Source organism: Rhopalosiphum padi, chromosome 3, assembly GCF_020882245.1.
Source record: "Rhopalosiphum padi isolate XX-2018 chromosome 3, ASM2088224v1, whole genome shotgun sequence".
In the NCBI taxonomy this organism is placed as follows: domain Eukaryota; kingdom Metazoa; phylum Arthropoda; class Insecta; order Hemiptera; family Aphididae; genus Rhopalosiphum; species Rhopalosiphum padi.
The window spans coordinates 7494287-7566375 of record NC_083599.1 but is presented as its reverse complement, the minus strand read 5'-3'; the positions used below and the strand labels follow the sequence as shown (position 1 = coordinate 7566375).

The 72089-nt window shown below is 26.2% G+C and overlaps 2 protein-coding genes and 1 long non-coding RNA gene across 5 annotated transcripts; 1 reads left to right on the top strand and 2 right to left on the bottom strand.

Annotated features, from left to right (window-relative positions):
- Nucleotides 1–12783: 12783 nt before the first annotated feature.
- LOC132926754 (probable protein phosphatase CG10417) lies at nucleotides 12784–18636 on the bottom strand. 2 transcript variants are annotated; one of them, XM_060991144.1, is made up of 7 exons: nucleotides 17916–18636; nucleotides 17438–17696; nucleotides 17203–17238; nucleotides 16125–16168; nucleotides 15476–15710; nucleotides 15191–15411; nucleotides 12784–13110 (listed from the first exon to the last, which is right to left on the bottom strand). In XM_060991144.1, exons 1-7 carry the CDS (start codon nucleotides 18024–18026, stop codon nucleotides 12919–12921), a joined length of 1098 nt encoding a protein of 365 aa, XP_060847127.1. In that variant the 5' UTR covers nucleotides 18027–18636; the 3' UTR covers nucleotides 12784–12918. The 2 variants fall into 2 exon arrangements, with proteins under 2 accessions (XP_060847127.1, XP_060847129.1); XM_060991146.1 differs by lacking the exon at nucleotides 17203–17238 and having other exon boundaries at nucleotides 17916–18634.
- Nucleotides 18637–25932: 7296 nt separating this feature from the next.
- On the top strand, nucleotides 25933–67050 carry LOC132927746 (uncharacterized). Its single transcript, XR_009661830.1, has 3 exons — nucleotides 25933–26544; nucleotides 50863–50993; nucleotides 65620–67050. It is a non-coding gene; the product is annotated as an uncharacterized LOC132927746 (long non-coding RNA).
- On the bottom strand, nucleotides 30643–42780 carry LOC132924139 (zinc finger protein chinmo). 2 transcript variants are annotated; one of them, XM_060988261.1, is made up of 7 exons: nucleotides 42205–42780; nucleotides 41298–41377; nucleotides 37194–37357; nucleotides 36332–36549; nucleotides 35330–35807; nucleotides 34979–35161; nucleotides 30643–34607 (listed from the first exon to the last, which is right to left on the bottom strand). In XM_060988261.1, exons 3-7 carry the CDS (start codon nucleotides 37309–37311, stop codon nucleotides 34381–34383), a joined length of 1224 nt encoding a protein of 407 aa, XP_060844244.1. In that variant the 5' UTR covers nucleotides 37312–37357; nucleotides 41298–41377; nucleotides 42205–42780; the 3' UTR covers nucleotides 30643–34380. The 2 variants fall into 2 exon arrangements, with proteins under 2 accessions (XP_060844244.1, XP_060844245.1); XM_060988262.1 differs by lacking the exon at nucleotides 42205–42780 and adding an exon at nucleotides 41451–42189.
- Nucleotides 67051–72089: the final 5039 nt, after the last annotated feature.

The following is a 72089-nucleotide window of genomic DNA, read 5'->3' as shown; positions in this document are numbered from 1 at the left end:
AATATAATGTTTACATTTTTATTTATTTTATACAAATATAATAGAAAATAATTAATGAAATATAAATACATATACAATAAATTACAGACTTATTACTATTAGTAGTTTTAAAAGTTAATTGTAATTTGTAACTACTGTAGTTGACTGTTAATTGTTTTAATGATAATAATTTATATTTTTAATTATCTTAAATTATCATAATTTTCATGGTTTTTTATGTTATTTTTCAATAAATTATATATTTTTTCATAGTTCAAATTATTTCAATTTTTTATTCAATATTCATCTTATTTTTATTAAGTATTAAGTAGGTAACTCGCTTTTCATTTCAATAATAAAACTTAAAATACTGTATATTATAGTATAATGGTAGAGAGAATCAGAGAAAAAACAATAAATATATAACATATTTTGGTTTTTTACATTTATTTTATAGTAGGTATTTAATAGTATCGTTATATTTATAAACTTAAACATTGCTATTACATTATAGGTACATTATCGATTTGTTCTGGGTAAAATAAATTTATCAAAAGTATCTCGTGTTTTTTTCAATTCCAAATTGTTTTTAACTTTTTATTTCCATTTTGAAAATCACTTTTACTTTTTATGTGGCATGATTTTAATTTAAAAAAAATAACAACGTTGGCTCAGTGATTGTTGTAGAAAGACTCGTAATTACTAATTATTAATATTTAGAAAAGATTCAACTTATAAGTTATATAATAGTTCCATATTTATAAGTACAACAGTTACAGCAACTAACAGATGTCAGTTTGTTGTGTTTATTTTCCACTTCACTAAATGTAAAAATAACTCTTATAATAAAAGTCTCTAATTGTACCACGGAATTATAATACTTATTAATCAGTAATATATAAATATATAATTACTATAGTAGTAACAATAAGTTATACATTTTCTTGGATCTAATATAGTAATATCTATTCTAAGATAATTACAATTTGTATGTATTTTCGTAGTCAATAACATCCAATTGTTGTAATAATCGTAGATTTTTTCACGCAAATTTAAACGGGCCCCAATTACATGACGGAAAACATACGTTTTAAACATCAATAAAAAACGTGTATTTAAAACAATAATTTTGGTAAATTTTAAATTAAAATAATCGATGGATTTTTCTACTCATCTGCAGGATAATTTTTTTAAAGACTTTTTTGTTGAAAATCAACAATTTTATCGATTTCAAAATTAATAACAATGGCATCCAAAAAAATTGGGTCAATTGTTGTAGACTGCAAAGCTCCAAAACTGAAAATATTCATGACCCCCTTGGCCCCCTCCCATATTTAGATAGCACCATCGTCCTCAGCGTCAGAAACTACATAAGTATGAATAAAAAATAATAAGTTTAAAAAAAAGGTATTCCGTATGGAAGACTTAATCTATATATCTATAAAAATAATAATTATAATACAATTAATGGCTGATGAGTGATAGAGGGATGCTAATTGACTATTTTAATTTTTAAGGATTTATTAAAGGGTAATTTTTACATATTTTTTTTGTTTTAAACAAAAAAACACGTTTTAAACATGTAAAAAAAACATCTTTAATAAACGTTTGAAACGCGTTTTTTTTGTTTTTTTTTTAAATAAAATCCGTGTTTTTTTTCAACTCAGTGGTAGTGTAACACGGAATAGTGAAATATTGGAATACATAGATGAGTATCCGAATAGGTAGGTTTTCAAACTACAGGTTAAATTAGTACTATATTAAATAATAATAATAGGTACCTATTCAAATAATAACCGAAATTTAACATTAATACCCAATGATAATCGATAAATATCCAAACCGCATGAACTATATATGAACTATATTAGCTTCTCCGTGTCTTTCTCATGTCTTTCACTCCGTGTCAATAATATATCAGCTAATGTACGACTATAGTACTATACGAGTATTACCGTAAATACAGCTGTATCTAACATCTATAACGGTTTTAACACTATGGCTATGGGTAAATTAACTAAACAAGTGGGTATCTTTTGCTCCAGGCGCTAATGGTACCTATAAGGAGCCAAGGGGGGCGCTAAAGCTTACAAGAAAAAAAACCAGGAACATAAAATATATTTGTTGAGTGAAATAGATTAATAAAATAATTCAGACACGTTTAAGTTAAATTAATAAACAAATTTTAATACTTCGGATAATTATCATAATAATAATATTATAACGCACTACCGTGGTAGCCATGAGTTGCCTTTCTCGACTACCATAATCATAATACATAATACTAAAGCTATAATATGAACTGCCACACCCGAGATTGAATGTGTCATCTCAGCATTTATACTTCCTTTATGGCTTTATAAACTTATAAAGTTATAAGTTATAACTATACGTCTATTCGTCTATACTTTAATTACAGTGTGTGATATCTTATGCAACTAATTTTATTTCGACACTGAAGTGTAGTGTTTCCTTTTAATAATAATACCTATCATAAAAAATATAATATATTTCCAAATTCCAAACTGACCAAACTTCCGTCAAGAAAATAAAATATCATACATTAGCTATTTAAAACTATAATATAATGTTTATCTTTAAACTATTTTTGTACCGTGTTGACTGACGTCTTTTATATAGTTGCTAAGTATTTATAAATTTATTAGTTTTCAGAGAAAACCCAATCCGACGACCGACGATAATTATTGTATATTATTTAAATGTAAATTTAAGTACGGTGAACGAATATACACGCAATAGCCGATAGGTATTATATTTTGTATCAAGCACATATCAATAAAATGGAGACCACATTAAACTCATATCTACAACGAACCAAGACTATTCGCTATTTCGTTACATGTTCATTGTTCACTAATCACTATACAAACTACAGAGGATTTTCATTTATTATATTATGTTTGTACTTTATTATATAAATATAGATCTAAAATGTTACTACCAAATCATTATATTTCACTTGTAAGCTCAATACTAATTCAACTACTATTTTTTTTTCTACTACTAATTTAATTATTATCTTTATTTTATTTGTATGCATATACATTTTAAACCCTATAAGCTATGTACAATTGTATTGAACAGTAAACTGTGTCGTAAGGCAACTCACATGGTGAACAGTCCGCTATATTTATATTAATAAAGAAGTTGTTTATATATTTCTAAATTAAGAACATGTTTCGCACAATCTGGACCAGATTATGTATTCATTCATTTTTGTATTAAATTTAAAATTAACCCTCATAACTTTTATTATCTTCGCCATTTAAAAAAATACTATTATTGCCATTATTTTTAATATTATGTAGCTAAGCATAAGTTTATCCAACTACATTAAACATTAGATATATTGTTATTCTATTATCTTAAATCAAAAATTATTTTGCATACTCTGTTCTCAATTTCTCATTTATCTTTGTACTTATATTCTTTAAAATATACAAACCAATATCATTATAATATAATAACCAGTGGTGGGCGGCGGCTCGTGCATATTATGTACGTCGTGCGATGGTGCGGTCGCACTCCCTACAGCAGAGATTCCCAACCAGGGTGCCGCGGCACCCTAGGGTGCCGCGAAATCTTTTTAGGGTGCCGCGAAATTATTTGAAATATTTTTTTAGAAAAAACAATTTCATTAAAAATATAGCACTGTGAGTAATAAAACGGACTATAATAATATAAAACCTATCGTGTTTCATATATTTTGTAGAAATATTACGATGTTCAATCTATTTTAATGTTCATATACCAGTTTGATTGCTATGGCTTCGATATCTTGTGCTTTTATCTTATCTTAATTTTTGTAAAACATGTCTCCGAGTATTTATTTACATATTTCCGAGTGTGATTGGATAAATGATCCATTTGATAAAAATATATGTTTAACTGAATTTAGCCTCGAAGAAGAAGAAGAGCTCGCTGAAATACGAAACAATCGAACTCTTTTAAAAAATTCACGCTGAAATTGGCAAAAAAGCTCTAAAAATATTACTGCAGTTTTCTACATCATATTTATGTGAACAAGGATTTTCCACTCTTGTTAACATAAAATCAAATAAACGAATGAAAATAGAGTTCATTGAAGAAGAAATGAGAGTATGTCTTTCAACTATTCGACCACAAATAAAAGATTTATGTAAAAAAAAACAAGCCCAAGTGTCACATTAGTTCTAATAATATATAAATAAATAAGTTCCCTAATTTTAAATTAAATAATAAATAAAGATAAATAATAATTAAAAATAAAAATAAATACAATGTAATAATTTATTTATTAAATGTAATATGTATATAGTATGCACCTACACCTTACTACTTTTGATTATACTTATGCATTAATAAATAGAACCGAAGTAGTCTATAGAATATTAGAATATAGGCCATAGAGCATAGGGTGCCTCCGGATTTTTAGAAAATGTCCAAGGGTGCCGCAAGTCAAAAAAGGTTGGGAACCTCTGCCCTACAGAAATGAACAATTTATAGTACAAATATATTTACAAAATAAATAGGTACATAATATTTTAGTATATAATATATTATACATTAACAAATTAATAATTAAACATATTTTTAATTATTATTAAAATTATTTTCATAGTTTATTATAATATCGTTACGAACTCGCAATGTTATATTGTTATTATATGAGTATATGGATAGCTATCTATATAACTATATATGCCTATGCAACGCCGCAGCTTGTGTGACATTATGAATCGCACATAAAAATACCGGTTTCCTGTATAAACTGTAGCCTCTATACTTCTATCTATAAAATGTAAAATGAATATGAAAATAGTCACTTGGCTGTCCGATATGATAAAATCTGGCTTGTCATTGCAGGGGCAAAACAAATTGTAGGTACTGGCGGTACTACTAATTAGTATTGACTATTGAGATAACTGTCCAGTAGGTACCTACTCCAATGTCTATCAATTTATATAAATTATTAAATTATAAATATAACTTAACTTATGAGGACATCGTATACTGACATGTGTTGTTTTTCCTTTAATGAGTTATGGCATTTAAGAGTTATAGAGCCAGTCATTACTCATTATATAGCGCGAGTTGGATGAGTTAGCATTAAGCCATTTATTATTAATATCTTATTATATCCTATACCATTGAATTAATTTTAGTAATTAGTTTTGTTTTACACGACCATTAAGTTGTATGAACTGAAAATCAAAAAATCCGCTCTGCTTTATATTAGTGTCGATTGGGTCACTGTAATGGGTGTGTTAATTTTAAATTTAATGATTCAACGATTCTGAATGAAGGTAGTGTCTGTCGTCTGTCAATCTATACATATTATATATTATTTTTATATTTTATTATAATTTATTTATTATATTTTTGTATATATTTCATGATAAGTATTTTTATATATAGCTATTAATGAAATTTATTTTACTATTTTTGCTCTAAGTAATACCTATATTAAATTGATTTAGTTTTTTTCCGAAAATGTTGCATTTATTTTGCTAATACCTATATAATTGTAATATAATATATTTTTACTCTATTATATTATTATTAAATTATGAGTTAATAATACATTTATTGTAAAAACCGTAAAACAGTAAAGTAAAATTAATCAGCATTTTACAAATATCGTTGCGTTTAGTAAAACCATTGATTTTAGAATAATTTTTATTCTAAAATCAATGGTAAAACTTATAAGTTATAACTTATAATATACGTAAAACGTGAGTGCCAACGAATGATTTTTAATTATAATAAAATAATAAACATTAAAAATAAAAAAAACCATTAACATTCATCTCGTTAAAAAAAACGATTAGGTATTTAGGTATAAAACGTAATTTTATTATTTTATTATTTTTATACAAAAAATATACTTATATACATTTATGATTTATTAGGTAGTTCTAGTATGAAATACTAATGAGTAATGACTAATAATTAGGAACATTGCAATTAATTTTAAAATTTGCTTTAAAAATTGAAGATTTCTTTACAATAAATATAAAATAATAATATTATTAATATAATATCATTAGAAAATATAAAAACATAAACATAAATTAAAAATCTTTTTATTTTAATTTAGTAACACCAATTCAATGTAAAGAATGATGACTGAGCATGAGCATGAGTTGAACATGGAATAAATCTAATTAAATTAATCCTGCTTGAACTCCTCTAATTTTCAAATTCTAGTTTTCTTTTTCTATTTTTGGCCCCATTATGAGCTGTCTAACACGTTGACGGACAGTTCAAATTTTAATATTTCCGAAAAGCCCTCAAAATCACATCACTTTTTCATCATTGCTATAACAGTAATTCCCCTAAACATCAAAATGTGTGAAATACATACTATGTCAAAATAATTAAAATACTGTTACTTATAGCAGTTAGACAATACTCATATTAATATATTATATTGATACACTGTCCCAATGTCCAATTATAGTATTATACAATACGAAAAATACCGACAGCATAGTTGGTGTATAGAAATAGAAAATACGATTATTAGTTATTATGTCGCTATTCCACGAAAACCCACGAACTTGGTTAAAAATAAAATAGAGAAAATAAATATACTATTTTAATTTTTGTTTGGCTTTATTTTGTCAATGTTAAATGATTTATTGAAATTTACTGGGATAGAACAATATGCTCTTTCATATAAGACTATACTGAGTCTGACTACAAAACTATAAGACTATACTATATGACAATACTGTCAATACTATACTGCTCAAGTACTAATGCGCCATTTTTTTTTACCGTTTTCATAATATTACCTACTTCAAATTCAAAATAAAATTCAAAATATTTGACATCAATTTTTGAAATTACTGCTTTAACAGCAGTATTAGCCCACTACCATCGAATTCATTATCTTTTTTGTTGTTTGTAAAATGAATGTCACCTAAATCGGAATGTTTTTGACTATTAGATTCTCGGTAAGAACAAATTAACGATAATAATAATAATTTTATTTATTTTCCAACCACGAACTAAGATATACTAAGTATATAAGTAAGTGATATGAGTTATTAATGAGTGGCCGCTTGTAGTAGTTTAGCACAGGAGTGCGATGAAAAAATGAAAGAACTATGAAACATCATACAAAAAATTAAAATGAAAACTGATAAGATAATAATAAGTACAAAATCAAACACGCCGTTGCCGTCCGATTTGAGCGACTAAATTCGCCGCACATCATAAGCTTCTATAGCCGCCGCGCCGTCGTGATGATATTATTACTCGTACAATATTATTAAACCTACAGATAGGGGCAAAGCCCTGGTATCAATTTACCTTACCCAGAAATAGATAGAGCTCTAGTTGCGCCTATGAGATAGAAATTCGGTTTGCAATAACTTCCTCACACTTTATATCAATTTTTTAAATTATTTTTAACTTGTCAACTTGTGACTTATAATGTTCATATATAATCATAATCATATAGGTACCTAATAGTTTTGTAGACTCCCAAAATTTAAGCTAGATGAGCATGTACTAAAATGATTTAGTTTTGTATATGGTTTAAATAATTTTATATTTCGTTCTTTCAATTATCAATTATTGTATTTAATGTTTTCTCTACTGTAATATTAAACTGAACGGGTTACATCTGTTACTTATATATTGAACTGAATTTTTTAATTGCTAAATATTTTAACTTTTACCATTATTGAGTTATATTCCCTTTTTCCCATTCAGCGATTCAGCCTTTCTGAATCATTTTCTATTGCACCTATTTTTAGTAATCTTGTCAAATTCATTTTCATCAAAAAATGTTAACAATAATATTATTCCGTTTTACATAAATAGAATATATATAATTGCATATTTTTTAATAACTGCATAAGTTGGCATTTTTCACAGTTTGGTGACCGGTCAACATATCTTGAATAGGTATAATACTCCCATGATAATATTTTAATATTATTTTATCTTAATGTTTTTTATAAAAATAATTATTACGAATAAATAAAAAATATTTTTTATATAACTTTTTTGTATTACGGTTCGTAATATCAGCTTTTACGTCAGTTCCAAATTTCCAATTGGTTAAATTAAAATTTAAAGGTTCCGGATCGAAAAAATATTAAGTAAATATTGAAAAATATAAAGAAAATTGAATTTCCGACAAAAAATCCCGTGACAGCAGTCACTATCGATAACGTCTTTTGAGAACTGTTTATCGACCATCTGTATCTATCTATATATAAGCACAGAATAATTCTGTGATATAAGTCTAATTATTTTCAGTGGTGTATTGATAAATATATTTATGGCCTTATGGGTATACGCACTAATAAAATATGTAGATTCCACCTAAAAAATTTTCTCGCTCCGCTCTAATTGTTTTTTCTTGGTAGTCGTAACACAACCATAATTAACTTAATTCCTTATAAGGCCGTTAATGTTAATGTTCTAGTCTATATTCTATGTCAACTCGTTCGGCAAAGGTTGTTATCAAATAACATCAAATATTTTTTTCAACCACTGACTAATCTTAGTCCGAGGTCTCAACATTGTATTATCTCAATATTCAAAATCAAAATAATAAACAATTTTTAAATTAAATTTTCAGTATTTTTACCATTCATATTTTTATAAGAAATTAATAAATAAGTAAACCTCAACCAAAAAACACATAATGGATAACAGCATTGAAATTTTGTAAAAGTTTTGATAGTAAATACTGTTTATTAGGTACTTTAAAAAAAAAGTTATTGCTCACTACATATTTTCTAAATATAACCTTGGGCATGCTTTATAATATTAGGCCCACTTAGAAAAAAATGTAAAAAAACAATACCAGTAAATATAAAATAAAACAATTAAAACAAGTTTTTCCTATGAATAATTGGTTTTCGAGTTATTTTAAGAGCGTATACCCGCGTATCCGTACCAATACACCACTGAATTTATTTTGATAATACAAACTGAACGATATCAAAAAAAAAAAAAAGTACTATAATATTATATTATTATTTAATATTGGGAGTACCTATCATATTACGTGAATATTAATTTTATAAATAACCGTTCTAGTTCGTAAAATTTTAATCTCAATGTTGAGTGTTCCTTTATTCCTTTTAAGTAATATATATTTCCTCGTTATTTATTTGAAATTAAAAAAACATTTAAGTGCACTTTCTTTTTATTGACAATGAAGTTCATTTTTGACGAAATTGGATAATTAAACAAAAAATAACAATTGAAGGTAAATATTTTTGAATTTAAGTTTAATTCATACATTTATACAATTCACATAATAATAAAATAATAGCAGAGTTATAGAAAATATAAACGAATATATTTCAACTGTAATAACGCGCTACATGCATTCCAAATAGTATTGAAAAAAATGTATAATACATTTTTTCATTTTTAGGTACTGTACAATTTATGAATTGCTACATAGCACGTTATTCTCGCCTACATTTTAATTATTGTTATTTTATTACCTTCTATAAATATTACTTGCGAGTTGTGGGGACAAAACTTTTACACATTACATCATTACATTTTACTATTCACGACAAAATTATCAAAATCATTGATACTAGAATAATCGGTGCCTATTGTATAATCAATGTCAAAACATTTAGATTAGTTTCATGCTATTGTAATATTGCTTATTTAAACCTATTATCTAGTCACATCATATATTCACACTTATAGATTCTTCCATTCCTTCTAATTCACCATAATATTCTTCTTGTATTTAATGGGTAGATACTTTGTCAATAAGCTAGATAATATAATAATATTCATCATAATCTGTTGCCTGTTATTATAACTAGTTAAAAATATTACAGATACATTGAGAAACAATTATTTTTACAAGCATTTGAAGTTCAAATTTTAACAAAACCACGAAAAATATGTAAATTATTTTCTAGTTACAAATATATACAATTTTAAATTTGTATAACTAAGACTTATACATTTCTTACAAAGTTTTTCTGTTCATCATAAGTCATTTATTTAGGACATTAATTCAAGTTCAAATTTCATTAAATGGTTCAAATTAATACATATTTATTGATATAATGTTTATAACAAATCCAAAGTTCAAGATTAATAACTGTTGAAAAATTATAAACAATACACCTGGCATATTTATTATTTAGTATATTATATTAGTTTTTACTATACACTATAATTTAAGTACACAAATATACATTAGTAAGTAATCAATTAATGCTTAGATGACACATTCTGATTATGGGTGTAGCAGTACAAAGTCATATTATAATATGAATATAATTTTTTCATAGTAAGCCGAGTTATGCGATTCATTGTTCCTATACTATACATTTGTTCACACATTTTTATTGTTTATTAGATTCAATATATTTAATGTCATAACGTCTACTGTATCTAAGTTATTAACCTATTCCATTCAACAATAACCTTTAGATAGTGCTAACCTAAAAGAGGAACTAATAGTGAAAAAGAGAAATATTTTAATGACATTAAAAAAATAAAATGAAGAAAAACCTGTAGATGAACCAGAGATAAATTTAATTGCAAATTTGGAGAAACACAATAAAAAGAAAGGAAAGACAAATGAAATATTATATAATTTATTCTAACCATATTTTTAAATTTTCCTTACATTTTCAATGTCAAAAATGTAATAAAAATAACATTATAGAGGTTGTTTTTTACATATTAAAAGTTAAAACATATAAAATAGTAATCAGTTAATTATTTAGTATATATTTTTATGAAATCAGGGTGATAACTTATACAGATAATAAATATGATCAAAATATTATTTAATAATATTAACCACTGAAAAGTTTATAGTTTATAATCAATTTTATAACAAATTCTATAGTATATTGAAATAATAATAAATATTTTGACAATATTTGATTTTGTTCTTAATTTAATTTTAAACTAACATTCTAAACTTGGTTGATATAATAATAAATACAACATTAAAAATACATAATAATATTATATTTCTTCTTTTGTATAATATAAAGAACATTAATAATTAGTAGGAGTTGTTGGAAGTTGATGATAAAGAATGTTTAAGAAATGTAAAAACAATTTGTATAAATGTAATTTTTATCAAATGAATCATTATTCTTAATAATTTTAACACATTATGTATTATAAATCAAATGTTTACACAAAATAATAAAATAGAACAAATTAATAGTATAATATTTATTTGTTTTGTTTAAAAAAAATATAAATGTTTTGTCAATAGTTCTAAAATAATTAAAAAATAACTTTTTTTAAATTATGTAATTTGATTTTCAATATAAGTTAGTTAAAAATAAATTGAAATTAAAAAAATGGACTTCTATAACAAAAATAATAATAATAATAATAAAGTAATTAGAATTTTATGTTATACTGATTATTAAAATACATTTTTAGCTGGGAAATCACTGCCTAACATGTTCCAAAATAAAAATTAAATTCAGCTCTTATAATTAATAATAGTGTGTTAAAATTAAAATAACTGCCATACTTTATTTTGAAATTTGCATTGTTTTAATAGGTTGATGCTTATAAGTTTAAAGAAGAATTTTCAGAAAATCATTGAAAATTGTACTAATAAATTTAGTTTTTCTTTGAAGTTATAAGACTCAAAACGTGTTATTAATGTTTATACACAATTAAAAATCATGTATTTAATTGCAATTTAAATATAAATAACATTTTTAATGCATATGTAGTAGTGGTTTAGTGCATGCATATGCATTCTTATTATAAATTAAGTATATTTTATTTTTTGAAAATAACTTATTTTTACAGTTATAATATTGTTTAATATCTTCGATTTTAATTATGAAATATCAAAAAAAAAAAAATGTATAAGTGTATTTAATAAAGCACAATATCATATATGTGTGCGTGTGTATACTTTTAAGAAATTACTATGTCATATTATTATTTAGAATAAAAAAGCATTGGGACAAACCAAGACAGTAAGTTATACTTTGAAAATAAAATAAAAATTTATAAAAAATACTTAACAGTTCTGGATTATATTAACATCCGGAAAAATACAACTTATGACCAATATCCTTTAACAATTATGTAACTTCACTGTTATACGAAAAAAAAAAAAAAACCTATTGCAAATAACTAATTTATTAACTAACTATATATAGTTTTTAATTATTTATCATTTTAATTTGTTAATTATTATTATATTAATTTACCTAACTTGTGATGGTTGCAAAATACACTTAAATGTTTAAAACCTTAACATATAGTACTTGAAAACAGATCACCCTGTATATAATATACAACGGACTTAATAATAAATTTATATTAAATCAAGGAAACACTAATCAAACTTAAATATAACTTAATATTAAGTCTTATGAATAACCAGATTAAGAGGACACTATACATTGATGCAAATGTTATATTGATTCAGTTTTTATTTCATTTTTAATATTAAAGTAAATTTAAAAATTATTACATTTTTGAAATTATAATATTATCTTTTTTTTATATAACCGTTGATCACTTCTTAAATTTTATCTCATATATGTATTTTACATACTTTAAAATAAACAACTATAACATCTTTTAAAACGATAATGTATGTATAAAAATAAAACAAATAACTAATCAATAATTAGCATTCTTTTTAAAAATGTATAACATAATATATTTTATAGAAAATAGAGTGATAGAAACAACTAATGTGTGTATAGGATCCTCATGATATAATATATAATATGTAAATAATTAAATATAAGTTATTAAAACTTTAGTTAATTAAAATAAATAAAATTTACTCTAACATAAATGTAATATTATTTTAATTAAAAATACAATATAATTTGTCTACATTAATATTATAACAAATCATGAAAAAAAAAGTATTTTAATTTTTCACCTATGTTTGTAACACATAAAAGTCAAAGGTGAGATGCAATATTATTCTACAGTTTCAGGTGCTATCACATCCAATTTAGGCTTCTTACATTCGGTAGCGAGATCAGATTCATCTTCTGTACCATCTACGAGTGAACGTTTCTGGTGATGTTTGAATTTCACAATGATACAAGTCATGTTATCACAGCCAACTCCAGCATTTGGTGTATCGGGAGCCAAACATACTTCAAATAACTAATGCAAAGAATTTATGATATCATCAAATATATTCTAAATAATTAACCTTAAATCTTATGCAATAAATAGAGCTAATGTCTAAATATTTGAAGCCAACATACTAAGCGGTTTTGTCGTGATTGGAAATAAAATTGAAATTGATACTATTATTATTGTAGTTTTTTATTAAAAGGATGTAGCACCCGCATGTATTGTCTCCGTCTTGCACACGTATGACATAATACATTTTCGTTCACCAGTGAGTTTTTAGTTTTCATATTAGAGTGAATTGACCTATTATCAAACTTTTAGGTAAGAACATTATCTGTGTTCTCTTGTTGGATTTTTTTATGATATATTAATTTTTAAGTGAGTTATAAGTATAAAAAATATTAAATATTTGAATATGCTCATAACTCACTTAAAAATTAAAATATATCAACAAAACCAACGAGAGAATACAGATAATATTCTTACCTAAAATTTTGATAATATATCAATTCACTCTAGTATCAAAGCTAAAAGCACACTATTGAAACTGCAGTACAGTACAAAAAAAAGAAAATTAAGAAAATAATATGTTTATATAGGTAATTTAGAAAACATTAAAACTTGCCATAAAAAAATTGGTTCATTCAATTTATTTATATAGTTTGTTTTTTATTATTAGTATTAATTTAATTATTGTATATCATGAATAATTATTAACTCGGGAAAATGAATTACAGTAGGTTATTAGAAAGATACATGATAAATAATATGTAGCAAGTATGGATGAAGATGCACAATAGAAGTCAATCACAAAGAAACTCGACACTAATGTTGTCTTTAAATCCGCAGTATGCACATCAGTGCCGTGGCTCTATCTATTGTATTTGATTTAAGTAATCAAGTGTAATCATTGATTATACAGTGTGTTTCTTTTAAAATGTAACACAAAATATTTCAGTACAGTGACTTTAGATTGATATAGGGTTTTTGGGAGGAGATAGAGAATACCTAAATACACATTTTTTTTGATGATTTTCAATTTTTTGTCTTATTAGTGCGCAATAAAATTTGCATTTTTTGAAAAAGCAACAGCTGTTTTCAATATCAAATTTAGATAGATCAAATTATTTCAAGTAATTTTGATCTCTTAACCATGACTCTAAAATCAAAATTGACTGAATGACAAATGAGCTAATGTTTTAATTTAAATAATTACATTTTTTGACAACTATTCTATGATATTACAAATTTATGTACGATTCAACATATTTTTTTCACACAGAATATTATGTTTAAAGACATTAAATAAAAGTATACATTTACTTCAAATTTTGTTTAATGTATTAGGAATAATAGTGTAAACAGATTGATACAATATTTGTAACTTCTATTATTTATTTAAAAAATGAATTAATAGTTAATACCAATAACTATCTTATATACATTTTTCAAAATTTAGCCCATCATTCTTCATTCACGACTGCAGATAACGCATTACTTCCATTTGGGTAATTATTAAAATGTGCTCTTTGAATTTCTGCACAAGCATTTACAATTTTATATTTAAATTATGTGGAATCATACACAAATTTGTAAAATCATAGGATAATTGTCGAGAAATTCAATTATTTATATTAAAACATTTGCTCGTTGTCATTCAGTCAATTTTAGTTTTAAGGATCAAAATTACTTGAAAAAATTTGGTATATCCAAATTTGGTACAGAAAACACCTGTTGCTATTTAAAAAAATACAAGTTGTATTGTACATGCACATACTGAAAAATATAAAAATGATCAAAAAATGTGTATTTAGGTATTCCCTATCTTTACCCGAAAACCCAATATCAATCTAGTCACTAGACTGAAATATTTCGTGTTACCTTTAAAAAGAAACATACTGTAGAATAGATAGATAGGCAATGATATAGGGATTTTAAGTGACTAAAATTATTTATAATAACACTATTGTGACAGAAAAAGCGATAAGCTGATATTTTCTTAGCATTGCACTATCAATTATCAGCTATCACCACTATAACTAAATAGTAAACACTTCATTGTTTATCTGTCTACTCTATAATCAATGGTATAATGTAGAAGAATTACTTCTTCGCAAATTGATGATAATTTGATATCTGGACAGTGGATACGATTTGATATAAAATCAACTGCTTTTTGACTGCACAAAGAGTTCCAAATACCATCGCATGCTAAAACTATGAAATCACCATTTTCTGGTTTCAAGTCAATGGTTTGTACATCAGGTAGAGCAGTAATCATTTGCTTGGTATTTGAAAATAAACTATTTGTCTTGTACATGTGATCACCTAAAAATAATTAAACATTATTTACATTTTTAACAAATTATGAAATACACACAAACATTTTTACCTAAAGCTCGGGACATATTAAGACCATGGTTGATTCGTCCGTCACTTGAAACTCTTCCACCGGCAGCAAGAATCCTTTTTAATTCAGATTTATCCTTAGGTTTATGATCTTTAGACATCGCATGAGCTTTTCCATCAATAGACACCACACATCTCGAGTCCCCAGCATTAGCCACATAAAGCTTATTTTTTACTAATAAAGCTACAACTGCTGTACAACCACTGTCTTTTCCAGCCTGAAAATATTGATTTGTATTACAATGCTATTAAAATTATTAACATAGGATATTATGTTTTTACAAGGGCTCTCTTGTCAATATACACAACTAAATAAATAATTTCTGTGATTACAGTTCATATACCATAACTCATTTACCATACAATATTATTTTTTCATATACAATTATATAAGTTATAATATTATACTTTAAATTATTGTTTGTTTAGGTGTTGAATAATACAAATTATACTAATGTACTATGTACCTACCTACACAATGAAACAAACGATTCTTAAATCTTAAACAAAATTTAAATTTAATGGTTTTGCTTGTGAAATCCTGTATGTACTTAGTTAAATCTGACATTTTGATCATAAATAATATTGCTTGTATTAACACAAAAAAAAATAAAAATATTATAATATATTACCAATTCCGTTTCAACAAGTTTTTTTTCATCTACATCGCCATTATCTAAAAGAAATAAAAATAATAAATATCATTGATAAAAGTTAAAATTAAAAAATTATAAATACCTACCTATTAAGCAAATAATTATTTAAAATGTGTATTATATATGATCATTGATCAATATACAATAAATTGTTAAATTAGATAAATGATTCATCAATTCTCTTATTAAAAATAATTAATTTTTGAAACTGTTGATTTTAATAAATATGATCAAATAAATTTGATACAGTTTTCAAATTATCTACTATTCTTTTTTAGTATCAATGTATTGTACATAAATTACAACTATTTGACTTAAGATAAAAATGTCAAAGTTCAATGGATCATGTATTTTCTTATTGTTTGTATATTTGAATCCAATAAAAAAACAAACAGTTAAATAATTATAAATCATAATTAATTAACCATATGTGGGCACACGTAGACCTCATTGACAGGGTATATGGAACAAAAAATTGTACCCTTTTCCTCTAAAATAAAAAAAAAGTGTAGTAATAAATTATTGTCATTAATATATAAAATTTGTTAGTAAATTTGTATAAAAAAATATAACATTATATTGAAATTGTCAATAACTTCTATGTTCTATAATAAGTATCTATTTATGTGACCATTTTCAAAAACACAATGACAAATTTATAAATATTGAGTTCTTAAAGAAAAAAGAGGAAATATAAATGGGCTCTTTTTATAGTTTAGTAGTATAGCGTGGTATATATTACTAACACCTATGATTAATCGTTAGCTAATTAACTACTTATAAACCTATAAGATGAATTATAACTAATGTTCTATTCAAATATTACTAGAGTCTAGAACCCATAGGTTTCAAAAACCTTTACTTTAGGACAAATTGTTTTTTGAAAAAGCTAATGACAATTTTCACAATATAAGTTATAAATATTTAAAAATTCCAATTCCTCAAAATATTAGCAGGTTCATAATTTATAAAACATTCTTTAAATATCTATCGGTATGTACTTGTTAATTAATGGTTATAATTCATAAGTGCGTTGTGATCAAAATAAACGTACCAAAAAAATTTAGAATCCATGTTACCATTTTCTCCCCTGAATTAAAAAAAAATATATAATATATTGTATATTGTATAATTAAATATTTAATTTCAAATCAGAATAAAATGCAATTTATTATTAAACTGTTTTGTTTTTAATGATTTTGGTAGTGAATATCAACTAATAGTAGTTTGTCGAGTAGTTTGTATTCTTGAGTCATATCAATTGAAGTATGATAATAGTGTTTACTTACCGCTTTCTTCTGTTTTGCCGTTTTTCAATCGAAGAGTTCTCAGCCTTTTCAATACAGGCGGATCAATTAGACTGTCGTCGAAATCCATGTAAGCCTTGACTAATGCTTTTTCGTAATCTCCTTTTTCGAACAGTTCGTTTTTGATCAGTGATGGCAACGTCTCAACGGCATACTGAGCCACTTCAGCACCACCGTGTCCATCAAAGACCCCGAAAAGTGACATGTCATCATCAAAGTCCACCAAACAGACGTGGGCATCCTACAGAGCAATTATAAAACGACAATGATTAAACCGCCTTCGGGTGTATCATAACGATGAATGGTATGTGTCCGAGACCCGTCGAGATAGTGGGAACACCCACGACGGAGGAACGAATCGAACTGGCGCTGCTGCCAATGTCACTGCACGTACCACGGTCGCCTGACTTCCCAAACACTATTCGACACGTCTCTACACAGTCATCAAGTGGGTACTCACCTCTTGTTTCTCGCGCCAGCCCTGCATCGAACTGACGCCACACATGAGCTGGTCGTTTTCCACGTCCTCCGATTCCTTGTCGGTTTTCGGTTTGTTCAAGTACGAACCCATTACGGCGGCGGTCGCACCGTCGTATCGTTGATTTTTGCGTCTCACTCGGCGCTTCTCTCCAGTGGCTCGAGCACAAACCCGCGACGACGAATGCAAAACGATGTGCAAAATAATGCGCAGAGAATGTTTCCTTCGAGCGTCGCGACGTTTAGCGGGCGGCGTACGCGTCGTAGTGCGGCGAGTATTGATTGACGGGCCGTTAGGACGATTGGGGCGGAAGGCGACTGCGCGGCGTTCGGAGCGACGCCGACGACTAGAACGCGCCGACGGCGGCGATAGATACGAAACGAGTTGTCTGATATTATATTCATTTTGGTATTATAGTTTTGTGTGATGATTGTCACGTGTATTTGCGATTATAATATTACATTTTCGTTACCACAAAGGTATACAATACGAGTATTGTGATCAGAAATTCAGTACATTATTCATAACAGTAATATTATGAAATATGATGTAAAGCCGGTAAAAGTAATAACACATATTATCATTGTTTGTTGTTGTTGTGTTCCGCTGTTATTGGTATTGTTGAAATATTACGATAATACAAAACAATATTTTATCACGCCGATTACATGATTTATTTTGGCATAATATTGTACTCTTATAATATTATTAAGAATATTATACCGTTTTTGTTGCCGTCAAATTATCATTAAAAAATAGGTAGATAATAATGTTTTTGTTATGAATATTATTATTATTATTATTATCAAGCTTATCGCCTGATCGGTCGGGCGTTTATCACATTTTATAATACGTCTTATCACGCCACAGACATTCAGAAAAACGCGAGAAAATTGTAATAATAAAAATAATTGGCCACTTGGGATATTATTACTTTGACATTCTAATATAACTTGTCGATAAGCTTTATAATAACTTATGGCGAAACGTAATTACTGTTTTCGAGTCACGGTGCTATACTTTCGTTGCCTTCTTTATAAATGACAATCTCTGACAATAACAAGTTATTTTATACGCATTTTATTATGAACTTACCTGGCCATCTGGACATGGTTGCAATATTTTAGAGAACTTTGCCCCCCTCTCCCCGGAAAAAATCTAAATGCTCGGAACTTTATACGTTAAAATACAATGAAATATTTATATATGGGCTATATATAGGTATAAACAAAAAATTTCAAACAGTTAAACATACAATTATTTTTTTTAAAAAATATGTATTTATACGGGAAAAAAATTAAAAAAATTCTTTGAAAAGTAATATACTAATAATATGCAAAATGCAAAAGGTGTCGATATGTATTTTATATTATATATTAGCTAAAATTATAAAAAAAATTGTAATTAATTTAACTTTAAATAATAATATTATTAAAGAAATATATAAGTATGAATTATGTACAGTAAAAAAATAGTTATCTTCCTGGGCAATCCACGACAGAACGAAAGACGTGAGGAATTATTTTTTTATTATACAATAAATTACAATATTATGTATTTTTGTCGGTTTTTCTATGCATACTTGATTTTAACATAAATGTCGTAATGTACCTATTAACTTGCGGTACCGATTTCAAGCCGTTTGTCGTCACGGCGATTGAAAATGCATTATGCCCGTTTACAACAACTAGTCCTTAACAAGCACACTGTACGTATTACTGGCATTACCTATAGGCTATTAATAATCTAGGGCTGCAGCGTTTCTTAAACTGCATGTGTTCCGTGGAACCTTGGGGTTCCATTGAGATCACTTCAGGGTTCCGCGAAGCTTAAGTAATGTTTTCAAAATTTTCAAGAAAATTAATTAAAAATATCCAATTAAAGATTAATAGTGGAGAAAAGAAGTTTGCATTATAGAAAATGACTTGATATAAATTACATCAATAAAGCCCAATATTAGGAATATTTGTAAAAATAAAAAGCAATTTCACTCATCTCATTAAAATGTATATTTAGTCTGATTAAAGTAATTATTATTAAAGTATACACAATTATTATTATTTTGAATTTCATTTTAACATGTTTTTTTAATTAAATACCTTTTAAAGTTTTAACACAATATTATTATATGATTATAATTTATTTGCAAAAGCTAAAAAGCTATAAAAAAAAGTAGTGGTTCCCTCGGGATAAAAAGTTTAAGAAATGCTGTTCTAGGGTGATTATTCATACACATACATCCCATTTAATATGAGATTGTCTTTTAATATATCGAAATCAAGTTATAATAGCTATATAGCCAATAACTAGAGAGTGACGATGACTATTTATAAGTGATAAGCGCCAAACATGACCTTTATTGCGGTGTATGAAATAATATGAATATTATGAATCTAATGGAAGTGACATTTACTGATTTACTATATGTATATAGTAGACGAACATCATCACCAAATTATCATTAAAAAATGATGGGCAAGTGGTAACCGCTCTGCTGTACGGTAGGTAGATATTGAAAGGGTTATAACTTAAAACTCAAATATACTCTAATAGATGTGTTAACTTTGAATTCAATGATACATCATTATATACAAAAACAAATTCTGAGCAGAGATTTATATCAAAGAAAAAAAAAATGTATGTTATGTTTTCGATATTGCTAGGTAAAGTGTTTTCTTTACTATTAATAATACAGTAGGATGAAATATTTTTTGCGAAAACATAAATATTATAGTGTGTATAAATATTAATAATACACGTAAAAGTTTCATATCCCCACGAATAATAATTTTGAACTATACCTACAACCAAATAATGATCATATTAATAGTTTAACATTTTAAACATGCAATTTTGAACTTATAATCTATATACCATGTCTATACAAAAAATTAAGATTATATATTTTTTAAACATTTTGGTTCTTATAAAAACCATTTATAAGAGAATTTTTATCTTTTTGACCAAACGAAATAAATGTTTATCGACGTTTATAGAAATAAAACAAAAACAGTTTCAAATTTCTATAAATAATTCAAAAAAGTCAAAATATTTAAAAAAAAATTTCACTTATAGAAAATGATCATATAAATATTTTGTGAAATATGAAAATTAATATGTAACAAAAGTATTTAGTATTTACGTAAATTTGTTTTTTAATCGTAATGAAATGTTAAAAATCGTTTGAGGTGAATTGTTAATTTACGGGTGAAGAACATGCGCAATGACGTAAAAATTTGGAAAATTAATTTATATAATTAATTTAACCTTTTGATAGTTTTTTTTTAATCTAAGTACCTATATAGAATCTTGTGTTAAATTTTTAAAACTTAGTTATAAAAAGACAATTTTTATGAATTTTGTTGAAATTTTAAATAGAAATTTTCAATGTTTTTAAATTGTTAAATAAACCACTCTTATGAAACTACTAAGTACCTAGAATTAATATTTCAAGCATTTTTACCACGAGAATAATTTTCTTCGGCATTTACTAAATTGGATTGCACCTTGATTCTCGTTTAAATTGAAAACATTACGTTCGTCAGAAAAAAAAATACAAATCAAAGAAAAGTTCCCAAAACTTGCATGACTGATTAGTCAAGCCCAAGTCTGGATTATACCTGTCCTATTAGTGGCCTTAGCCTCAACTGAAAAAGTGAAAATTAAATATTAAATAAGCGTCGCTTATCATATTTTACATCAACACTTATAAATTAAACTCTAAAAAATATTTTACCATTTTAAAAAGTTAAAAAACGATGTTCCGTTCACTGCAAAAAAATTTACGTAAATATATTATAATATTTTAAAAATACCGTGTCACATGAAAATGATGAGCATTTCATTGTAGTTACACCTATAATTTCGCAAAAGTACCTATATGTTAAAATTAGAACTTTTTTTTGTATAATAACACCAAACATTGGTTTCTATCCCTTGAACGACGACTTGAAGATAATCTAGACTTAAAAATGAATAAATATTAAATTCATAAATTACTAATTAGTATAAAAAGTTGGGATGTTTAAGAAAATAATTGGCAATAGATACGTAGATAATGTAACTAACATAGGTAATACGCGTTATTGTCGTTACCTACTGATAAAGTGATATAAGTGATTCAAGCGCATCGGTGCGAGTGATGCGACTGAGAGACGAGAGTGGTGTTCAACGTTCAACGCGAAATGTAAATCTGTTTGTGGCGTATAAGCTTAAATAAAATATGTTAATAAAAAGCCTATGACTCGCTATTCGTTCTTATATTATTTCATACGCTAATCTAAATATTGTCAACTAATATCGGAAAAAATGTACCGAATAGTATGGCGGACGGATCCGAATGAGCCGATTAAAATATTTAAAATAAATAGGTATCTACTATTACGGGTGTAACACTGTAACAGTTATACTAGCTCTAATCGTTTGCGGAGGCCGGTGATCTTGTTAAACTATAATGGAAAAATTATGCACTACCACAACCACAAAACCTAAAGTTTATGTCCGTGATTTTTATAATTTTATATGATTAATTTTTTTAGGCCATGCCGAAAATTTAGATTTTAGACGTAGCATTGACGTATTCGTCGTGGATTTAGATTCTGAAGCGGAATTAAATTATTTGAATTTTATATCATTTTCAATATTTATTTTTTTTTTGTATTAATGTATTATTGAGTTATATATGCTGGTAATCAATTTAAGATATTATTTGTAATTTTATATTTATTTATTAATTGAAAACAATGTTTCAAGCGGGACGACGGCATGTTGTGTAGGTATACTGTTGTATCGAATAGTGTGGCGATTTCCGATAATCGTTTTAACGTATCAATATTGTCGCAATGTCGCGATGTCGCTAAATTGTATAATTACCACGGAAGTTTTACTACCTACCTACTAGTATTTGATGCGTATTGTTCATGTTATCTTTTCTTTTATATCATAAAATAAAAATATAATTATTCAATAATTATTAATATATTAAAATTCGAAAATCGATATACCTATATAGTTCACACTAGAAAAAACGCATTTAAGTTATTTAAATTTACCATGTCTCCTAAAACCTATATTAATAACTTGGTTATTTTTTTTTTAACATTATACTATTATAAATACACTTTTATAATTAATCGAGTTGAAATAGTTATCGAAGGAAGTAGGTATAAAGTTGGTTTGGCTCATGATTGGTCGCGGTGGGCCAGTAATTTTAAAAAATAAAAAATATCTTCAGACACAAAAAGAAAATATTTACCAATCATTATAAAATCAATAAATTCTTCATTCACACAGAATCTAAATAATTTAACTGGGTCTAGGACTTTTCGGCGCTGCCGTTTTGACGCTGCCGTATCGGCGATAGATATTTTCGGCGCTACCGTTTCGGCGACGCCGATTCGGCGAAAATGACAAAATACATGTTATAGTGAAAATTTCTTTTAGTACAATATTATGTGTAATTAAAAAAAATATTAAGTTATTTTAATAAGTACTTTTATTAAGTACTAAATTTATAAAATTCAAGTTCAACGACATCCATGACTATAATAATAGTATAATAATAGTATATAGTAATAATTAGAATTGGGATTTTAGTACAAAATAATACACATATAACTTATAGTCAGTTATTTAGATATAAAATAATATAGATTAAAAAACTATATACATTTGTAAAAAAAAGCGCATCATCAAGATCTGATATAGGAACGAAAGCTAATGCGATAATACTTTTTACGTGTATGCAATATTCTGGTTCATTTTTATAACGAGATATTAAATGTAGCTCACCTAATTTAGATCGAAAGTTTTGACATAAGTGAAAATAACATCCAAATATTTGTACATTTGGGAATGCATCTTTTATAGCTGTAAAAGCAGCAAGTTCGAAATCACAAGAAAATGAGTCTGGATTTAAATTTGGTTCAAGCGTTTTTAACATATTTAATAATTTTTCATAAACACTAGCCTTTTTGCTTGGAAGTAGTGGAAGTAGTAAATTATTGCCGTTATATACCTATTTACTATCCTTTATTATTATTTATATTATTATTACACCATACATACATACATAGGTACAAGTTATCTTCGATAACAATTGTATCATAGCTAGTAGTAATAGTAGCCAATTAGTACGTCCAGAACTAAACAACTAATAAACACAAAAGTAACAATACTATAAAAATAAAATATAAAATATACAATTTTTTTTCCAATTTTTTAGTTATTATAATAAATATAATTTAAATGCAATTTTATAGTGCATTTTTTATTTTTTTATTCTTATGCTTTATTTTCATTATAACATGTATTTTGTCATTATCGCCGAATCGGCGTCGCCGAAACGGCAGCGTCGAAAATATCTATCGCCGATACGGCAGCGCCAAAAAGTCCCATTCCCAATTTAACTGCCTAATACATTACAATAAAATTATTTTATTTTTTATTAAAATCGCTTAATTATCGAATATATAATCGCATATTTTAAATGTTTTGATGCATTATACTGCATAAGTACATATTTTTAAATGTATATTTAATAATATTTTAGTGCATTAAAGTCCTCGCTTTAGTTATAAGATATTTTTTGGTTTCAAATCCATGGAATTAATACAGATTTAATCAAGATAGTCTAGACATCTATGACCAAAATATGTAGGTATTTACATATTATTTACTGTTCTTATAGAATCATAGACTCTACATTCTCTTTTATTTTATATTTGATTCATAATATACCAATAATAAATATTTTTATCACCTAAAATATTGCAAATGTTTTATGCACAAGATAAACTGGCAACACTCTGAGTTCTCTAAATTTTTTTTCAGTAGAAAATAATTATTAAGATAGTATATTTTTTGAATTCATTACTGGAAGATCCTATTATAATTTCATCTTTTTTAATAAATTTAATGATGTCTTTTACTCGTCTTCAACAAACACACAAGTTAAAAGATCAAGATATTATTGGCTTATTTTTTTTTTTAAATACTCGTTTACACTTATAACTTCTGTGCACGGAGCCATGGAAGTGTTAGTACGTATCTATGGTACCAGTAGTACCTATATAGTATTCAAATGCTGTGCAAAATTGCAAGACCTGCAGACTGTCCAGACTTTGTTATTAGTACAAAAATAATTTAAAATGTCCTATTCGCGAATCACAAGTAATTGAATTACTTACACATTTTTCTATAAGGCAACATTTTGAAAAATATCCAAGGACCTTTGGCAATCGCCGTATAATTGGATGTACTAGGTATACCGTTTATAGTCTAAACCAAAATTCACGAATGAATTCGCGGCGTAGTCGGATGCTTAAGAATTCAAAGAGATTGCAAATTCAGTGAGTAACTAAAAAAATGGATTACGTTTAACTTATCGTACAATCTATACGTGTGTACTTAAGTTATTAAAGTGTATTTTAGTATAGCCATGATGGCCGATGATATAAAATAGACTAAATAAAGAGTTATGCTTCTATACCAGTGATAATATAGGTATACAAATGTCTGTGACTAGCCCAAAAAAATATTTTACACACCACTGTATATAGGTATCTACTAACCGATAACTCAACTTTTGACTTTCTAATTATGTGTAGTAATAAACATAGTGCATATTATAGTTATAATGCGGCCGGCTTCGGCCCAGCTTCACGGTCACGTCATCTCCTACCGTCAGGCGTGTCCTGCCGTGTTCGTTTACAAAAAAAAAAAAAATAAAAATAAAAATATTTTGACCGACCGCTACAACACTACTACTTCTACCGCTTCTTCTACTAATAATAATAATAATAATATCATCATCATCATCGGCCGTCGTCGTCGCGTGCGCATCATATCGTATGACGCGAACCTATATACCTATATACCGATAGAACCGCGCGCCGCTCGATGAATAATAATCATCGTCGTCGTCGTCGTCGTCATCATCATCATCGTCATTTTTATCGGCGAGATCGTTGATGCCGGTAGACTCAGGTTTTTGAAATGGGCCTATGCGGCGAGATCGTTCACCGCGGACCCGGCGACCGCACGTGCAGGCAATTTTACGGTGCAATAACCTGGTGCGGATAACTATATAGGTATCCGGCGACCGGCGCGCGACTGAACGAGCATGGCTCGTGCATCAGTGCAACCGCTGCAATGCAACCGCGATTGCAAGCCGCCTAATACCTAATACTGTGTGATATTATGTCGAAATAACGCATATTATTATTACTATGTCTTACCGTCTCCGTTATTCGTTCATTAATTATTATTCGGTTTTTTTTGTTTTGTTTTGTTTTGCCCTACAACAACTGCGCTGTAACGATATAATATTATATAATAGGTATAATAATATACACTACGGCGGTAGGTATAATGCACAACAATAATAATATTAATAAACGCGTATGTAATTGCAAAAAACTGGCGCGTCGACGGATCTTTCGTGTTTTTGTTAGCTTTTCCGAGTCGGCGATATTATGATAAATAATATAACCCGTTTTAACATGTTTTTTTAATAACGACAAAAATAAAAAAGTCCGAGAGACTTACTACAGTGGTCGTGAGGACGACGGCGACAGCAGCGGCGACGGCTCTCAATCGTTTCAATTTAGAGGTACATATATAATATTTTTGCGGCGTCGGTGATTTTAACCATTTAGGTATAATATTATCTATGTCCTATGGCGTTGACGTCCTTTAACGGCATGCGAGTCCAAAGCGGCCGGCGTGAGATTAAGCCTACCCGGCTCACAGGCGATCACCTAAGACGCTGCTTACAATTTTATTTTTAATATAAAATTGAGGTGAACAAAGTTTCTTAAAATTGAGCTGATAAAAAATATATTCGTCATATTTTACCAATAATGACCGTTTGGTTTCACTACCACTTCTTTCTATATAAAATTAAATAGCTACTATTATTATAATTTTTCAATAGGTATAGTTATCGATAGATTGTTCAAAGAAAAACTAGAAAATGTTAAAATATTATTTAAATTATTTCTAATTAATAATACGAAACCATTGTTTTCACTAGTTTTATATTAGAAAATGTTGCATCGTACCTATACACCAATCAATTACTTCACATTTTAGTTATATTTTTTTTTAAATTGTACTTATTACTTTTTCATCATTATAACTCACGCCGGCCATGCATGCGACGATCGGTGATGGGTTTTCGTATCGTTTCAATAAATACTTTATACTACTTTACAACTTGCTATCGCTTCCAAGTCACGTGATGGTGATCACGAAATAAACCACTCCGTTTAGGCGACAATACCTACCTACTAAAATAGTATACCTACATTTTTGTATCAATACGGATTCGACGTATAGATGGAAAAGTTTGATTATATATGTGAACGTATTTTTTATCTTTTTAAATATTGTTCGTTTATACTGTAATAGTGTAATTTCTAATGTGAGTTTGCACGTAGGTTATACCTATATATAGTATCAAACTGGCCAAACTGGGAAAGGCAAGATATAAGTTGAAAAAAAGTACTTATATATATATATAAAAAAAATTACAGAACAAAGTGGAGAGGTCAGGAGGGATAGGTACTTCGAAAAATGTTAGTCTTTTAATCTGCTTACTTAAACTTTAAAAACACTTATAACAGTTATAGGTAACTTATACTCGTCCGGATTTCGAATTTTATGTTTCGAAATACTCCAAAAAATATTTTGCTTCAGAATATGAAATTAAAAATATATATTATCAATCTAGGTAAAAACTTAAATTTGACTGATAATTATGTAAAAAAAAATTTTTAAAAACATTAATAAGAGGTTCTGGTAGCGAAATTCGACCGTAAAAACATGCTTTCGTACTTCCTATTTTCCTCAGCTCTCGTTAGTCGCGGAAACATGATTTATACACCAAAATAAACTTGAGAAGTTCCTCTAGACGACTTCGTGCCATTTTTTTTCTATTTTATATGGTTTTTTAAAAATTTTGCAAATTTCAAATGCAAATATCTCCGGTTTGAAAAAAAATTTGAAAATCTGGCACCAGGCTGTCTAGAGGAACTTCTCAAGTTTATTTTGGTGTATAAATCATATTTCTACGACTAACGAGAGCTGAGGAAAATGGCAAGTGCGAAAGCATGTTTTTACAGTCGAATTTCGCTACCAGAACGGCCTCTTAATAGATTTTAAAACAATAAGTGCTGGTTGATAAAAAAAATCAACTATAGTATATAATTTATTAAAAAAACATAATTACCAAATCTTATTTTATTCGATATAAGTGATATAGGTAGCTCATAAACACAATTATGATTGCCATAGTACTTAATTATTCATTTTTTTTAAAAGTAATATTAGAATATCTAAAACGCATTTGGTTATTGCACTAAATATATCATAGGACTTGGATTTGAATGCAAATTGCGTTATTTTTTTAGGGATTCCTGAATAATGTTTTTCAAATACAAATTCCATTTTATATATCAGAGAATTCTAAACTTACACTACCTATTAATTTGTATATTTTACATTTTTAATAGTTTTGAGGTTTTTAGAGTATTTTAGACGTAAAAGTTTAAATTCCCACAAATCAGTGGCGCCAAACGCCCAAGTCATCTGGAAAACCTGTCAAATTTTCATGTATTAGTACATACCATAGGTTCTTTTTATCACAATTTAGATAATATTATTCTTTTTAACTTTTTTTTACAATTAATTTTAAGCAAATTTTTGAGTCTCTTAAGACACGAGTTATACAAATAGAATTTTTTTCCAAGGGGGGCAGAAGTGAGGCAAATATTTTTTTTACGTGGGCTAAGGTTTTTTCAACAATCAATGAAGTTATTTAAATAAAATATAAATATTTTCGTATCATATAACATAATATTTAGCTATTAGCTATATAATACACAAGTTTTTAGATTTTATGCTCTAAACAGATAATATGTACAAACTTTTGAATAGTTAAAAATGTTTTAAGAATAATGTCAAATATTTTTTATGTACATTATGTAAGAAAATGTTTAATCACCGACCTTCAACAACTATATTAATAATAATTTACAAAAATGATAATTGCTTTATTACTTTAACATTACACACCTCTGTGAATATATGATAATGTTTTTTTTTTTACTTAAATTTCATAAATATAAATTAAAGTAATTGTGTTTAGTAATGAATAGATGAATTTGTTTTACTTAACTTTAATGCAATAATTTGGGATACCTTTGTTTGTTTATTTTCTTCCATTAATTAATACTCAATAAAGGTAATAATAAATAAGTAAAAGATTTTTTCTTATTTTACAAATTTCTAAACATATTTTATTAAAATTGTAGTAAATTTTTTCCTTATTAGACAATACTAGTAGGTTAATCCATAATAAAAAGACCAAAGATGTTATTTGTTCAAACTTCATTAATTCAATTGTTACAATTTATAATAAATTCAATTTATTCCTCAATTGATAATGTTTTTTGACAGTAGTTATAGAATTTTGGTTTTTACCAATTTCAAACCCGAGGTGTCTACATCCACCCACATAAATTACCTGTCTTATGACATTTGTCACAGTTGAACCATAGGAACAGCACTACTGTAGCATGAATAATATTTTTAAGTTATAACAAAATAATTAACATCGTTATTTACCTTAAAATAAGTAATTTTGTTTAAATTTGAATTTAAAATGTCTATAAAAAACAATTGCCTTTTATTTTTTGATTTCATAATTTATTATGAATCAATGAATCTTGTAATACATTTTCAAAAAGAAGTTTTTATGAATTTCTTACAAAAAAATAGTTTTTATTTTTTGAAACCGAATTTTGTCAAAATTCTAATTCTAAACGTATATAAAAAAGTTGTGTCCATGTATTTTTAATATTTTTATACAGATATAAGCAGATTAGTTTTTTAAATCGACATTTGGTACACAGTGACTGTGCAACTTAAATTTTGTTAAATATATTATACCCAATTAAATAATTTTACAATTTATTTTCATTAAACACTGGCTATAGAATATTTATATGGTTATTAAACAAAAAAATATTATTTGTTAGTTAAAATAAAATTTATTTTTATAAATAATTAATGCACAACCTTGTGTATATTCAATATACATACATTATAAATATGGGTTAATGCCTTAATGGAGCTAAGCTGTATAAATGTATTTTAATGCAATCAGTTGTAAATCGCAGGGAAATATAGATTATAATAATAATTTAAGTGGTTATAATCTTTAAAGGCTAACCTCATCTGCTAAGATTTTAATATTTTTTAATTAAAAATTCAAAGAATTTATAATTTTATGAATGTTGAACAAATTATCATTATTGTCTTAAAACTATGCAACGCCTAACACTGTAAGGGGATTGACTGTAATACACCGAATATATTAATTGCTTTGAACAAAAAAAAAAAAGAAAATTAAATAATACCTACTAATAATAGGTATTATAACTAATATTATTCAACTATTACCTTATCATTTTACAAATACTATGATAAAATACTTTTGTATGAGTGCTCGTATTATATTCAATGTTATATGTAATTATATGCTAGGTAGGTATTAGTTTTTATTTCAAAAAATTTGTAACTTTCTATTGCAGCCAAACTTTAAAACAAATATGCTAGAAAGATAGGTTACTCTCACTGACTGTACAGCTCGCAGTTTTTTTCAACCGCTTTTACAATAAACAAATAATTAATAAAACATCACATATTATGTTTTGATCAGAACATATTGTTATATTCAAATTCAATATAATTTTTAGTATTTAATTAAAGAATGGTAATATACGTTTTACCTAATATTTATAATATCAGATCATTGACAATGCATAATTTTTAAATAAATACATTTTTCTAATCGATATAGGTCTATCATATAATATATTTATACGTAATAACTGTCTTAGAAAAACAAACTAAAATTAAAAACATAATTTTTTTTGAATACAAAATAAAAAGTCAACACATTATATTATTAATTAAACAAAAACAGCAAATTATTATAATTATTTTGCAAAAATTATTCATGAAATATTCCTTTATAATTTATAGCTATAATTTGTTAATACATCTTTAAAATATTTGTCTTTTATAAATGACATAAATTTAAAAATTGTTTTAGACACATTTCAATTAATTTAATATTATTTTATTTAAGGCAATTTACTATAAAGATTGTAATAAAATATTAGATTCAAACAACTAATTGGCACTGAAAAAAAAAAAAAATTAAATTGTAATTTATAATCAATTAATTTATAAATCAGCCAGCCATGTAAGAAATTTGTTAATTTACGATGATTTCCACCAGAGAAAAGATATAATACAATCAAAACATACCCTGACAATTTAACAAGTTCTTTTGTAACTCACAATAATTATATACAAAAGTCTTGTAAAATGTACCTGCAAATTATAACATACTTAAGCAACAGTTTTTTTCTTTTTAAAAATATTTTCTTGTGTTTTAATTGTGTAACATTGATTTGCAAGCAATTGTAATGTAAACAATAAAATAATAAATACATTTAAAAAAGAATATAAATGGCTGATTCAGTGAAACTATACAAATGGTATAAACAGAATAATCACAGCAAAACTTACATACTAGATTAAATATTTACTCAAAATGGTGACACATGGAATAAATTCAAACACTAACAAAATACCTACAAATCAGCAACATTAACATAACAACACAATTTATTATAATCCTATATTACTTAACTATTAATATTAACTTTGTACATTTAGAAAATGAAAGAAAGAAAAATAAACAGAGGAATTCTTTGCACTGTTTTGTACTATATCTTTACAAAATCATATAATTAATATTCAATATATATTAAAAAAAAAAGAGGTAGATGGATTAGGAAACAATGATATACATTGATTACAATAATAATGATAGTTAAAATAATATTAAAACTTACTTAAACAAAAATCTATAGATATGAATTAGATAATATTAGCCTAATTTATATAATTTAATTATTCTAAACCTTATCAGAAGTGGAGGTAGTCAATTTGTACTATAGGTCATCATTAAAAATATTACTATATAATTTCTTAAAGTGATGTTTACCTAACAACAATAAAGAATTAACACTTAACGTCACTCTAAATGTGGAATGTCATAATTTATAACAGAATACTGAACAAACTTATTACAGATTGTCTGCACCTTAATTTTAGTGCAAAAAATTCCCCAAATAATATTATATATTTCTTTACTAATAAACTTTACTTAAGACACCAAATTGTACTCTGAGTTATGTACCAAACACGGTAATCATTTTGTTTCAATTATCACTAAACAAAAAAAAAAAATATTAATAAATCATATAATAAAATGCTTGTAACAATAATAATAATAATAATAATAATAATAATAATAAAAATAATATGTTATGAATGGCATATCTTACACAAAATAAAGAAGAAAAAGGTTAAGTGAAACTTAACGGTTGGAAATTATGTAATGGAACATTAAAAATAAAAATAAAATAAACATAACAACTAACTAATTTACATGTGTAAGACAAACCAAAATAACAAATAAATATGCAAAAAAATTTTGAATCTTACAGTTTGTTTAGTGTGTAAAGTGACTGCGAAAAAAATGTAAGTATACGTTTTTAGTAATGAAACAGGCAAAAACATATAATAAAATTCTTAACGGTTTAAATAACAAAATAAATAATAAAACAGCTTAACCTAATAAAAACTATAACATGTGGTATTAAAAATACTTGTACTATCGTTACATTAAAACTACACGAGGCGAAATGGTAAGTATATATTATTGACTTATGTCTCCGCCGCAGTTCGCCTCATTTTATACTTTATCAATAATATTATTGTTAATATATTTTTTTTTAATTTTTAATTTTTTAATTTTTTTTTTTTAAACATAATATTTACTTAATTTAAAATTTGTACATTAAGCCGAAACAAGTTATTTAATTAAAGTAGCGATGACATCTTAATTGAATTATTTAATGTGTCATTGACTACACAAAGATGTAATCAAGAAAAAAATATATGCCTAAAACAAATTTTTTAATATAAAGATGTATGCGAACGACAAGCGCTTTAATATTGATTCCAAATATAAAAATAAATTTCTATTTGGATTTATAATCAAGGTATACATATATAATACACAATTATTTTAAGTATGCATAATAACACAATAAAAACAAATTCTGGCTTCGATTATATTGTGACTAGTGGAGCAGTATTATATGACTAGTATTAAAAAAAAAAATTTACATAACGGTTAAATTTTGGAAAATGAATGGTACATTTTTGTTTTTAAGATGCTTGAATCAAATTAAAAATTTTTATCAGGTACAATTTATTATGCAATAATAATTTTCAATATGTTCACTATGTGTAATGTATTCAAAATACAAATTACACAAACAGTGTATAAATAAGCATACTGATAATACAAATAGTGTATTACACTAAAAATATGATATTTTATTAATAGATTGTTCTAGGCTTTGTCTCTATTTTCTAATAATAATATTACCTTATTTTTTTTTTATGCTTGGAAATCATTCTGACTATAAATGAATTATTACACGCTGTAAATATATTAATTATAAATTAAAATTTTATATAATGTTAATTCACGCGTATAGTTTTCAATTCAGATGTACTTGAAATAAGTTTTTTCTTAAAAAATGCATTATGCTTATAATTCAATACCATAACAATCAAATTCATAAAAATCTTTTCAAATACTAGATGAGAAGTTATTATTACCTCAATGTTAAATATGCATAATTTTGAGCTATTAACCCATTTTCGTCCACTTCAATATTTAACAATAAAGCTAATAATCCCCCCTTCCCCTCGAGGCTATATTAAAAACCCCCCTTTTTTTTAAACAAGGGCTCAAATTTTCTAAAATACAAGACTAACAATTAACAACAAAAACTGAATTCAATTACTTATAAAAATGAATACAAATTATATTAAAATGTACCATTCAAAGCCACTTTTTTTTTTATCAATACACGATAAATGATAAGAGAGCTGCTTAATGACTTAACTAACAGCGTATTACTATAACTTATGGAGACATAAGCAATCCACAGAATCAACATTAACATTTTTAATATTATAAATAATATATTATAAGTTATATTTGAATATATAACGTGTAAAAATCATTGAGGTAAGTTTCACATTGAAGGCGGTGTCATAAAAATGTATTTTCACCTAAAAACTAACACCACCTTCATCAGTCTTAATAGTTGCAGAAGTGTTTATGGTTTACATTTGTACTTTAAAGGCAGTTAGTCTGCAGTTTGCTTATGTACCAGACTATTTTATATTCAACTGGTGGTATGATTAATGCTTAAGGAGAGGTAGATATACATATATAGTGTTAAGGAGGGTAAAATATTTGGGAAAGAGGTAGATTTGTTAACAGTTATTGATTGTGATTTGCAGTTTGTGGAAATGTTGGATTTGATTTCACTGCAATTTCTGTTTTGTGTTCTCTGGCGATGTGCCGTCTCACTGTATTATTCCTTGTAAATGTTCGAGCACAAAAAGGACACGGCACTCGAATTCCTTGATGCCTCTGTCTTATATGAGCTCTAAGATTTGTTTCATAACCATATAATCGTTCACAATAAGGACATTGTAATTTTTTACCTATGGAAAAAAAATGGTTATAATAAGTTTTTAAGTAAAATTAATAAAAATCATCTTTTTGAAGACTATTAAATGTTTAAAAATATTATTAACTGTTTGATTACTTATTAACTTTAGGAAAAAATTAATAAATTGAACTAGATATTCTTACTAATAGTGGTATACTGGTTAAATGGAATCATCGCATACTATATTTTATTATTCAAGAGAGTGAGCATACTATAAATTATTCATTTACATTGAAATAATAATAATAAAAAAAATAAACATGTGATTATTCATAATTGAATATAAAATACTAAATTGCATTTTTTATAAATATTGTTGATGTTAAGATCATTTTGTAGAAAAGTAACTATTGTATTTATTACCATCAGGAGTTAGAGTTGAAACAACGTTTTTATGAGATGTATCTATCTTCCACGAGTGATTTGATGGAGATGGTGGTGTTGTCCCATTATCTGGTGTTTTCCATTCATTGGTTGTATTTGTATTTTGTGGAAATTCCCCAGAATTTGGCGCCGTTATTGTAGGTTCAGATTTAATTCGCAGATCTATTTTTTTTTAAATTTTAACATGAAATAATAGTATAGTAGCAATGCAAAATTAAAGTATATTTAGTACTGTTAAAGTAAAAATAATTGATTTAAGTAAATTATGTTTTGATACAATAAAGTATATTTTATAAGTAATACAATTATTAATTAATACAAATAATATACCTTCTCCACAATTATTAGTATTCACATTGCGGTAATGATGTGATGAAGTAGTAGCATCTACAGGACCAGAATTATTTGTTTGGGGCTGATGAGAATTTTCCAAATGCGCTGATGAATGTGAAGAGTAGGTCAAAGAAAGAGGAGATTCACGTTCCGGTCTGGAACCATCTCTTAAGACAGATGCTCGAACCCCTAATGTATCGGAAACTGGTGTTGTGTTGGGATTGTTATGGTGCGCTCGTTTATTATTTCTTTGGGGATCAGGTGATGATGGATGCTGTTCAGAATGTACAGTGGTTTGACGATAATGACATGTTATATATGGGAGTGGACTAAATGAGGTAGAGGGAAGTTGAGCTTCTGCGGATCCATTTTGTTTTGGTCTTGGAGAATCATTTGCTGTTTTGTTTTCACTATTACCTTGTTCACGCTGACTTGTGAGTGACAATTTGTCATACTCGAATGACAGGCCTTTAACCTAATTAACATTTCAGAATATATAGTTATATACTACAAAACTTAAATATCAATAATATCAAACAAATTGTCAATAATATTTGAATCAATTTTTTTATACTCTTATATTTTATATACATACATATTATTATGTACAAAAAATATAAAATAAAAATATCATGTATAAAAATTCCATGATATTTATCTTTAACTAATAAAAAAAAAACACACAATATATTTATATGACTTGATAATGAAAAACATAAACAGTCAAATAGATAAGATTATTTTAAACAACAACTGTTATTATTTATAAAAAATATATGTATATGTATGAATGTGATTTTTAAACAAAAATGTCCAACTGTTGTTTATTCAATAGAGATAATAAACTATCAAGAATGTAATGAACTAATGAAGAATAGAAATGAGTTTTTAATAATTATATAAACCACTTTGATTCATAAACATTTATCAATTTTGATATATCATTGCAATAACAATAGAAAATCTTATGCAAATTTAAAATAAAATAATAAATTTTACCTGTAAATTGTCTGCTGTCTTTAAAAAACTAGAGAGCCTTTCTTGAGATATTTGTACTTCGCCACGGTACATGAACTCAAGTAACGATGCCATATTTGTTGACGATGTCCCATCAAGTATGACAATTAAACTTGATCCTAGTGGAGTAGCTTCAAATATTTCTTGAAAATGTTTACTGCATGCTGCCAGAATTAGTTTGTGAGCTTTGAAAGTTTTACCTGATAAAATAAAATAGACATTTATTTAATAATAATTTTGTTGTATATTTTAATAAGTAATAAATTAAATACTTCAATCATACTACAGCAGAACTTTGATAGTTTGGATATATTAAAGATTTTTCAAAAGTAAATCAACGACAATAAATGTTTGTTGTGTTTATATTTCTAATGATGCTTAAACATACTAAATTATACTTTCTGTAGTTCTAATTTCGTATTTTTAGCTTTAATATTAGATTAACAGTTACCTATTATGAAAATTAAAGGTGAAAACATTATCCATGTCCTCTGTTGGATTCTTACAATTTTTTAGTTTTTAAACAATTTGTGAGAATGTAAAAATAAGTAATATTTAAAAATGTTAACAACTCAATTAAAAGTTAAAATATTGTAATAAACCAATGAGAGAATATAGATAATGTTCTTTTCTTCAAACTTACATAATAGATCAATAATTTACTCTAATATAAAAACTAAAAACACAATTAGAACTATGGAATATTATGTGTTAGTAAGATGGAGAAAACTTATGCAGGTACAACTACTCTTAATAATGTACTACAGCAATCACCAGATTATCAGGGGTCCATATTATCAAAGTTCTAGTGAAATTGTATAATATATAATATATTTTATATTACCTTCACAAAACAAAGATACATCAGTTAAACTTTCTGATTTGAAAAGGTTATCAAATGCAGTCACAAGGTTGCTACTAAAACTATTCCACTTAAGACAGAACTGTTGCTGAGGGTCCATTCCAGATTGTTGTTTTAACAATATTTAAAAAGACATAACAGTGACCCTATAAAAATAAAAAAGACATATAATTATAGCGTTTTGATAATAACTTTCATTTTAATAGTAAACAAAATAAAATAATTTTGTTTGATTGAATGATAAATTTAAATTGGGTGATATAAGATGAATTCCTAGTAGTAGAACTTTTTAATGATTAAATATGTATAATGAAATCAAGATAAGTTCTATACATTTATTTTTAAAATTATAAACATATTTAAAAAATATAAACTGAATTTATCCATTTGGAAGAACTAAGAAAATTGGATTTTCAAATAAAAATTGTCAATGAAGTTGTCAAAAATGCAATATTGTAGGTTAGGTTATTTTAAGTAATACATTTTAATACATTAGTTCTAGTTTAATTAGTAGGTACTTAAATACATATAAATATTGATTGAACAATTTATTTCATACTTAAAAAAAAAAAAAAATAGATTAAATAAATAATAATAAAAATAATTGCATAGACAATAATTAATTAAAAATATTGAATGAGAGTAAAAAAAAGGGTGAAGAATTATTTGTATTGAATAACCGTAAATTGTTCTTTGGTCAATAAAAACAAAAAAGTAATTAAGAAGAGTTGGTATTGTGTATAATTAGAATACAATTTTAGAAACATAGTTATTTTTTTGAATACCTAAACAATATTATAATTTAGTATGAGGTATAATTTTAACTTGAGCATTCATTTTAAAATATATTTTATGTAATATGTTGAGAACTAATAAACAGTCATTTCACTTTGTTCACCATAGTATAAATACAAAATGAATAAAGATAGGTTTTAATTTTGAAATTGAAAAAATCTATACAATTATGAATTCTTCGATGTACTTATTCTAAAAATAATTTATGTAGAGCTAATTTATTCACTTAATCTCTATAGATTATAAGTTATTGTAAGTAGGCACAGAAAAATGTAATAAAATAACGTATTTTAAGTTTTAATAATCAATTGAGTAGAATTCAATGGCACTAATGTCAGTTTCAGATAATGGTATTGCATAAAAATAAAACCTGACATAGGAGGTACTAGTAACTGATGAATTTGTTACAATAAAATACGGAACAAATTCTATGCACTTATATCCAAATATCAAGAACTTGTATCCTATATTTTACAGACTACCATCGTTTACCATGGCACCACCCACCTAAATTAGGTATTACATCTGCAATACCTATAAATAGTAATCAGTGCATAGTATTTATTTAATTTTTAATTTTATGTTAAATTCTTGATCAACAAAGCTCTCGAAGCATTTATTCTACTTCAAATGATGACAACATCGATAACAGATAAGTAATAACATACAAAAACCAAAATATTTAATAAGTACCTAACAATTATGAGATTGTTCACCGAAATACAATAATTTACTTAATCTATTTTCTTTTTAAATAAAATTATAATAAAATAAAAATATAACTGTTATATGTTGCTATATAGGTAATGTACAATAAACAATTGGGTGATCAAAACGAGAAATTAACAATATTACATTATTAAATGTACGATATTAAATTAAAATTCATAAAAATAATAAAAATATTTGTTTGTACCTACCTATATAGACCTACATTTTTAAGCAATATGTAGAGTTATTAAGAACTATCATTTAAATTATTCTTCAACAAATTTATTGAGAATAACTTGAGAAAGTATATTTAACTTGAAATAAATATATACATAATACATATGTATATTATAGGTACCTATTAGTAAATTTATGCATACAAGCAAAAAAATATTTACAGACATATATTTCTGTCCGTGATTTATTATATCAGATTACGTCTGGTTTGATTATTACAATAGCGTAGTAAACAAATTTAATAATGTTTATGTGTGACATTTTAATAGAAAAGTTGTTTTAATATTTCAGTTTATACCGGAAAAATGTATAGATTTTAAATAATAATGACCAATACATACAGATATTTAGAATCGACTCTAATTTATAAGCAATAAAAAAAGATTATGTTAAGTTAACATTTATAATTGATTAAATGTTATTTTTGAATATGAGTAAATTAAGATTACAATTAAGTACACAAAAATTGATAAAAAAAACCATTTTGTAATCTTAACTTTTTAATTAATGTCAATCTATGATATCAATAACATAAATTATAATATATTATTAGAAACTATTGTAGGGATTTAATATTTTTTAGACCTATTCATTATGCTGAGTGAACTATTTACATTTAATGTACTCATTTATAAGTACTATATATAACAAAATAAATTGTATAACTAGGACAAGTAATTAACTCATTATAAATAAAATATAATCTAATTATGCTATTAATATAATGAATATAGAACCAATATTATACTTATATTGAACATAGACAATTTTATTTTATACATGACAAAACATTTAACAATAACAAACATACAAAACAAGTTAAATAAATTGAGAACATATTAACATATACCTAAATACATTTCAACAGATAGAAGTAGTAGGCGATTAAAATCATAGTTTAAATGTATTATTGAGTGCAAGATATAAATTATCATATTTGTGAATAACATTGACCTGTTTTGGCTATATTTACCAAATATATGTTTATAATTCTATTAGGTACCTATAGAATATAGATATTATGGAGATGAGATCTGTTGTTCATACTTTTATTCACTAAAAAGTTATTGTTGTCTATATGATAGAAGTTTAACAAAGCATAAAAAAATATTTTTTCAGATATTATATCATTGCAAAAATGTGTAGGATTTTTGTGACAATAAAAATTTAATGAAAATTTAAGAGTGTATTGACTGTTAACAACTTAACCTAGGTATATATGATAATCAGAATTTAATGTAGGTACTTACAAAAAATGTATAGATAATTATTAATTACTGACATTATAATTAGTCATAACTGAATGCCAATAATGTAACAAACAATTTAAAACCATCCAAATTTTATAATTAATAAATTAGTAAAGGTACCTGAGACATAATGTATTATTGATAAAAATAATTAATTGTTATTTTATTGACAACTTCACAAAGATCAATAACCATATTACTATATTAGTCAACTAATAAACTAATATTATATAGTTTTAAGAACCTAATGCATAAAATTAACTAATTATTGATAAGTTAGGTATGTATCGGTCAATAATAATATGAATATATCCGATACAAATAGTAAACATAAAACGTCAATATTAAATACTAACAGGTCTTCTAGACCACCTATACAAATTTAATAATTAATTACCTACTCATTGTTTCATTATGTGTATTATTTGTACAATTAATTTCTATAGGTAAAGAATATGTGGGTATACATAAAAAGAAAAAATGAGTTATACAACTGTTAAATATTATTATAGACTATCTATGCTACCTTAGTGAATCAGTTGATTAATTGGAACATATTTACAGATCAGCATGAAATGTATGCCGGGGCGGACTGGCCCAGAGGGACATCAGAAGATTTTCCCTAACTATTAGAAAAATTATACTTTTTAAAATTTACTAGGTATATTGTACCTAATTAAAAAATAACCTATTTTTAATAATATATATTGTGCACACAATTTACCTATAAATGTGCGACTACAATATACCAACTCAATTATTGACTGTAACTTTTACTTTACTTTTATTAAATTAAATACCTAGGTATTTGTTGATAGTAAAAAAGAGAACTTTTTTTTTAGGTCAAATTTTCCTGGCACGTAAAATAATTTTCCAGGCTTGAAAATCAATCCAGTCCGCACCTAAATGTGCCTAGGTATAATTGAAGGAAAATCTAAAATCTTATTGAAAAAAATACCTAGATATAAGGTAGCTAGGTAATTTCTAGGACTTGAAATATAAATTATAATACTGTTGAGATTAAAAAATCATAAGCTACCCAAGTACTATAACCATAACTATTATCAAAGAACAAAATATTGTGTAGACTTACCGATCAGCAGGCTGTGGCACAGACGATTCCGTCATACGTTCATGGCATCGAGGTGGCCCCCGGTCGTTGCGTTTTCAGGTCTGTGGCAAACACATAAAGAGAAAATACAAAATATTTTATATTCTGAGACAAAGAGTGAGTTAAAAATGTCACCTCGCGGCGGCGGTTTGATAAGAGAGAAGGGTGGCGTTCGAGGGAGGGTTTTCGACTCGAATTTCAATTTGAACGGCGTATGTCGCAGTGACCGCGGGAAATGACATCAGTCACGGACGACGACATCAGCTGCTGATCGCAATGTTCGGTACAGTGCAATTGCAAACATTTGCATAGCGCACGGATGACCGTGAAACCGTTGTCGTCGTCGTCGTGCGCGCGCGTGTGTGTGCGAGTGTGCAGCAGCAACCACCTACTACCACAGCGGTCGAGCGGTGCGAGTTATCTGGTCGTGGTCTCGACGAGCCCAATGTGCCAGTGAGGGGCGCCAGCGTCTGCGAACGGAAGCGAATTGAAGCGGCGGCGAGCGATTTGCACGCGGTTGACGGCTCGTCGTCCGTCGACAACGACGACGTCGTCGGCGCGCGGCGACGTCGGCGGCCAGTGGGTGGGTGGGTGGTGAATTTCAGAGACGGGGGTGAGAAATGCCCGATTTCCAAACGTTTCCTCTATTATTTATTTAGGTAGACCCGTCTTGTCAGGAGTCGTAGCAGTGATTAAAATATTATTTTGCGCACACACACACACGCGCGCACGCACGAAGTGGTAACGCGTCGACAATTTAAAAAAATGAAAAATTGATAAAAAATAAAATAAAAAACAAGTTAAAAAAATAAAAATGATAAAAAAAAAATTCGCAAATAGCTTCGGAACGGACGTGGTAAAGGCGATCTACGTTGTTGTTGTTTATTACCTTGGAGCAGAGTTGCTCTCCCCGCGAGTGTCGTTCGCGAAAAATTTGTTACGAGTTAATTAACACGTCGGACGTGAGTGGTGAAAAAAAAATTGCAAAGTTGTATAATTGGGGGAGAAAAAACGCACTCGCTTTACACACACACACACACACACACACATACACACACACACACACACATACACACGGATAAACATGCGCGCACACACGTTCATTCACACACACACACGCGCGACGCACACTCGCAGAACGGCAGCAGCGGACCGGAAGGCGAAAATGGCATAATGCAGTAGGTCAAACTGACGAGTCGCGAAGTTTTGCGCTGACGTTTTTGCATCGGGTGAAATCGCACTAACCGCGAGCGTGCGCACTGTGCGAATACTGCGGCGCCGCTTCCCCGCCGCGCGCGACCGTCGACCACCGCCGCCGTTCGGTTGCGTTCGCGGGTCTGGCTGTTCCGCACCGCCACCCGTCCGCCGCCGTACGCTGTGACGCAAGGGTCGCGGCCGCCGCCGCCGCCGGGACGTGATTTTCGCTCTCCGTTTTGTTACCCCTTGCGCGTATCGACCACGGCCGCCGCCGCCGGTCGACAATGTGCGCGGCGCGCGCAGTCGGGTCGGCCGACCTCGGCCGCCGTCGACGCACTGAGTGTCTGACGGCCGCCGACCGCCGTCACGCCGGCGGGGATGGGTCGGACGGGCGGCGGGGAACGTGCACGGTGTTGCAGCGCCCATACACGTTGCAACACTGCGTTCGACCTTATATGCTGTTGTAGTGCTATGCGTCGTATTGTGGCGGCGGCGGCGGCGACCGGTGGCCTTCGGCGGCCCGCCGCCGCCGCCGCCGCTCGAGAGAGATCAGAATCGCGCGCGCGAAGGTTTTTCTATGTGTGTGTGTGTGTGTGTGTGTTCTAACTTTTTCGACAATATTTCGCTATACTACGCGCGCGCCGCTCATTTTTTTTTTGTTTTACGGCGGTGCCCCTCGCCCGCCTCTACCCGCCCACCACCCGGGCCCGCTCGCACGCACTTATTGTGTTCCGTCCGTTTTCCCTCTCGCTCGCTCGGTTTGCAGCACGCGTTATGCTGTTTTTTTCGATTCCAATTTTTTTTCCTGTTTTTTTTTTTCATGACACACGCATATACGATTGTAATAATAATATTATAATGTCGGCCGAGTCGTCTGCGTCGAAGGCCAACGTCGGCGGCGGCGGCGAATCGCTCTCTCGCACGCACACGTCCCCGACCCGGCCGACCGATCTCGTTTTGCCGCGCAAAATCCGCACGCACTTTACTACAATAATAATAGTAATAAAAATATAGCGTACGAAATACAGAGCGATTAAAATATGGTACACGCCGTTTTGGGAAATACGATGTATTCGATTAAATATTTACTAGGAACGTCGAAGAACGCGAACTGTTAGAAACTGCAGCTGCTGCTGCACGACGCCGGAACTTTGGGCGTTTCATATGATATAATACAGTGCCGCAGGTGGATTTAGCGTTAGGCTTAGGGCGGCGAATTTTTAGGGGCGCCTATTTCCGGGCAATACGTTATATCGCTATACTATAGCATCATTTTTATTTTTTAGATTTTTCGTTTTAGTAAGTAGGTATGTCAAGTGAGTAACTAAAAAAAAAAAATAAGTTTTTTCGTGGATAAGTCTAGAGAAAAAAAAAGCGCCTGTGAGGACGGCAGTCGTGTAAATCCGTTTCTACGCTCACTGCAGATGTTCAACGTGACCTGAGTCGCAGTGTAAGATCCGGCATTTTAGGAGGTCATATGTGATGAAAAGTTCTGTCACAAGCTGCCCGGCAGCCGCTCTATCGTTCGTTGTGTGGATACCTTTTGTTCAAAAATAAGGACGGACTAGTAAATTCCAATGTGGTGGACATCTCTCAGCAACCAAATGAAACTTTAGAAAGTCGTCACACAAACCAGGTGATAGTAATAGCCTTCTTAGGTCTCCGATACTTCTTTGTAGAAATCTCGATTTTCAAATACGTATTATTATTTATTTTTGAATCGACCTGTATTAAGTAATTATATAGCCGCTCCGTTTCACCGCCACGTCCTGCCGCCTCCGCGCACAACGTAACGATTATAATATTATTACATCTATATGATAATATCATATAACGTTTTATTAATTATATAATAAAATATGTAATATTATCAGGCCTTGTTTTTTTTTTATATTTTTTCATAATATATACTAATTACCTACTGCGGTATTCGAATTTATAAAAGAGTAAACAATTTTTATCACGAATGTGTGTATTCTTTTCATCGGCTGATTTTATTTACGAGATTTTCAAACGTGTTAAAATCGTTTGTTTTCCACATCTCGGGAAATATTTTCGACACAACAACGTAAAGTCATAATTAAAATCACATTGGACACGTTGTTGATTTGTTTCGTAGCAGAGCAGCGATTGCATTTTAGTATACACAGACTGTTTATTCTGCCGGTCATCGGTATATAGGTACATACATACCTACGCCCAATTCGTAGTGTGCGCACGAAAATGAGGACTGATTATTATGTGTATGCGATTACAATGTGTACGGACGCATATTATATACGTTACGTGTAGGTAGGTACATAAACATAATAATAATATAATGATATGTGCAATGTGCTGTTATTATAATACGCGTAGTACAACAAGTTTTGCGACGTTCGGTGCGGTCATTGTCGCGTGGGTTTTTTTTTTTTATTATATTTTAAAGTGTAATTATTATTTTATACGCGGTGGCGCGAAAATTTCCATTGTCGCTAACGGTTACATTATTTTTTATACAAGATAACATTAAAAATAATGTGCGGTCTATAGAACAATGCATCATCCGCAATATTGTATAATATGGGCTGCACAGGCACAGCATAGTTTTTGCAAAACCAAAAATAACTTACTTGGAATAATGATTGAAAGTGTGTCTATATTTCTATAGCTATTTATCTATACTCCCTTTCCTTCCACCACACACACACACACCTAATAGAGTTTAAATCGTGTATATTTACTAAATAAATTTGCAGAAATCAACATTTTTCTTGCAATTTATTTAATTACTGAAGTATAGAAAATAACACACCACACGTACTTCTATGTGTGCCTAGGTCTCTATGCATATATACTATATAGATAGTATCCATACGTTTGTATTCATGTAAGTCTGGTTAAGTATAGCTAGGTACCGATGAGTAAAAATTAATATTATTAACTGTATGATGGTATTCTATGTTATATTACGATAGCAAAAGAAGTACAGTTTTAAGACAAAAATGTTTATATATGAATTTATGATAATAACTCATATTATGATGGGCGTACTATAGGATTTAGTTGTTACGGGCGGCTTGAATATTGCAAAATCAAAGTTTAAAATAAGCTGTAGAAGGCTTTGTTCCCTTCCCATTTCTACGCCTAAAATCATCGAATTGTAATAATTAATAAATAAAGCTCTTACATGAAACGTTAACAATAATATACTTATAAGTACCTAATAATAGGTATTGATTTGCAAATAATAACGAATAATAATATTATAATACAATTACTGTCATCACTGCAACATTAGCAGAGTACCTACCTACCAATATACTACAAAAAGGTACTAAAAAGGTATGGATAATATAATAAAAAATAACTATAAATTAAGAATAATAAGTAAGTTAAACAATTTTTAGGTGGCCTTTTACTAGTTTAATGTAGCTTTAAAGTAAAACAATTTTTAAATTGATAAAATTGTTATACTATTCTATTTGACGGATAACATGCAGTGTATACAACTTTATTAAAGACTACACGTACGTTAAAAGTTACTAATTACGAACGCAAAATATTAGGTATACAATTTATAATAATAATAATATTTATTTAACAGAACAAAATTCTAATTTAAATTTTAACAGACAGTATAGTACATAGTACACTGTACTTAATCAGTATTTGATATAACACATACATTTATAATTATAATAAATAATTTTAAATTAAAATATTATAAGTATATAAGGTATATAAATTATAACATATGATAATTAGTAGATAGTAACAAACAATAAGTTAGTGTAAGAATTATATTAAACATATAGATACCTACTAATATTTTATAATACGTTTAGAGTTTATAGAATGTTTAGATCGTTGTAATTTGGAAGTTATAGATGCATAGATAAACGTATTTCTAATTTATGTTAGGCTAATGTGCGTTAAATATTTAATACGATTGATGAAATCGAAGGTAACTTATAAATACGCAATAACAATTGCATATAAACGAGGTATATTTAATATGCACTTGACTCCCGAATCATTTGCCTAATCTAATGCGCATTAACGATTCACTATATGTACAATTGCATATAATATAAACGTGGTATTATATGACTATATCTCAAAAAAATAACTAGTAGATTGATTTTTATACGTTTCTGTTTTAAAATATTAGATGTGTATTAAAAAAAATATTTAATCACTTAACAAACTGACAAAATATAAGTTAATGATTTTCGAGAGGACTTTAAAGGGGAATAAGAAACATCTTGAAGGTGGCCAAACTCTCCACTTTATACTCTGATGCGTTAACTCCATCTCCATTCTTTAATACCTACTTAAATAATTATAATTTATAATAGTACATTACTACTTGTTTTATACATAAGATTAATCATACTTATATATTATGTGTTGTATGAATGTCTAACTGTCTAATGTTGGGCTACATAAACAATTACTAAACATATTTTAATGAATCAATAGTGAGCTTAAATACATTATCATAGTGATCCACGATTGGCCCATTAATTTTTAATAAACCGTTAAATGTATTAATTTTTTCACGCAACTCGACATAAGTGTATGTATTGTGTATGAATAAAATTAATGTTTAAAACTGTATCAACATTTACGTTCGATTATATGACTGAGAGATTTGCGAATACGAACCTGCTGCAAATGTCGTTATAATAGGTTATAGGTGCGTAGTTATATTGAACTATGACGCGATCTATGCTCTATGATTACACTGATAAAATGATAACTATATAGGTTTTAGATAGATTATTATGGTTAAAAAACACTGCACTCAACTAGGTTGTTTGTTATTTTCAAAGAGTGTAATATTTAACTATTTTCCCGCGATTCAATTCGAATTATCAAAATATTTGTAAATAATAGCTGCAGATTGTAATTGTGCAATTGCACTCTTAAAATGACAACGGTAAATGACACGGTGTTATTCACTCAATTTAGATGATTTAAATTTAAATCAGGTAATATAATATTATAATTAGATATTATATAAAACAATGAACACACACCCAAAGTTAAATGCTGAACAACTTATATTTATAACATGGTATATTAAAAACCTAATATAGCTGTATAGATATTATATGCCTGAAATGGTCTAAAATTGTGTGTAATACGATATTATTTATTATATTATTTAGTGCAGTATGCGGAATATTAATCAGATAATACAATTAAAGAATGTTATAATTTTATTTTAACCGATTGTAGTAATTATATATTTATATGTGTTAAATGTAGTCATGCCTGTGTTTGAAATATATGTATATAGTGAAAATAATTTTACAATAATCATATATATTCATAGCGCATGCATAATATAGTGCTATAAATTATAATATTGCACTTCAAAATGTAAGAAATTTTAAGCACTGGTGGTATATGGGACATGGGTATATACCATATGGTATATGTCTATATTAGCTATTAAACATTATAGAACACTCTAGAAATTGTTGAAATTATAGTGTTCACTTATTACTTATATAATATGTACATTTTTATTCTTCGTAATTCACTACGGATCACATATTATTTTATTTTAAACTGATTTAATTTTTATTTAATACAATTTATAAATATTTACTAAGAAATATTTCTTTTCGATTAAAGTAATACCTAGTGAATACCTGATCTTTAAGCGAATCGATTATGTTAAAGAGCAGCTACAATACAATATTATGATGTGCTTAATGCAGTTTGCGATAACATGATCATTAAAACACTTTTAATTTAATATAAAAGTAACAATTAATTAACTTTTTTTTTATTAATTTATTAATTTTAATACGTAACATTTAGATTAAAGACAACATTATAATTAGTAATTTATTAATAATATAGTATCCATAGATATTAGATAATAACAATTAACGTTTTATACAGTATAATAAAAACCTATTCTAAATTCAATAATGACCAATTTATCACAATATTAAATTTTTAACTTCTTACCGGAGCGATGAATGTATTGAATTTACAATGATGTGTGATTTTTTCAAATTGTCAGTTATCAGCTTTTGAAGCAGTAATAATGCTTTGATTTTTTACTTAAATATATATTTTCTGCAGGTAGAAAAATAAACCTTGTTGAGGGTCAAAATAAAAAAAAAATCAAGTAATTTTTTCAATAGTTAGGAAAAAACACAAAATTAGAAAAAAGGAAATTTTCATGCAAAACTAGTTTTCGAGAAAGTAAATTTTTTTATTTTGATCTAATTAAAAAAAAAATAATTAATAAATAAATAACAGTATAGTCATATAGACAATTATATTATATAAGGCCTAAAATCAAATCCTAAATATTGTGTTTACGAAATGATATGATATGAATATAATAATATAAAAAATTTTGCTCCCCCCCCAAAAAAAATTCCAAGACCCACCATTAGTTTCAAGCATGAATAAAATATCGCGGTTTCAAAGAAAGTACTTAATTCGTGTCTCCACGGAGGGTTGTCGAATCTATTTTATTTTATTCGTATGATGTATCTAAAAATTTTTTTTTTTTTTTTTCTACTAAAGAATATGAATTGTTTAGCAAGTACAAATTTGAAATTTTAATTATAATATATACAGTATCTAGGTAGCTAATGATAATGTTACCTATGTTTAATCTTATATATTATTAAGTAAAATATTTACTATTTTTAAGTAAATGAAAATCGTAAAAAAATAAAAATTAAGAGCTAAGGGTGTACTATCTTTGTTGTCCTCTCAAATGCGCCTTTGATGATTCATGTATATTCAAATGTGGGGTGAAAATCTAAGACGTACTATTTTCCACTTTTTCGAGTATTGATTGATTTTTATTAAGAATGATTGAACTATATAAGATATGCCTATTTTATGCGGTAATTATACCAAAAAATTTACAATATTTTAATTAACATTTATTTGTTATATCCCGTAAGTAATATTGTAGTTCAATACCTAGTTCAAATTATTGATTGTTCCAAAACTATTTGTACTATTTCCATCCAGTAGTACGTTTAGATTAAATTCAAAAAAATATTACGTTAACGTTATTAATCTTTGGTAAAAATCTTTAAAAAAATAAATTTAAGATTTTTGATAATCAAAATCACAGTAAAATATTTTTTTTTGTCTATCATTATTTATATACAATTATATATAGGATAGCTGTGTTGAGCACGCGGCGTTGCTCGGGCAAAAGTCAGCTCATGTGAAACCGAGATAGGTTAGGTTAGGATTGAATAGTAATAAATATATAAGCGGTTGGTAGGATGCTAAAAATATGTCTAATTACCTAGTTTTTTTTTATTAAATTTTTTTGAATTAATTTTGTTATAATATATACCATCCCCTATTTAAATCCCTTACAGCCCTTTTTAAGTATTAAAAAGTAGCCTATGTCCTTTCTCAGTGTCTAAACTATCTATGTACCAAATTTCATTTAAATCGGTTCAGTAGTTTCATTCTATTTTCAATAGGTACAAATAATCAAATCTTTCCTTGTTATAATATTATAGTATAGATGATTTAAAATACTGTAGTTTTGACTTAATTTGTTATTAATAATAAAGAAATTATAGACTTTACGATTCTATTTATTTTATTAGCAGACGAAATATTGTATAATTTAATTTAATTTAATTACGGTTTTATAAACATTTACTAACTATGATGGAAATAAATAATAATAAGAGAAATACGCTTTGAAATAATTTGGAAATGGTTATTTTTTCCTTTGGAAATAGTGGGTTTTGACGTAATTCGTGAATTTTAAATTTATTTTAACAAAGAAAATAGGACGTTTAGATAAAATAATTTGTTGGTCGCATTTGATTTACCATATTTTTCTCTGTATTAGAATCAATACATAAAGTTCAATAATTTTTTAATTTTTAGAATAGTTTGCTTTGGATCTTCATCCCAAATTATTACATTTAAAAATATAAAGTGTGAAAAGGTAACTAATTTTGAGTCAGTTGCATTCATTTCAATTATAAACTTTTTAACGAGAAAGCGGAGTATAAAGGTTTGACTCTCTCATAATTGTTAACCGAAAAAAAAAACAAAAGAAAATATACAACTCACTTCAGTGGCGTCATTTTAGATGTTTCCACACATGAGAGATCGAACAAATTAAATTACAATACTATAAATACGACTGTTAAAATGGTACTGAAAAGGTAAAGAATAATAAAACACTATCACGAGGTTTTTTTTTAGAAATCGTGGATAAATTTAAGTGATTTTTTAAAGAATTTTTAGACATTTTATCGTGTCAGTTGATGCATACAACTACCGTTGAAATGAAAAAATGTGTTTAGAAATAAAATTGTAAAGGTTTATATTTTTGTTGTTGTAGATACATACTCATTGCCTGCATACAAACTTTTGTAAAAGTGGATCCATATATGTAATATCAGCGTCATTTCGTTCGACAAAAGAAGTTGAAGAATACATAATAAAGCTTGCACTTAAAAATACATAATATGGGTACGTTGAAACTGGTTGGTATAGAATTATGTTTCTTTATACACACACACACATTGATACATCACTATTGCAATACATTTTATATATATGTACGTCTAAGCCACTAAGCGTCTATATAATATTATACTTAAACTTTTATAAACTATCAATATAAATTATTATTGTGACAATTACCTACATGATATTAGGTACACAGTAGGTACCTATTAAATGTCTTATAAATTAAAAAAATGGTTAAGTTTTTCATCAACAACGTCCATTGTGCTACTAGAAAAAAACATGCTCCCTTCAAATGTGACTCCACTTGAATTTCCCCATAGGCGCGTTTAAATACCCGAGTTATTGTCCACCTGAACCGTTTTCAAAAATTCATATAATTGCTAAACTCGTTTACTATACAACATAAGTATTAGGTTTTAACGTTTTTTTTTTTTCCAAATAATATATTACACGGGCACGATGTTATAATAATATAATGTTCTGGCCCCGCCATATAGTTCGCGCCCGGTTGGTTTTTTGGAAACACGCTCGACAACACACTGCCACAGTGTGCTAGGTATAGGTATAACTCACGATTATACTTCCAAGAACGTCAGGTTTTATTATGTAACTACGCGTGCAGCGTGTTATGGCTGTATGGGGGATACTCTGCAGCGGTATAGATGAAATACGACGTGCAGGAATATAATATATACCGAATCCTATCCGGTATGTGTGTATATATATATATATAGGTACACCCCGTTTTAGTCGTATATAGTGAGACAATAGTTTCGTAAAACCCCTCTCGCGCCGCCACTGCGAATAGAGGTATATAATTATATATATATATATATAATATATGCACGCAACACATAATAGTCGGCTCGTTTTTGTTTTTTTTTTATTATTTTATTTTTTATTATTCTTCTCGTTCCGACGACTATACGACGACGACGACGACGACGACGACGACGACGCACCGGATAGAATACTACGATTTGGCAATATTCGCGGCGATGTCGTGTGTATTTATTATTTCGTTGCAGACGCACATAATAAACGCAGACACACACGCACAAGCACGCACACAACCGAACATTATAATAGTGGTCCTGGACCGCAGGCCATTATAATATTATGCGTATGTATATAATATACAACCGTCGAGATTTTACATTTTTTTCTTTTTTTCTTGCTTCCACCATTATACATGTGTAATATATTATGTTAACCATACTATACTATATATTTATGTATAATATATATATATATATATATATTATAAATTATACTACCTATATATAGGCAAATTATTAATGCATAAACATGTGAACCACCGCCGCCACCACCGCCGATATATATTATGGTAATACGATGTGTGTTTGTAAATGATTTGTTGTTTGTGTCTATATTTGTGTTTTATATAATCAATAAATGATACCTCCGACCTTCAATGCGTAGGTTTATTTTGTACGCACTGCCGCCAATCGAACAATAATCATCTATATTTTATATTTTTATCATGATATATATATATATATAATATAATGTAAGAAAATATTATAATAAAGAACAGCATTATATAATTCGCTCATTATAATAGGCATTTTAATTACTTAGAATAATGTAATCATTGATAGCCGCGCGATAGGAGTAATATAATATTTACTTACGCGAAAAAGGGCACCGATCTCGTCCAGTACGAAAGTATATAATGATATGAGTAATAGCAGCCATGCAGTTGTTTTAATGATGCATTTAATTCAAGGTACTTTTATAAAATACATTTTAACACTATACTTTGGTTTTATGATAAGTATATTATATACAGCCCAATCAGCCCACTGCTACTCCTATATTCACGTATAATAGGTATTATAGTCGAAGTAGGTGTACACGTAAAAGACCGATACATTATACGAAATTCGGGAAACTCACTTTTGCTGTATATTTGTAGGTTTTGATGTTTTGGGTAAGTAATGCAAGATGTGTTAAATTTAAATACAATAAGATAAAATATCATTTTTTATCATATTTGTGTACAAAAAATACGATTAAAACCTTACCTGAGCGAAGGAGCCCGGTGAATATCAGCAAACTATGATATAGTTTATAACATACCTAATGTGGTTTTGACAAATTTTGTTAATACTTGAACTCAAAACGCTTTACATTAAATCTTCATACAAAAACTGTGACCTTGAATTATCAAAATTATTAAATTTTGTAAGAACTAACAATTGATGAACTAAACTACGTATTAAAATGTCGAGCCAAAATATATGTTTAAAAAAATGTTAGGTTAAATATTTATTGAAATATTCAAGTTTCTGTTATTCATTTATAAATTTAAGCGTAAAACAATTCGATTTTATCAAAAATGAGCTGATATTTTTTGTCTCCATAGTCCATAGTATATATATTAATTAGTTCTAATTAGTTTAAATAAGATATCTACATGGTATATGGGATGCTGGAATAGTTTCCATTCTGAAAATAAAATAAAACTGAAAAGTCTAATTAATAAATGGTATGACAGTTGTTATACCTACTCTACTCATATATTTATATAAAACCCTCTTTGTAAAATTATTACATTCCTTATTGCTTCATTTTAAATCTGAAATAACAGAAAATATAAGTTTTAGTATTTTAGTTATGGTAGAGCAGTAGTGTGCTGAACAATTTTTAGACCTGAGGCAAACTATCATCTGAATGCACCCACAGCTTTTAATCCACATTTTTTTTTTTTACTTAATAGTTAATATAGAATAAATATTAATAGTTATTACTAAAAAGTTTTTATCTTACGCGTTAAATTCGTAGCCCGACACCTACCTAACTACCCACTTTGATCTTTAGGCGATTGCCTCAAAAAAGCCTACTTCGGTACGTCACTGGGTAACAGTTCATTAGAAAATACTATATCTAGTATACATATTTGGCTATATATGTATAATTTATGTATTTTTTTGTGTGTCTGATGTTACTATTTTTTGTTGCAATAAAAAAACTTTAATTTTCAATTTAAATGTAATTTCTGATAGGAAGCTGAATCTAGTTAGTATGTCTAGCTGCTGTTAAAAAAATTGTCAGTATTTTTTATAATACTAAAACAATTTACGTGAATTCAGTTTCAACTAAATCGATTTTGTTATTTTAATGTAATTTAAAAATGAACAACTTTAGATACTTGAAATTAAATCCAAATAATTAACTAGAATAAAAATTAAATACAAGGTTTCTCATAAGTTGTTATTACTGAAAAAAAGAGTTGAGTGTAAATTTACAATAATTTTTTATAATCGTTTAAAGTTAGAATTTTTATGAGGTTCGTTAAAATTGAGAAAATTTGTAAAAAATCAACTTTTAGTTTAGCATTCATAATATTTTTAATATTCATACGCAGAGGCTTTGAAAATTAATACAAAGTTCCATATTATGAGTTTTACTTACAAGAACTATGAAAAAGAATTGAGTATTAGAAAATAAATGTTTTTTTTTTGTCTAAAGTTTAAATTTGACGAAATAGGAAATTTACTGATAAAATAACGATTTTAGTTTTTTTCTATTTCTATCTACCGTAATAATAATAGTAAAATTAATTAATTAGTAGCAATTTCAATATATATATATATATATATATTAAAATACACAATACACTTAGGAATATTGCTTAACTAGCCGATTCCGCCCATATAATCATAATAATTCGTATGCAATGATTTATCATTGAATTCAAATTTATCACATCCATTACAGACTTACAGTGACCTACTCAATGACGAAGTGCACTCGACACATACTGTACAGAAAAGTGGTTATATACTTGCCCGCTTTTTTATTTTATATTAGCTATAGATATCACTATTAATGCTAACCTTGTATTCAAATTTCAGGTTTACAAAATAACAATTGTATTCTTGGAAACTTGGAATTAAAATTAAAACTGAGAAATAACTACACATTTTCATTAATATTAAAGTTATTATTTTTATTATTCTCAAATAATCTAACGTATATAATTTATTTAAATATGTCTTAAAATATTTGCCATAGTCTTTTGGATTATTGACTATTGAGGACTTATAAAATAATAAAAAAATAGAGTTCCTATTGGATCCATTGGACTTTCACGTGTTGCACTCATAATGGAGATAACTTTTTGGAACACTATTTCTAACAACTATTAAAGTGATAACATAGAATAATTATTAATTATAAATTAAACCTTATAAGTTATAATAACTTATAATTAGGGCTATGAATTTAATGCACTAAAAAACCTTAAAAAATGCATTTAAAATTAATGTCAAAAAAATGCAATAAAATATGAACTTAAAATGGTTTTTAATTTAAATTAAATATTTAAATTGATATAATTATATTATAATTTATATATTGTATAAAAATGTATTTATTTAACAAAAAAAAAAAAAAAATTACAAAAAAGTTGACTTGTTTTGAATTTTGATATTAAAGTTGATTGATTCTTTAATAATGCTATTTACCTGAAACATTAATAGATTTTCAAAGATGTTAATTGACGGAATTTAATCAAAAATATTGGAAAATGAACTAAAAAAGTAAAATATGACCTACAAAAATTAAAAACGTCAAAAAATGCAAAATAAAAGTTTTATAAATGGATTTGTCGTTACACAATTTACTTAAAAAGCTACGTTTCACATTCACCAAAAAAAAAAATGCAATTTCTTAAAAATTCACAGCCTTATTAATATTATTTGATATTTACTTATATTAACATATCTATTTATAGTATTGGTGAAAATATGACATGTTTGAATTTATTACTTAAATCTTTGTAATGTAAAAACTTGTGTAGTTATATTATTATTGATTACATTGATAGACATGTATACCAATGATAAAAAGAGTAATATTTCAATATTTCATTATCGTACAAATTATCATACAAAATTGAAATTCATTTAAACTTGTTATACTTTACATTGTACTTAAATGTTATACTGTTCGTAATTCATAATTAGGTTAGGTACAGTTAATTTATTATCTATTTTGTTTCTCAAAACAATTTTTCATGTACAAATTTTAGTATTATTAAGTTTTAAGTTACTAAGTTGTAGGTATATTACAATATTTTTTAAGAATTTAAATATTCAATGTTCACATTATAAAAGCAATATATTGTTAATAATTGTTATTTAAATGTTTTAGGCCGTTTGAAAATTAAGGATTATACAAAGTGTTTATAAAAAACGGTAGTCTATTAAATTTTTTAATTATTTTTCCCAAAATAAACTGGATTTAAGAATTATTGCAAAGATAAAAATGGTAATAGTAGATTTATAACATTTAAGTATTATAAATATATAATAATTTATTGTAATTTTAATATATTTCTTGTACAAAAAGTAATATAGATAATTATAATAATACACTATTAGGTATTACATAAATGCAATGTAGTTATTATGTTATTATTAATTAAATTATTACGAAAGAAAATTAAAGATTATTTATTATTTTAATGTTATTTTCATGGTATTAAACTATTATTTATTAAAAAAAAAAAATAGTTGTTTATCTAAAATAATTACAATTTAAATTGGTATATTCGGGGTGTTCCCGCAGTTCTCCAAATGTTGATTGTTTGGCATTTTTCTCAGTATACATTTTAACTGATATACGTACGATTTGAAATATAAAGCTCACTAGAGATCCTAACAACCATTTTATTAGCAAAATTCAGCTGGCTTTTATGAAAAAAAATAAATCGAAATTAGATACCTATTTTTAATGGGTAGATATATATATATATATATATAGTATACGCTCTTCGCAAAATAATTAATTCCTTAAACGGTCTATGATTTAAAGTGTTAACACTAAACTTGACAATATAGATTTAACGAAGTTTTGCATAAAACCAGATATAATATTTATAAAAATATGTATAGATGATTCGTTAATTGTTTACCTTTCTATATGTGGATTGTAATAATAATTATAATAATTTGTTTAAATACGACCTAGACGGCTTTACCTAAAAATTTTAAATTACACAGTTATTTTATCATATTTATTTAAAAATAACTTTGCACATGTGATGTACCTTTATTGTGTTTACAAAGTTATTGTAAGCACTTGAAAAGAACCAATTACAATATATAAAATAAAATGAAAAATATATGTACATAAAGCCTGTTAATTATTGGTGAATACTTAAATAGTATAACATAAAAATGTGTTGTAAATAATAAGTTGAAATTACATTATGACATTAAAATACAGTTTTCAGTTTAATTAAAATATAGCAAATTACATTTTCTAACGTAAATTATGTGGTTTAAATTATTATTTTATGAAAAATCTAAATAATATTTTACCGTCTATTTATTTAAAAATTATGTTTGTTCAAATCCTTATACCTGCAGTATTCTGAAGTAATGTAAAATTTGAAAATTATAATGTGTTAACATATACGTGTATAATATAATTGGTAAAAAACACATTTTTTATCATTATTATTTTTTAAATTATTTTTTATTGATTACGTGCATTTTTAATTCTTTATTCTAAAGAAGAATATTTTTTGGAGTGCTTAAATACATAAAAAGTTGAACTATAAGTATTTATAACCAGGGAACCGATTTTATGTAGTAAAACCATAATATGCAATTATTGCTTAACAAAAAAAGTAAATAAAATGTAAAATAATATGTGCATAATATAATATATATTTATATCAGAGCATAAGAGTATTTATATTGCTTAACTGATTCTTGAATCAATGCAAAACTATATATTCTTTGAGGTTTAAAAATGTAAAGTGGATTTAGTTTCACTGTTTCAGTAACTAAATTTGAAATAATTATTTCTTTAATTTTTTCAAAAAGTTCAACATAATATTGAGCGGTTTCTATTAATCACGTACTCAAACTCATTAAAATAGTCTCTGGAGAACGATTTAGGTCATGATATAATTTTTTGAATTTTAAAACTCGACTTTGGGCTTTAAGAAATATATTTTTAACTGTTACTATATTAACTGGTCAATGTCAGGGTATTTTTATTACTTTTGACAACCCATACAACCGATAAATTACAAATTTATAAAATAATTATACTTATAATACATACTTATTTACCAAATATATAAAAATATTTATACCAAAAAATGTAAAATTACTTAAAATACATTTGAGCTTATTTCAATATGTGATCTAAATTATCCATATTTTTTATCAGATAGAAAATATCTCATTCCAATTAAAATATGTATTTACAATAAAACTCGTTCTCTATATAGTCATATTTTATAAACTACTTGTTCAAAGTTTGATTTTGATAGATCGAAATACTCCGAATATTATTCAGTTTTGGAATATGTTACATTAAGAATGGATGTTGTCATTTAAAAGAGTAAAAAACTTAAAAATTATACAAAAGCATTAATGTTTTCTGAAATAATGTTTGAATATCCTACGTTAAATGTATCACTCCGTATTACTGTTTTATTTTCGGTATTCGATGTTCATATACGCGTATTGATTACGCTAGAGCGTGTAGCGTTGCTTCTACTTATACTAGTTAATTGTTAGAATATTGTTGTTGTTGATAAGTTGTTAATATAATGGAATATTAAACTTAGTACAAACTTATCAACACTTGTAAAATATGACGTTTAGAACTGTAATATGGTATAATATCATGCATGAACTTTGTGTCATGTTATCCCTGTTGAAGGTTTTGCGCCAACTCTGCTTTGCTTATTATTGACGTGTGCATAACCACACTCTAAACTATTACTAAAAGTTTTTAAATTATAAAGTAAATTAAATAAAAATCATTAAAAAATAACTATTACGATTTAGACTTAGTGAAATGCCTATTTCAAGTCAGCCAAATAATAATGAAATATTTTGTATTGTTTTAAAAATGTAACTATATTTTATATTAATTATTTATTGCTATTTTATATATAAAAAAAAAACTATGTATTATTGTATTATTTTTTAATATGTAAAACACGTAGGTTTATGAAATATGTTTGATTTCGTGTCCACTGGTACTATTGTTTTATAATTTAAATCATAAATATAAATAAGTAATTACTAATTAGATGTAATAGACGTAGACTATATTATATATACGAGTATATTATATACCCTATAATCCATAGTACGAGTAGTGACTATAGTGAGTACTATATATTTTAATCAACACCTCTTCCATTATCAGACTGAAGTATTTGAGATGATCTTTGTTCCAAAAATATTTTTAAAAGTTCGTGTGCAACTTTGGTGGCTCGTTTTGAAGTAAATGGTTAACGATACAAATATTTGGTTGAGTGATCCTGATAGTTCATGAACCATTTAAAATTTCCATCGGACGTTGATTGGATTTTTATTTAATACGAATATATAGTACTTACTACTCGTACTATAGACTATAGGGTGTATAATACACTTGTATTATTGCCTACGTCAGTGCTTTTCAAACTGGGGGCCGTGGCTATATGACTGGTGTCTGGTGGGCCGTGAAATACATATATAATGTATACCTAACCTACTCCTGGTACGACATAATAAAGGAATTAATGGTTTTGATTAAAGGGGCCTTGACAGTTTCACATTAAATTTAGGGGGGCTCCATGACAAAAAAGTTTGAGAATCACTCGATAGACTCTACGTCTATCATATCTAATTAATAATTACTTATATATATTTATGATTTAAGATTTAAAACAATAGTACCGATGGATTCGAAAATAAACATATTTAATATACCTACGTGTTTCACATATTAATAAATAATACATAGTTTTTATTTTATTTTATATAAAATAGCAATAAATAATTAGTAGAAATATAGTTAAATTTTTAAAATAATACAAATGTTTAATTTTACTAAATGCCTGATTTGACTATATATTATGCTTACGATACATATATATATACTACATGCTGTATATTAGAATTCAGTGAAAAATTAGCAATGGTTTATTGCAACATAACATTACAGGAGCTTTAATTGTATTTTTTTGGCATTTTTTTTAAAACAAACATTAACAGTAGTGATACTTAGTCGTCTGTATCTAAACATTATGTTGTAATTTATATTCGTCATTAAAATAAATTTTGAATTACATAGTTACATATTAATAGTTAATTACTAAGTAGTTATTAACTTTGTAAGATTTCAAACTAATATTTACATACATTAATGAAATTTCTTTAAATTTTTATTAATAATTAAATAATATTTTTTTTATCGTTAATTCGTTATCATTTATATTTATTATATTTATATACTAGTTGTATTGCTTGTACTTATATGCTGTATGTTTGCTACATAAATTATAATCTTTAATATAATGATTATTTTTAACGTTAGGGCGTAAGACTAACAATTTTCACAAAGTTCATACTTTGAAGTCATTACAAAACAATATTTTTGATATTATATTTGTAATTCATATTTTTTTATAATTATAATATTTTAGATTTTTATTTTTTTGAATGGCATGTTATCATTTTGATTTTTTGGTTTTTATTGATTTTATGCAGAATATTTTCCGGAGAATTTAGAACGAATAGATAATTAGATATCGATAGGTATTTAAAGTTTTGATGAACCGTGCGTGATGGGTGGTGATGTAAATTTCATGAAAATTTTATAATTTTTCATATTAATTTCTTATCAAATAAATCTTTTGATATTTTATAGTTGTAGTTACAACTTATAATTATATTATTATTCAGATATTCATAATTATATTTTAAACTATGTACTTTTATTACCATTTATACCCATTTTAATATTATTTTGGTGTTATTATATTGAACACAATAATATAGTAAATTCAAAATACAAGTCATTAAATATATATTATATATACCTATAACAATATATAATATTTAACTCGGTAATAAATGTGAATTTTTTTCTTTTATTAAAAATGTTGTCGTTTTGCTTCAGTATAAATAATGAGTGTATAAATGTTTTGCTACAAATCTACAATTATTGATTTTTTTTGTAATTTATTGTATGAATCACTTCCACAATTTTACCCAAATTATAATTTTTTCCATTATAGTAGTATTTTTATTATAATTGTTTTGTTTGACTCTGACTTTATACTTGTTACAATGTAAATAAAAATGAAACAGAAATTTTATAAAGTATTTGAATATATTTAAAAATTAATTTAATATATTAAAAACTAATTAAGTTAAGAAAAATACATTAAAATTAAAATTTTAAAAATGTTCAATGAATAATAATTTTAAATTGATAATTTTCAAGCTTACAATTCTAGTGATGGGTGACAGTACTCTGCATAAAGTTATAGTATATTTTACCCGCAATAATTGAATATACTCGTAATTGATCACCTAGATATACTCGTTAATAAATCGATTTTTGTAAATTCATTGAAATACCCAGTAAATATTTTTCTTCATAAGTCTATGAATTTAAAAATAATATAAGTTGGCATATAAAAAAGTAAAAAGGTAATAAGTAATAACGATAACCAAATAACGTTTTTATGAATTAATTAAAATTTTTTAACTACATGTTAATAATATAGTTACAGTTAACTCTGGTAGGAATGAAAATAAAATATTTAGATATTTCAATAATAGGTATCTAAGTATATAAAAAATATTGTTTTCAATTACAATTAAATATCAATTTATGTAAATATATTGCTGTTTCAGAATACCTATTAGTTCTATAGTTATTATAACCGAGTCGAACAAAAAATAATAATAATATAACTTGATGGTATTAAAATCATTTAAATAATTAAAAAATCTTCAATTCTTTATCTATATAATACAAGCAATAATGTGTAATATTATATATATATATATATATATTATGCTTATCATACAACATAAATACTATACACTAGATATTTAATAATATAGAAATAAACTATAAACTATAATTATTAATGGAAATTTTAAAAATCAAATTTATTTAAATGGTATAAATTTGTTTATTTGCGTGGTACATAACTTATTATTACAGACTATAATATAGTAATATAGTTCACGTAATACTACTGATTTTAAATTGATTTGGTTTATTACATTTAAACTGGGCAAAAAGTATTAGTATATTAACTTAAGTAATATTTAAAAATAAAAACACGTGTTTAAAATAGTATAATAGGTATTTTGAATATAAAAAAGTGTTTAAAATTGACTTCTATGTTCTAATGGAATGTTTTACTATTCTGCTAAAAATTTAGCTGAATCATCAATATATTTTATGTTGTAGATTTAACAGTCGAGAATAAACTGTATAGGCATATAAAAGTAATAAAACAGTTTAGTAGCCTGTTTTGTTGGTCAATGACGACTCACATAGTGAGGTCATGTATACACGTGGAGACTAAAAAACGGATTACAATAAATATAAAATATTAAGCATTGTAGTCCTTTGTTATACATTTTAAAACTTTTCTAAAATATAATATTATTTATGAAATTAAAGATTAAAAACATCTGTATTTTTTCTTAATTTTTTACAACAATATTTAATTTATTGCCTTAAACATACAATCAACTTAACTAAATTTTTTTTTTTACGAATTTATTGCTTAATATAATGATTATGTATTTTATGCTAATAGTCATTGTTTCACGATATTTGTATGGATTCTTAAGTATCTACCTTCCAATATATACAAATATAGACAGTTGGTAAAAAATATTATGGGATACCTGTTATTTATCTATTAAAAAGCAAACAAATAGAGCTGTCTGTATAGCTCTTCAAAATCACATCATATTTACATATATAACACATACACGCGTATATAATATAATAAAATAGTAGGTACCTATGCTCTTATACTATTTTGTAATAAAACAACACGTCTTATAATTGTAGTAATATTTACATAGACTATAAACGAAAACAAGTTCTGATTAAATACAAATGTTAAATGAAATATGATCACGAAATATACTTATCAACAATTTTTTAGCTCGTTTAAAATTGATTTGCCTTTTATCTAACCATAATCCTTATATTATACGCATATAATATAATTGTAGACGTCCGTATACTATAGACTCAAAGTACAATGCCCTATATAGTATATTATGCTCTATATTATGTTTAATAAATAATATTTAAGTAGGTGAATTAAAAGTGAGATACACTTTGTTGTAAGTTGGACTGTTGAGGTCGATGCCTTTAAATTTGAAGCGATTATTCTTGAAACTAGGTTGGCACTGAAAAGTCACGCTATACAATTTTTTTTCAAAGGCGATAGTTACATTTTACTTAATACTGTTTTAAGAATTATTTCAAAACTATTCTGGTAGTTCATGGAAATAATTATTATTTAAAGATTTTGATTATTAAAATAAAATTCATCACAATGTGATTGAAGTGCGTTTAAAAATAAATAAAACCTTTACTGTAAAAAAAAAAAAATACCGTATGTAACTAAGTTAAAAACTAATATTGAAGTTTATGTCAAAACTACTATTTGTACAAAATTATAATATGAATAGATGTAATTACTTAGGTGGCGTTCTAATATTATGGCAGTTAATCAATAAATATCAGAATTTTGGTTTAAACTTTGAAGTAGAAAAATAATTTTTTCATTAGTCTTGTGATTATTATTAAAGAAAAATATATAAGCTATTCAAATATAACACTTTATATACCGAAATCGCGTATTAATCATAGGTAACAAAATTTGTATGCAATTTAAAATTTGAAATATTTATTTGATGTTTTAGTTTTACAATAATAAAAAAGTTTATTATTGAATTTTTTGTTTAGATTATTTCGAGTTAAAAGAGAAGAATTATTTTTTTTTGCTGTGGTTTTTTTTTCTTTGGACATATTTCCGATTTAATATTGTACTATTATAAACTGGAGATTGTTATCTATATGGTACTTTAATAGATCCAATTTCCTATGTTTCGGTAATTTTCTTAAATATAATAATGAAAATCTACAGAAAACATGTTGTAGAAATGTAGGTATACGAACAAATTCATTATTAATAAAATTGATACGGCTAATTATTGTATTATTTCATTTTATTTCGGAAAATAATGCTATGTACATCATATGTGTATTATAAACACTTAAGTAAACGAAAAAATGTAATGATTCGTTTGCGTTACATACTAAAATGTTTAAAAAAATTAACAAGTAGAGTATTAAATACGTGATTTCTATTTTTGGAAATCTTGACAGTTTGAAATTTAAATAGTATTTGCTATTTAGTAATATTTATATATTATTCAATTTCTATATTGTTAATATAATTACATTATTACAATCATAAAATAATGAATTATTAAAAATGTTCTTTTCAATAAATTTTAAAAAAGTCAAATAATATTTAAATAACATATAATGGAAACTTGGATATCGAATCCCTTTTGAAAATAATAAAATATGATTTACAACATTTTATTTTAATAAACTTAAAACAAATAATAAAGTAACTGTTATAAACTTATAATTAAAAAAAAAAATTAAATAATGAAAATCCACTAAACAAATCACAAAAACTTTATTATCACATAAATATTAACTAAAACTATATATTTATTTTTATATTAACATTATTCTTTATACCTACTGTAAGGATTTGCATAGACCTATAAATGAACTAATTGGATGTTATCCAACACCAACTATTCGTTTGAAGGACACTTAGAACATAACTTTCTCGTGATGTCCTCTAATAGTTTCTATTTTCTAGATTAGTTTATTTTACATCGAGGATAATATTTTTTACTATTATAAATAGATAAAATTATTGTCTTTATTCAATATTATTATAAATATAATTTATAATTAGTATACTATAGGCTGGTTAGTGATTAGGCTGTTAACGAAACACAGGTTTTTAAAAAAATGTATTGAACGTTCTAAATATGATTACATAGAATAATATATCAAAATACAATAATTAAAGTTAACTAATACTTGAATACTTATAATTTTTGTGTAATGTCATAATTATTTATAAATAAAAAAGTGGGCAAGTTGGTACGCTGCTCTACTGTACAGTAGGGATCGAGTAGTAGGTACAGTGACACTGACAATAAAAAGGGGAAAGTATAAGAGTAGGAGTGTATTTCATCAATGAGTAAGTTATTATAAATTATAATGTATGTGTTGAATTTTAATTCAATATTATATATAAATTGTATACATCATCACTATATACGAAAAACGGTTTTATGCAAACATGTTGTGCTTATTGATATTGCTATTAAAGTAATTTATTATTCTATTGTTATTACGGATTACAGAAGATTTATTTAATTTTTTTTCGAAAACATTACATTTATTATATGATAAATATTTAATATTTATACCTTATTATATTATTTTTATAAACTTTTGAGTCAATATCACCTTAACGTAAAACAGTGTGATTTGTGTGAATAGGTTTATGGTATAAATAGCTGAAATCTTAAAATTAATTTCAATATTTTTGAATTGGTATTATACAAAAGGTAAAAATTTATAATACACTTAAGTCACCGCGAATACTGTTTTTGAAATATAGCAAAGTAATGAACATTGTTGTTTTTCGTTAAAACATGTTATTGAACTATAAATGTGTTTATATAAAATAATTAATTTTTATATTTTTTAGAGCTGTTCCAGTATGAACTATTATGAAGAAGGTCGTATTGAAGTTTCAAAGTTTGGCTATAAAAATTGAAGATATTTCAAATTTTTTTACTACAAAATAATCGTTAGTTGTAAATTTACGTGATTTTGATACATTTTGTCAAAATTTCAACTTAAAATGTATATAAAAAAATTGTACCTATGTATTTTTAATATTTCTATACAGATATAATATGTACAACTTAACTACTTAAGAGATACCTATTATTAAATTGTAAAGCTTTTTTTTATTAAGCTAAAATATTTTCAATTGTCATTAAATAGGTCAATATAAGAGCTAAATTATTAATCTTATGAAAATATAATAATATATTCATAGTGTTAACACTTGAAATAATATTTCGAGTCTTTAAGTTTATTTGTTTTTTTAATTATATAAAAAAAATAATGAAATAATTTTTGTTAAAAATTAGTTTAGCGTAAAAATTCTCGATTTTTCTTAATTTTTTCTTTGTTTTCCTCAATTATTAAGAAAATTACTGGAAAATTTTTACTTGAAGCATTTCTACTGCATTACAGTACCTTAAAAGAGCACATTACATATACATAGAAAAAAACACGTTTCATTTTAAAATAAATTTACACACCGCTTAGAATCTAAAATGAATTATTTACAATTTTAAGTAAGTAGGATTTGTCAGCCTTTATTTTTAAGAATATTTTATTATTTTAAAAATACTTTAAATTTTGTACTAGTATTAGTAATTTTTCTTTTAATAATATATTTGTACCTTATTACCATTATTTAAACCTTATATATAGTAATACAAATATTTTTTTTTTATGAGTACCTAAAAAATAATTTGCAAGCTTTTGTAAATTTCATGAATTTTGTACAAATTAGCTTCAAACGTTCATAGAAAAATTTTAATTGTGGAATCTTTCAAGTTTTACAATTAATATTCTTTGAATAATAATCATAAACAACAAATATCGATTAATACAAATAATATAATAGTCATCGTAATATTATACATTTGAATATCCGATGTACCTAGTAACATTTTAACTTCGATTCCTCATAAAAAGTTACTAGGGACTCCAATTTTTTTTATTTCTAATGAACTCCTTTTTTAACTTAAAAATACTTTACGATAGTACGAAATTCAAAAAGCATTGTAATTGTTGCAAGAATTACTCGTGGAACTTTTTATTAAATTATCAAGTTTTTTGATCCAACATTCTAACATAAACAATTTTAATTAATAATTATAGAAAAAAATTAAAAATCAAAAATGCCTATAAAACAAGATTAAATAGGTAGTTAAAAATAGGTTAGATTTAATATAACTAAACGAATATCGAATAAATTGCTTGTATAAACAATTTACATATATTAAAATAAATTGTGTAATTTTCAAGTATCTACGATTAAACTTTATTCTTTTATGAATTCATATTGTCTCATAATTTTTTTTATTCTTAAAATTTTTAGGTTTCTGTAATCAAAAATTATGGTCAATTTTGTATTACATTTTAAAGTCTTATTAGCTATTAAAATTAAAAGTTTTGGTGAATTTTTAGTTACAAAACAATTTATATATTTACGCGATTGATGAATATTGTAAAAATATCTATTATTATATTTGTTATTTATATTAAGTCTAGAAAATGCTAATATAAATAGTTGGTTAAGTTGTGTAAAATTCAAGTCTCAATAGAACTTTTTTAAATTACCTACAATATAATAATAATAATAACAATGATTTGATTGATAACTGCAGGTTTTGTTTTAAAATATTCATTTTATTCAAACTTTGTTTTGTTTTCTTAGTTATTTTGAACAGTACTTACTAGACAATTTCAAATGGTATACCAAAGAAGCGATAAGATCCAATTCGATACTAGTACCACACTTGAAGTTGAAATTTGAACCTTCTCCAAAAGGTATTGACAGGCCCTAAAAAAATCACATCAAAGTAACTAATATATTCACTACTTAGCTTAGAACTTATAATCTATGAAGTTTAATATAGAGTTCAGTGTTAAGAGGCAAACATTTATATTTTATTTGTTAAAACTATTTTGAGCGGAAAAAATCAACTCGGGTTTCGACTTTAATTATTTAGAGAAACGAAAAACAGATTTTCAACATTGAAAGAAGAGATACATATTTATTTTTATAATGTATATGGTTTTTATAACTTTGATATTGTACATACAGAGTTTTATATAAATTCTGTTAAAACTTTCCTGCTCGAAAGCGTTTCACTTACCATTATGTCGTAATGACGCGACAACCAACAATGATACTTATATGAGCCTATTTAAAATTTACTTTGAATTAGTATTTAAATATATTTTGAAATTTTAATTTTTCTCAACATTTCGTTGTAATTACCTATATTAAACGCCTTAAAAACAGGTGTGCGGCATTCTCTTAAGCACTTGTCTCGAAGCAAGTTAGTGTTTCGTGTATGTTGTGGTATTCAATTTGAAAGTAACGATAAATCATGGTATTCAAAAATGATTCTGAACAGAAATCGGTTTAAATGCGCTTGCTAATATTTCTTCAAACATCTTTGACAATCTAACAATAAATATTATTACCCCTTCGAAGCACTAAACATTCAAAATATACGAATGTATGATTTCTGATCTATAAAGGACAAAGGTGCATCAGGAAACTTTTCGAGTACGCCGTCTACTTAAATAAGTGTTGGTTTAAAACAAAACAATTTCATTGCAAAACAAATAAAGAATACATTATTTAAACCAAAATACATGACAAATAACAGCTTATTATAATTACATACAAGCGTATTTATCGTATACATATTACCCCTAAAATGGTTTTACACCAATAAAAAAGTTGTCCGCGGTATTATATACGCATAATAAGAAATTAAGAAACTGATAATACAACAAAATGATTATATTTTTTACACATTAATTAAATCATCGTAAGTAATATTCTTAAGCAATTATAGTTTCGTGGGTTGTATAAACTATAGTACATATTTTATTATAAATCATTTATAGTCAAATAATATGAATGTCAATAACAAATACGGGCAAGCAATAAATTACCTATGTATGTATTAGGTTGCGCGCATCTGTGTTTTAGGCGTAAGTATTTTGCACGCCGTGTGTGGGTTATTTGTATTTAAAAACTTAAAGATTAGTAAATAATAAGACAATCAATCAAACAATAATCAATATGTACATTTTTATTAATTAAAAATCTACCGATTTTTTTAGAACAAACAGGAAAAAAAGGTTTATTTGTGATTCAGTGTATTTTTTTTTTACTTTATATAATTAATTTATAACATACACGTGACAATTTGTAAATTTGTTATTGTTTCGTTTAATTTTTTAGTTATTAAGTTAAGTTGTTATAAAAATATAAATGCTATCTTTACAATTTTCCGGGAGAGAACAATTCGATTATAAATTTGGTTAATGTATTCTAAATATTTGTCGATTAATGGTTGGTCACTTTAAAACAGTATTTTTTTTTTTGTGTAATTTTATAATTTAATTATAGCAAAGAAGTGATACCAATAGCGATACTGACAAAGAGTAATACAAAACATATTATGTCAATAATCTCAAAGTAAATTGTGAATGTTGAATTTTAATTTAGTTGTAAGTTTTTAAAATTGCCTATTAAACCCCTTAAAAATCTTTCATATTATGACGTCCTTATAAAATTTAACAATAATTTATTTTATAAAAATCAAAACATTTATGAAAAAGATATTTTTATTTATTCAAATTGGGATTTTTATTTATTCGTGAATACATTGTGACTTTTCTTGTTTATATATTTATTAATCGGTTAATTGTTTCTAGGTATATTATTTAATATTAAAATGGTGATAGTGTTAAGTTTATAAAGAAACACGATTTTGATGTTAAATCCAAGGCTAGGTTCAATATACTTAGGTTTATACATATAAAAGATCGGTTAATTGGTTTTTAATTAAACAATTGAATTTTCAATGGTGCATATATATTCTAATTTTTTGTTTAATAAATTATATGTACGGTCAGTGTTTAAATATAGATCATTTATATAGAATGAGTATCAAAAACCACAATCACCGCTGTAATCACCTATCAGTAATCGATCGTTTTTGGTAAAATAAGTACCTATCATTGATTATTTCATATACAATGTATTATATATACATATATCAATGTAGATATTTTAATCAGACTGCAGCAACATTCGTGTAACTCCGTGATGGAAAATTGAAGGTTATTCATATTAATTAGTAAGTTAGGTATTAAGTGTATTTATTTAAAGTTGAAAACAAATAAATACGATGATAAAAATCCATTTTTAACAATCTATATGACAGGCATAAAGTATGAACCCAAAGGAAATAAAAGTCATTATATAATAGTTTACAATGTATATTGTATATTGTATATAATGTGCAATAATATAATATTTACATTTGATAATTTCTTGTAAACATATTTCACAGTTATTTTCAAAATGTTTACTTTTGCATAAGTTTGATGTGCTTTTTGATACGCAGTGTTCACTTGACCTACGACTTTTGTTAACCTTTGCAGTTAAGCTATACAGAATACGCTATATAAATATTTAAAAAATGCTTTTATTTACCTCAAGTGTGTAATAATTTACGAAACATAACTTAAATTTGTTTTATAATTTATACATATTCATATTTATCTATCTTTTTTTTGATAAATATATTTTAAGTAAACAAAAAACCGATTAAAAACTATTTTTCAGTATTTTGTAGGAATTGATAACATTACTGCTTATAATTACACCCTTTTCCCTTTGAATATATTGGAAATTGAAATTAATATAAATGCTCTTAAAGTCTTGTTAATTACAGAAATAAAAATGTAATTCTATAATATTTATTTACAACTATTAAATATATTAAAAGTATTAAAGAACCTATTTATGTAAAAAAAATTAATATGATTGTGGTAGCATGATAAGACCAACATAGTTAATGTCAGCACTGATCAAATTAGAAAAATTGTTGACTAACTTCTTTTATAATATTATAAAATAAAATTTAACAACAATTAATTATATAATTTATGATAATATATACATGTTATTCCTTAAAATATTGATCTTAGAAAATAATGCGTAGAAAAAAAGTACATAATTCGTAGGTACTGTGGGTATATAAAATATTTTCAAAACGTAACTAATACGGTATAACGTATTACTTTTATAAAGGAATCATAAAAAAAATTCATGTGACGAGTTTTGCTCGTTAATACAAACCGAAGACTGATCATGACAATTGTTTATATTTGTTAGTATTTCTTTCTAAAATAAAAGTCAGCAAAGAATATGTTTATGGTTGATCCTATTTTGAGATTTAAGTTTTTTTTTCTTTTAGATTCTGAGGGAATTGACGAATGTATTGATTTTGCAATGATGTGTATTTTTATTTTTTTGAATTTGAATTTAGTTGGTTTTTGTGGGATCAAGAGTATACACATTTTGAAACAAAAATATAATCTGCTGTTAAAAAGTTTGAAAATTTAATTTCAGTTCTTCATAAATTATAACTGAAATGAACAAAAAAATTGATCGTAAATCCACAGTATTATTTTATGACTTCTGACTGTTTTATTTTTTTTTAAATTACGAGCATTAAAAAATTATTTTGTAGTTAAAAATTCGTACCAAAAATTGAAATTGTAACATAGGGTTCCATATCAGTCTTGTTGACAAGAATTATAAAAAAAAGTTGAGTTTATTATCAAAAATATATTAAATGTATGTCTGGAGGAGAATCACAGAAACTAGAAATATTATAATTTTTTTATACTCGATGAAATTCTCATAGCTTATGGTAATTTGAAATTGTATTTATTTTTATTTTTTTGTTGACACAAATATTTAAACTGTGTAAAAAATCATGAAAATAGAATACGAGATTCCGTGTAAGTTGAACTTATAGAAATCTAAAAACACAACGAAGTATACGTAGGCACGGTTTATTTTATCAGTATTTAAAATTCAAATTTTCAATTTTATAAATGTGCGCCGATAAGGAATAAAAAACTCTTAGAATTGTGTAATATATAAAAATTATAGGTATTATAATATATATTCTATAAGATTTTCTTACTGGCTTAGTTTTATTAGCTACTAGTTAATCCAGCACAGCATTGTCCGTGACAAATTAAAGGCCCATGGATTTACCCTTTCTTAAACTCCATTAAATATAAGCTGCATACATTTTTAACACATTTATTTAAATTGTTTTGATTAAATATTATATACAAAAGTATATCCAATCACAATAACTATTGTATTTTCTGCATGTTACTAATGTCAAAAATATACAAATAAAACAATAAAAAAAAAATATATTTAATACATATAATATATCTACCTATATTTTACGAGAAATAACTACACTTATCAATTTTAAGTACATATAATATATATATGTATAATGTATAGATATTAAG

Coding starts and splice junctions, on each gene's coding strand:
- LOC132926754 (XM_060991144.1), bottom strand. CDS start 18,026: ATGGGTTCGTACTTGAACAAACCGAAAACCGACAAGGAATCGGAGGAC. Junction 15,412..15,475: donor TAATATGTCCCGAGCTTTAG/GTAAAAATGTTT, acceptor AATTATTTTTAG/GTGATCACATGTACAAGACA. Junction 13,111..15,190: donor TATCATCAATTTGCGAAGAA/GTAATTCTTCTA, acceptor TCTTTGCATTAG/TTATTTGAAGTATGTTTGGC.
- LOC132924139 (XM_060988261.1), bottom strand. CDS start 37,311: ATGGACCCTCAGCAACAGTTCTGTCTTAAGTGGAATAGTTTTAGTAGC. Junction 35,808..36,331: donor AGACAGCAGACAATTTACAG/GTAAAATTTATT, acceptor AATGTTAATTAG/GTTAAAGGCCTGTCATTCGA. Junction 35,162..35,329: donor TACTAATAATTGTGGAGAAG/GTATATTATTTG, acceptor AAAAAAAAATAG/ATCTGCGAATTAAATCTGAA.